Here is a 72,089-nt window from a genome sequence, read left to right as displayed (position 1 = left end):
GGGCTCCATAATGTAGGTAGGGTACCTTAGAAATGTAGGATTTTTCAGCCCTTGTATTTTAGGGCATCTAGACTAGTTTTTGTATTAGGGGTAGTTTTGTAATTTCACATGCATTACATGAATATTTGATGTGTGTGTTGGGAAATAAATTTAATTGAATTGGGAGAAGCCCAATCCAATTAAATTTTAGAGGGGAAGGTGAGCATTTGCTTGCTACACCCCATTGTCACATCATATAGTCACACTTTATGCTTGTCCTTCATGCTTTACATGTCTCATGACACCTAAGCACACTTAGTGGAGAATCTTGGACTGGATCATGGATTAGTGGGCTGAACCATAGCTAAAATTCACTAATCATAATTAGTGAAATTTTGGCTCCACGAATTCAATTTCAAATTCAAGTGAAATTAGAATAGAAATTCAAATTCTCCTCCAATTTTGTGTGACACTTAGGCTATAAATAGAGGCCATGTGTGTGCATTTTTTCAACTTTGATTTTGAGAATTACTGATCGAGGCCGTACCCGAATCAAATAAACATTAAAAATGCAGTATCTAGGAAGTGATCCTAGGTCGTCTCCCAACGAGCAATGGTCAACCAAACATTCATAACAGATAGTAATAAAACAGTAACGAATTGGGGGGGGTGGGTTTGTTTGTTTTTGTAAATTAAACAGAAAGAAAATTCGAATTAAAGAAATAACAGAATTAAAACATGTTGTTTCCCTTTGATTCACAACCAAGTCTCTTATCCTAGGTTACGAGGATTTATCCCTAACCAATTCAACCACTTAATCCAACCCTAAATTAAATTACTAAGCGAAAATTAACATAAGGTTGTCATTATGTGATTAAGCAACACATACACCAATTAATCATGAACAAAACTGATCATTAAGCATGAACGTAAATTAAGCACAGAGACAATTAATCAAGCACTAAGCATGCATGGATTAACAGCAACAAATACAAAGTAATTGGTGAAGAGGAAAAACTTATCAGAATTCAATAGTAATAACAAAACCTCAAAGAGAGCTGTGCTTGATCCTCAAGAGAAAACAACGTTGGAGACTTAGCCTTCCATTAATCAGTAGAAACAAAATTGTAGATTGAAGCAGAAACGAAATTATAGAAAATGAATTTTATTCTACGTGAACAGTGTGCATGAACAGTAAAAACTAGAATTCTAAAACCCTCGAATTATTCTCCTCTTTGAAAAAAAAACATCCTAAACTAAAACCCTAGTGTTGTTATATAGGTCCTCAGCCCCAAAGCTTACAAATCTATTTTAAGTCCAAGCCCATAAACGAAATAAAATAAAATCTGGACAAGATAAGATAAGATTGGATGAAATAAAATCTGGACGAAATAAAATCTAGATGAAATAAAATCTGGATAAGATACGATTTGATAAAATAAAATTGTATGCTCTCTTCAAGTCCAAGCCCAATTCCGGATTCAAGCCCAATTGCTTATAATTCTCCTGAAATTAAATTAAAAACACAAAATTAGTCAAGTAGGCCCAAATGATAAAACTGCATAATTAATTTGACAATTAAGGCTAATTAGTAATTAAAATGGTGACAAAAAGGGTTAAGAAATAAGAGAAAATAATGACACATCAATTACACTTGAAAGTTCAGACCTCTTTTGAAGCACAAAATTTCGTGCTCCTACTCTCCTTCTCTCTCCACTCATCTTCTCCTACCTTCAAGCTCTTATCCATGGCTTCCTATGGTGGTGAGCTTCTTCTTGACTCATCTTCTCCTTGAAGTGGCGTCTCCAATCATCTTTCTTTCTTCTTCATTCCGCTGCCATTGAACTTCAAGAAGAAAAAGACTCTATTGAGGAAGAAGATCCAAGGCCTACAAGCTCCACAAGGAGCTTCGTTAAATAGGCTCACCAAATTAGGTCACTTTTATTGAGCCCATAAATGCAAATAACTAATATAAATGATAAATATAATATGTAGCCCACACTAATAAATTAATTAATTAGGAATTATAAAATTCCTAACAAAGGTGACTATAAAATCTTTTACATCATGACACCCTAATTCCTACAAAAAGTTACCCCTATTGTGAGAAGTAGCACATATCTTTTTCTTCTCATAAAAGTCTTTTACCCACTTCTTTTAATGAAGTCCATATTCATTTACTATTTCAACCCACATATTTTCAAATTTTCCAACTTCATAATCATCCAACATGCATTTCATGAATGCCAAAATATACACATTGGATATAAGGTTGGTTGGGTGGTTAAGAAGAAGGGGAATAAGGGAAAGGTCACGGGCTCAATCCTTCATGCTAACAAACTAACAATTAACATTTGTCGATAAAAAAAAGGATTTGCATTACGAATCAGGTGCCATGTGCATAGCCTATCATGTGTAGCAAGAAAAGTTGTCTTTATTGTGTTCTTTATCGCTAGGTCTCCATCCATTATTAACGAGATCAGTGTCTTTCCTTTCATTGCTTCAAGAAATTACTCTAACAACCACACTTGTTTCCCAAGTTTCATCACAAACAAGAGTAATGGAAAAAATTACTATTTGATTATGGTTGTTAACACCAAAGAAAATGACAAACAAATGCAAGTACTTATTCTTACGATAAATGGCATCAAAACCAATGACATCACCAAATACTTTAGAATTTAGTTTTCTTTCACCATCACACGAGAATAAATGTTGCAACCTCCTATCACTGTCCATTGTGTGTCTTACAAACATCATAGGGTCTGTCCTTTTTAGGTCATGAAAGAACTTTAAAGCTCCAATAGCATCTGAGTATTTGTATATTCTTTGTTGTGTAATATAGTTGTGAAGATCTAATGGAAACGACACTTTATCATGAACGATTTATGCCTAAGGCGTGTTTTGGTATTGCCCTAAAGGACTTATCCACGGTATCCCATGCAAGTCCCTTAGGATACAACAAGAACCTCTTAGACGTGCTAAGGCAACTGTTAGTCGATGAATACGACTAACTTTTGTGTAAGAAATCTATGAAAATTGTATCTAACTCCTCCCATTTATGGTTATTTTGTAGTGTTGTAATTACTTTTTGTTAAAGATAGGTAATAATTACTTAGTACTCCCATTTTGTGTATTTAATAATCATTTCTTCTCAATTTCAGGTTAATTAGATAAGTTTGTGAAGTGCTGATTTTCATCTGCTCGCTAAGCCAATTTGCTGGCTTAGCGAGCCATCCGCTGAGCGCACCACTCTTGAGGCTGAGTGCAAGGAAGAATCTCGAAGAAGGATGAGCTGGACACACGTGCTAAGTGAGGGCTTATCCCGCTAAGCGCACCGCTTGCATGCATCCGCTAAGCGAGAATAGGAGCGCTAAGCCGAAATTCACTAATGTGCGCTAAGCCACCCAGATTCACGCTAAGCGCGCAAGCACCAACAAGGCCACCTATTTTAGCCTAAAATCGGAAATGGAAAGAGAGTTTGTGCAATTCTCGAAGCTTTTGCATGTTTAGAGATTTCTAGAGAGAGAAAGGTCCATGTTCCAGAGAGTTTTGAGAGCTTTTGCTATGCGAAGACTGACAGAGAACTGAGCATGAAGAGGAAGCCATCTTGAGAGCATGAGATGAGTTTGTGAGTAATTGTGAGGTTCTAGAGGTGGAGGAGACATCCCCACTACTTGTATTTCTTCAATCCTTCATTTTTCTCTTCTCTTTGTTGTAAAGGAAGCTTCCCAGATATGGAGAGCTAAATCCTCTATTGGTTCTTCCTTGTAGGTACTTGACGTAAATGCCTATATATCTATTTGATGATGTTTTTATGTGTTCTCTGTGCTATCAGTACATCATTTCAGTGTGCTTTTGCCTTGATCACATGGAGGCATCCTTTGTTGGGATCATTCAACAGTGGAAACTGGTCTAATTCTTAGAACTTGATAGGATAGGGCTAGTTTATCATATTATCATGAGGGATCGGGGTACGATAACCTAGTTGTTTGTATGTTTGTCTTAATACGGTTCTGGTCGAGTTTAGTCCAACAAGAGGAATCTGAGGATGATGCTTGATCAGGATTAGGCTAGACTATCATGAGGAATCAGGGTTTAGCATTTCAAGAGACACCATAGAACACATGAGCATTGTTAAGTAGAGAATATCATTATAACATCAGGCACCTAATAGGAAGACCAACATGTTGTCTACTTGTCTTTATACATCATTACTCACATGATTTTCCTTTTAATAGTTAGTTTACATACTTGTTCATAGTCCACACATATCTTTTCATACTAGACACCTATTCACTGAATATAGCTTTATCAAGTAATACAAGTTCCCCGAGAGTTCGATACTCGGTTCTTACCATTTTATACTACTTGCGCGATCCGGTGCACTTGCCGAGTTCGAACAAGTTTTTGGCATAATTGTCGGGGAACTTCTTTCTATTTGGAAAGTTAGTTCAGTCCTAGGTGTCTATTCTTTATTTTTTTATTAACTGTGAATATTTGCTTTCAATTCATATTGTTTTCATCTTGAACTGGATAACCTTTGTTACTGTTAGTGTTTTATATGCTTAGATCTCCCACAGGTAATTTAGTTCCTCTGGACTTGGAGGTTGAAGCTACGTTAAGAAGGAACAGAGCCGAGAGGAGAAGAAAATTACTGCAAGACAGGACAGTAGCGTCCATTCTTGAGGAAGAAACTCATTTTTCTGATTCTTCATCATCTGACTCATCATCATCAAGGGATCCGCTTCAAACTTACCAGAGGCCGTTACCATGGCTGATGAACACTAGCAAAGGGTTACCCTTGAGGACTACTCAAGCAGTTCAGTGCCACAATTCTTTACCAGCATTGCACGTCCTGAAGTGCAAGATCACAACATAAATTACCCTCATTCTTTGATTCATTTAATACAGGGGAACTTATTCCAAGGATTACCAAATGAGAACCCCTATGCACATTTGGCGACATTCATTGAAATTTGTAACACTGTAAAGATTGCAGGTGTGCCAGATGAAGCCATTAGACTCAGTCTATTTTCATTTTCCTTGGCAGGAGAAGCCAGGAGGTGGCTCCACTCATTTAAGGGTAACAGTCTAAAAACCTGGGAAGAAGTTTTTGAAAAGTTTCTGAAGAAATATTTCCCAGAGTCAAAGACTGCGGAAAGGAAAGCTGCAATCTCTTCATTTCATCAGTTCCCTGACGAGTCCTTGAGTGAAGCATTGGAGAGTTTTAGAGGTTTATTGAGAAAGACTCCCACCCATGGGTTATTTGAGCCAATTCAATTGAATATGTTTATAGATGGGCTGAGACCACAAACCAAGCAACTGCTAGATGCTTCAGCAGGTGAAAAATAAAGCTGAAGACCCCTGAAGAGGCAACTAAGCTAATTAAGAATATGTCAGCTAGCGATCATGCCATTCTGCACGACAGAGTTCATCAACCCATAAAGAAAAGCTTGTTAGAGCTATCATCACATGACGCTTTATTGGCACATAATAAGTTGCTTTTTAGGCAACTTGAGATTTTAATAGAAACACTTGGTAAGTTGCCAACTAAACTGTCTATTGGTCAACCTATACATTCTTCTATTTTGCAGGTTATAGGTTGTACCATCTATGGTGAGGCTCATGAAACAGGCCAATGTATTCCCATTGAAGAAAACACTCAAGAAGTTCACTATATGGGAAATCAACAGAGACAGGGATATACTCAAGGAGGATTCTCAGGCTGCCAGCAGGGTCCTTATAACCAACAAGGACAATGGAGATCACACCCTGGCAATCAATTCAACAAGGACTAGGTTGGACCTTCCAATAGGACAATTCAACAAGGGCCTAACATCTTTCAGAGGACTACTAAGCTGGAGGAGACTTTGACATAGTTTATGCAAGTAACAATGTCAAATCATAAAAGCACTGAGTCAGCATTGAAAAACCTTAAGGTCCAGGTGGGACAACTGGCCAAGCAGATAGTTGACAAGTCATCCAACAGTTTTGTGGCGAATATAGAAAAGAATCCCAAGGAGGAATTCAAAGTTGTGATGACAAGGAGTAAGAGGTTTGTGGAGGCGGAGGATGAGGATAGTGTTGTATCCAAGAAGAAAGTTGCTGAAAAGAAAGGTACTGATGAAAAGAAAGATGATGTGAGAGGTAAAAGCAATCAGGAAAAAGGAAAACAAATAATGGTCAAGAAAAAAGAATTAAATGACCAAGAAAAAGAAAAGGAAGTAGAAAAAGAAAAAGAAAAAGAAAAAAATGAAAAAGATGTAAAAAAAAATAAGAATGAAGAGAGGAGTAGAAGTGAACAAACTAGAGAGAAGAAAAGAGAAAAAGTTGTGAATGAAGGTGTGGAAGTACCATATCCTGTGGTACCTTCCAAGAAGGAGAAGGACCGCCATTTAGCGAGATTCTTAGATATTTTCAGGAAACTGGAAATAACCATGCCCTTCGAAGAAGCTTTACAGCAAATGCCACTCTACTCCAAGTTTTTAAAGGATATGTTAACAAGGAAGCACAAGTATATTCACCAGGAAAACATTGTTGTGGAAGGAAATTGTAGTGCTGTGATTCAAAAGATCCTTCCACCCAAGCATAAACACCCTGGGAGTGTAACCATTCCTTGTTCAATTGGAGAAGTCACTGTGGAAAAGGCACTTATTTATTTGGGAGCCAGTATTAATTTAATGCCACTCTCCATGTGCAGAAGGTTGGGAGAGTTGGAGAACATGCCCACTAAGATGACTTTACAACTTGCTGACCACTCCATTTCCAGACCATATAGAGTAATTGAAGATGTGCTGGTCAGAGTAAAACATTTTATCTTCCCTGCAGACTTTGTGGTAATGGATATCTGTGAAGATAATGACATTTTTGTAATATTAGGAAGGTCATTCATGTTAACTGTGAGCTGCATAGTTGATATGGGGAGAAAGAAGCTGAAGTTGGGCTTTGCAGATCAGAAAATTGATTTTGATTTATTTGTCGAAGACAAGCCTGCTCCAGAACAAAATGTTTGCTTACAGGTAATGGAAGTGGGTAAGGAGGTTCTGGAAGTAAGAACCAAAACGTGATCACCCATTGAGGCAAAAGTGTGAAGCTAATAACGTTAAAGAAGCGCTTCCTGGGAGGCAACCTAGTTCTAATTTCCGCTAATTTCTGATATTCTTTTCTTTTATGTATGGCATAATGTTGAACTTGCTTCATAATCATTACATTGAGGTATATTAGCTTGTTTTTGAATGATAGATTTAAGGGTTTCAATTTCTTGAGGAAGGGACTGAACAATAATTTAGAAAAAATTTTCTAAAAATCCGTCCTCTCGCTAAGCGCAAGCCTCGCACTAAGCACATCTTTTGTCATGCGCTAAGCGGAGAGTCTCTAGCACTTAGCGCTTAACCCTTGCACCTCAAGCTGATTTGGTCCGCTAAGCTAGCCAAGGCTGAGCTAAGTCCATTCCAATTCAATCTGAATCTGGCTAAGCGAGGACCTGCTAGCTAAGCACATCGTATTCACTGGCTAAGCGCAACATGTCGCTGCTAAGCCCATTTCGATGCAGCCTAAACTGGGTTTCATTGAGCTAAGCGCCACTCATGCCAGCTAAGCCCAAATCCTTGCGACCATGGCAGCGCTAAGCGATTCATCTTTTGCTAAGTGCATGCCCCTCTGTATTCAAGATGCATTATTTTAGCTAAAGCCGGCCCAGAGCCCGGCTTAGCGAGAGTTACAGGTTTAATGACCTGCAGAATTCGCTAAGCACCCCTTCTATGCGCTAAGCCCGGCTTTAGATAAAAAAAAATCAGATTTTAAATTTCAAACTTGGGCTAAGCGCGCAGTTCCGCTAAGCGAACCTCTTTGAGAAACCAAACGTCTCTCTGGCTCACTTAGCACTGTGGTTCGCTAAGCGAGAGGGTTGAAAATTGCTTAAGTGAGTGTAACACCAGTTACACTCACATTTGCCTAAAATTTTCATAACACTGCTTGCATCATCTCTCTCACCAAATTCGTGCATTCTTGCATTCATTCTATTTGCATCTTCAGCACACAACAATCCAAGAAAGTTCCTCATTCCTTTTTCTTTCTCTTTTATTTTCTTGAACCTTAGGTTAGAAAACCATAGATTTAGCTTTTGATTGCTAGGGTTTGAATGATTTTAGATTAGTGAAAGATTAGGATTTTGTGAATGATTGTGCTGTATAGATATTTTTGACTGGTTTGCATGTTTGATATGCCTTTTAGAGGCTCAAAAATAGAGGAGAAAATGAACTGTGTTTTCTATGTTTTTTCTAGAAAACGTGATGCACTCGCTAAGCGCGCCTGTTGCGCTAAGGGAGTTCATCAATATTGCTTGAATATATGCACCTACCATACTAAGCGAGTTCATCTTTTGGAGATGAACATTCATCTCCCTGATGAGTTCCCTGTGGCTAAGCGGGGCTGATTCGCTAAGCCCAAGTAACTTAGTCAATTTTTTTGTTGAAAGTCGCACACTAAGTCGAGCCTATCTGGGCTAAGCTTATTTCTTTGCAGCAGCCATTGGGCTAAGCGAGCCTAGCTCGCTAAGCCCCCATACTTAGTTAATTTTCTGAATTTCATGGTGCTGCTAAGCACAACCCTGCTGAGCTTAGCGCACATCTGTTGTGACAATCGTTAGGCTTAGCGGGCAGTCTCTCGCTAAGCCAATTATACAGAAGCAGAATTCTCTGCAACATCAGCTAATCGGCCCCCATGTCGCTAAGCGATAGTGTTTATTTTGTGAAGGCGCGCTAAGCGGACCATGTCCCGCTAAGCCGCTAGTCTTATTTTTCTATTTTTCAATTTGAATAACATGCGGTCTATTTAACTTTTTGGGTTCCTTTGTGTTGCAGATGGCCTCCAAGAAGCGTAAGAGCATTGGGGCAAGGCCAACTGCTCAGTATGATACTTGACGGTTCCATTTGCTTGATGCATGGAATCGTTATACAGATAATGTCTTGAGAAGGAGCATTTTGCCAGAGAGGAAGGTTGAGATATACCACACGGAGTTTGATGACTTCAAACAGAGTTGGAGAGGCGTAATCTTCACAAACGCCTCACCAACTTGGTTGATGGGACTATTGATGTTGCTTTGGTGAAGGAATTTTATGCTAATCTCTACAGCTTTGAGGACCCTTCACCAAAGCAAGCCAGATTTAGAGGCCACCCAGTGAAGATAGACGCCGACAGCCTCAACCCATTTCTAGAGACTCCTGTAGTTCTAGAGGAGGGGGAGACATTACCCACCTACTCTAGGTACTGCAGGTTGCCCGTAGACCACGGAGAGATTGAGGCTACTCTTTGCATACCAGGGATGGGGTTCATTTTGAATGCTGAGGGCCATCTAGGGAGGATTCTCAGGAAGGATCTGACTACCTTGGCCCAGGTGTGGAGTGTTCTCCCCTACTCCAACCTGGCCCCTACATCTCATACATCAAACCTTACTATGGACAGAGCCAGCTTGATCTTTGGCCTGGTCTCTCATATGGATATGAACATCGGCGCTCTCATCTCAGGACAGATGACTTCTATTGCCCAGTCTAACTCTTGTAGACTTGGGTTTCCTGCTTTGATTATGTCGAGCCCGAGGGGTTGTCTCTGACAACCTCACATTTGAGCGCTTGAGCCCGATCATTAACTTGGCCTACATCAGGAAGAACTATTGGAATCCTGATGATCTAACAGTTGCTTTTCGGGGGGCTAGGAAGGCGAGGGCGAGGCCAGCTGATATTCCATCTACTTCTGCAGCTCCAGCACCTACTCCAGCATCTACTTCTACAGCTCCTTCAGTTCCAGCTCATGTTGACTCGCATTGCTTTGAAGCCATGCTTCAAACTATCCATCAGGGACAGATTCTATTGCTGCAGAGTCTATAGGTGGTAGCTCCTCCAGGACCCATCCTATCAGTGGAGCAATTCTTATAGAGGGTAGCCTAGCCTAGGACCCAACCTTCTCTTGATAGGGATGGTGAAAGCCCCACAGCCCAGGTACCTCAACAGGTACAAGATGCTTCCTCCAAGACCACCATTCCAGAGTCATTCACTCTTCATCCTAAGGCAGGGGAAGAACAGGCCAGACCAGAGACGGATGCTACTCCTGAGAGATCACTTGAGGGCACATCGGAGCCTCCTACTCCAGTGGCAGACCTCTCCTCACCACAGCCTGCAGCTGACCCTTCCACTCTTGTACTTGACATACCAGAGGACCAGACCACACCAGTCCTGGCACCGAACACCTCTCCTCCAGCTACTCCAGTACTTCACTTGACAGATGAGGAGGATGCTCAGACTCAGGATACCCAGGATCTATCTCAAGACTTTTAAATTCCTAATTATTTTTCTTTTTGGATAATAATTATAACTATATTAGTTTCAGTACATTGTTTTGAGTAATTTTGGTTTCCGTTTATAATTATATACTTATACTTTTTGTGGATAGTTAGTATGCATGTTTTGAAGCATATGGAATAGTTTAACTTGACTTTGATGATTATGAAGTGAAACACTTTTATCTTTATGTGAAATGGGTGTTATAAACTGCTTTTTGATTGAATGCATGACTATGATGAAGACTGTGTTTCTTTTCATAAGTTTGAGCAAGTGTGTATGTTAGACAAAGAAAGAACAAGAATGTGAGCTTGCAATTAGAATTGTTAGTCAGTAGACAGGTTGATTGAGAAAGCAAAGCTTGAACCATAATCGGTGAGAGTGTGATCTTAAACTGTGAGTGAATGACTAGCATTGAGTAATAATATTTGCATCAATCTCTGAAGTTTAGAATGAAATGTATGAATGAGGACATGATGAAGGCCATGATTGTATATACAAGCCAATTGACCAAAAAGCTTACGTTGAATTATAATTGTATCCTTTGCACCCTTTGTGAGCTAAATTACATTTTCAAAATTGAACCCTGAACTTGAATGAATATCTCCTGATACCTTGCTTAGATTCTAGGAAAGCTGATGGTTCAAGGCAATTGGTCCCAAATTTGGGGGAGTTAACCGGGATGTAAAGTGGAAGGTAAAGCACATCAGCACACACAACAAATAAGTTGTGTTAAAAAAAAGAAATCAAAGAAAGTATGTACTGTTGTAATAAGGTCAAATACAAGTTAAAGTGAAAGGCTAGTGAGTAAGCTAATTGTATTGAAAAGACTACTTGGATAAGTCTAGGATTTGTGCTCTCTTTGAATCTAAACCTTTGAATTCTAGAAAAACCAATTATTTTTGTAGCCAAGCCTCACTACAAGCATGTGAAAGTCCTTCTGATTCTGTTTATGCATTTCTGACTTTATGGCTTGAGATGAAGTTCAAAGATTGGACCTCTTGCTAGTTGTTGTTGATGAATAGCTTAAACACTTGTGCTTGAGTGAAACAGTAGCGTGAGACTGTGGTTTAAGCTACTTTCCTTGATATCTATCTTATTCCTAACTTCAATTAATTGTGGACATACATCATGTTCTTCTCCTTGTATAATTGCATGCTTTGTGAAAGACAAGTGATGAGTGCATTCTACTTCATTCTATTATCATGCAATCAATAGTTTTTGTTACATACACCTTTGTACATAGTCACTGCATATTCTTGTCACTTGGGGACCAGTGAGTTGTTCTGTATTTGCTTGAGGACAAGCAAAACTGTAAATTTAGGGGAGTTGTTAGTCGATGAATACGACTAACTTTTGTGTAAGAAATCTGTATCTAACTCCTCCCATTTAAGGTTACATACTTGTTCATAGTCCGCACATATCTTTTCATACTAGACACCTATTCACTGAATATAGTTTTACCAAGTAACACAAGTTCCCTGAGAATTCGATACTCAATTCTTACCATTTTAGACTACTTGCATGATTCGGTGCACTTGCCGGGTTCGAAAAGCAACAAAACTGGCAAAGGTGAAAATTCAAGCCCAAGAATAGAAGAACTGAAAAGAAAATAAAGGAGAAGTTGTGTGTTGGTGTCTCTATCTCAGTCTCAATAAAATGGTATATATAGAAAAAATATTGTGATCATTATAGACAAAGACATAATGATACTTTAAGGTGATTAGAATGAATAAAATCAAGAATTAAAATGGTCAATATACTCGCTAATTAAAACATGTTGATGATTGACAACAAAAGAAATAAAATTGAAATCCTGAATTTTCCGTAATCAAGCCAAATCAAAAATTGTTACATTAAAAACAAATATTTTCAGTTAATCTTTTGAATTTGTTACATTAAAAAGAATTTAAATAAATAAAATGTAAAAAGATTGCACAACCCATTTATCACACATGTTGGGGGGGAAAATTGGTAGAATTTCACTACAACAAGCCTATGTAGCCAAGCTCATACGCTCAAGACTTCCATCTCCTACTAGCCACTTTGTAAACCCATATCACAAGTTGATATATAAACTAGTGAGCCAAGGCTATCCTAAGCAATTTTGGACTTTGCCTTTAGTAATACCCATCAAAACATTTTGAGAAACATTACAAAAGAAGAAAAGAATAAAGGAGTTCCTGGGTTCGTATGGAATGTAATGCATCAAACTTGGTGTACCAAGCTATTGAACCTTAGCGTGTGCTAGTGGTTTATGAATCATAGTACACCCCTACAATTCTTGGTGTTATGTTGCATTGCACTACTAGGCCATGTGAGTATCCAATATTCATGAGTGTTCTAGAGATCTCGCTAGGATTTCATGCAAGTGGCCCCACTTTACACTTATATAGGTGATATCATCAAGTGTATGCTACAAGTCATACACCACCTATAAGGGATATGAAAATCATTAAAGGCTTTATAAATTGTTAAGTTTTCTCATAACTATATAAAACTTAACTATAAAGCTTACCCTTTCAGTAATGTAGCGTCTAGCACTTTCTCATACAATAGCAAGAGATTATGATTGAAAATTAATTAAATCAATTTCAGTGCTAGCAAAACTAACAAATAACTTGTTTTTCCCATTGAACCTTCTTCATAGGATCTCCAATCACAAAGGTTCAGTTACCATAATTGTTTGTTTTCAAGTGGCTTAAGTCCATTCCCCTCGATGTTTCTAATATCATATTTCTCCCCAGGGGTTTTGTCAGAGGATCTACTAAGTTTCCTTCCGACTCCACATAATCTATGGAAATTGTTTCATTCTTTAGTAGTTGCTTTACTACATTTTGTCTCAATTGTATATGTCTATTTTTCCCATTGTAACTTTTGTTCTTACCCACAACTATTGCTGATTGAGAATCACAATGCATAGACACTGATGGTGCTAGTTTCATTCCCAAAGGAATGTTAGCCAATAATTTTTTCAACCACTCAGTCTCGCTACCATCAATTTCTAGAGTAACAAACTCAGACTCCAATGTTGATCTAGTGATCGAGGCCATACCCGAATCAAATAAATATTAAAATGTAGTAACTAGGAAGTGATCCTAGGTCGTTTCCCAACGAGCAATGATACACCAAATGTTCATAACAGATAGTAGGAAATAGTAACAAATTGGGGGGGGGGGGGGGTGTTTGCTTTTGTAAATTAAACAGCGAGTAAAATTGAATTAGAATTTATCAGAATTAAAATGCGTTGCTTTCCCTTGATTCACAAGCAAGTCTCTTATCCTAGGTTGCAAGAATTTATCCTTATTCAGTTCAACAACTTAATCCAACCCTAAATTAAATTACTAAGCGGAATTTAACATAAAGCATTCATTATATGATTTAGCATCACACACACCAATTACTCATAAACGATCATTAAGCATGAACGTAAATTAAGCGCAGAGACAATTAATCAAGCACTAAGCATGCATGAATTAATAGCAACAAATTCAAAGTAATTAGTGAAGAGGAAAAACTGAATAGAATTTAACAGTAATAATAGAACCTCAAAGAGAACTGTGCTTGATCCTCAAGAGAAAACAACGCTACGGACTTAGCCTTCCATTAATCAAATAAAGAACAAAATTTTATTGATAAAACTAAAAGTCTGAACTGGAATTGTAAAAAACGAAAATAAAAGAGAAAAAGAAGAGAGACTAAAATTAAAAACGAAAAATAGAAGAGAGAGAGGAGAGAGAGAAGAGAGAGAGAGAGAGCTAAACTAAAGCCTTGGTGCTGTTATATAGTTTTCCAGCCCCAAAGCTTACAAATCTGTTTTAAATCCAAGCCCATAAATAAAATAAAATCAAATCTAGATAAGATAAGATAAGATAAGATCTAGATGAAATAATATCTAGATGAGATCAAATCTAAATAATATCTAGATAAGATAAGATAAGATCTAATTTTGTAGAATAAAATAGTTTGCCTTCTACAAGTCCAAGCCCAATTCTGCATTCAAGCCCAAGCCCAATTCTGCATTCAAGCCCAATGCTTCATTAATTCCTAAAATTAGATTAAAAACATCAAATTAGCTGAATGGGCCCAAATAATAAAACTGCCTAATTAATTTGACAATTAAGACTAATCAGTACTTAAAATGGTGCAAAAAGGGTTAAGAAATAAGAGAAAATAATGGCACATCATCTAGCTATAATAGTTTGTTTGGATGACCTCTATGCAATCATACCACCACCCAGTGGAAATAAATAACCACTACTAGATTTTGTCTCATTTGAGTTAGAGATCTAGTTAGCATTGTTATAGCCTTCTAGTACAACAGGAAATCCACTATATTCAATACCATAATCCATAGTACCTCTCAAATATCTCAAGAGCCTTGTAATTGCATCCCAATGGTCTTGATTAGGACTATGAGCGTATCTACTCAATCTACCTACTACATACACAATATCAGGTCTAGAGAATTTCATTAAATGCAATAAGCTCCCAATGATTTCGGCATATTGAGTTTGATTAATTGGTTCTCTATTTTTCTTAAATTGATAATTAGTATCATGAGGGATACTCACTAACTTAGAGTCATAATTGCCAAACTTCCTAAGAAGCTTTTCAACATAATGGCCTTGGTATAGTATTATACTATCTCCCTTCCTTATGATTTTAATCCCCAAAATTACACTTGCTTCACCAATATCTTTCATATAAAACTTAGATGCCAAGAACGATCTAGTTCATAAAACTAAATCAATTCATGTACCAAAGATAATCATGTCATCCACATACAAGCATATAATGACAAATCACCATTCACAAACTTTGTGTACACACATCTATCAACATCACTAGAGGAAAAACCATCACCAAGTAAAGTCTCATTAAATTTTTCATGTCATTTTTTTTGTGCTTGTTTTAAACCATATAGGGATTTTAAAAGTTTGCACACTTTAAAATGATAGAACCTAAAATCAACACAAAAACATGATTCAAGAGTAGATATATAAAATTTGAACCATAGAAATGCAAGAACAAGTATAGATCTAAGATTTAATCGGTTTATTTTTTTGAATCTACTCTAAACAGCACCAAACCACAAGACAATGGAGGATATACATGGAGAATAATATGAATAACAAGGATATAAAGTGAATTGATCGAACAAAAAGATAGAGGAAGCAAAAAAGCATCACTTAGATGAAGATGCTCTTGATACCATATGATGTAGCTCCATGTGGAGATTGTAGGCCTTGGATCTTCTTCATCAATGGAGTCCTTTGCTTCTTGAAGTTTAATGGAAGCAGAATGAAGAAGGAAGAAAGATGATTGGATACACCACTTCAAGGAGAAGATGAGTCAAGAAGAAGCTCACCACCATAGGAATCCACGGATAAGAGCTTGAAGGAAGGAGAAGATGAGTGGAGAGAGAGGGAGAGAAAGGAGCATGAAATTTTGTGCCTCAAAAGAGGTCTGAAATTTGAAGTGTAATTCTCAGATGATGAAAGTTCAAAAAATGCACACACATGACCTCTATTTATAGCCTAAGTGTCTCACAAAATTGGAGGGAAATTTGAATTTCTATTCAAATTTCACTTGAATTTGAAATTGAATTTGTGGACCCAAAATTCATTAATTATGATTAGTGAATTTTAGCTATGGTTCATCCCACTAATCCAAGATCAAGTCCAAGATTCTCCACTACTTGTGCTTAGGTGTCATGAGTCATGTAAAGCATGAAGGACATGCACAAAGTGTGACTATATGATGTGGCAATAGGGTGTAGCAAGCAAATGCTCACCTCCCCCTCTAAAATTTAATTGTATTGGGTTTCTCCCAATTCAATTAAATTTATTTCCAACCACACATATCAAATATTCACTTAATGCATGTGAAATTACAAAACTACCCCTAATACAAAAATTAGTCTAGGTGCCCTAAAATACAAGGGCTGAAAAATCCATTTCTAGGGTACCTTACCTATATTATGGACCCTAAATACAAGACCCAAAAATAATGAAACCGTAATCTAATATGTAGAAAGATAAGCAGGCTCATACTTAGCCCATAGGCCGGAAATCTACCCTAAGGCTCATGAGAACCCTAGGGCCTTCTCTTGCATCTCTGGCCCAATCTTCATGGAGTCTTCTATCCAATGCCCTTGCGGGGTTGGATTGCTTCAATGCTACCCAACAATGTTATACTTCTAGGAGTCTAGAGAATATTATATCCATTAATTATTCAAATTTTATTCATTAAATGTTTAATATAGTTTTTTTATTGGGTTGTAATAGCAAGTGCGTACTTTGTTTTGAGGCTTAGTTGTGATGTTGACTATCATATCTATGGCATTGGTGATCCTTGTTTGCTCATACAGAAAATGGGATTCTTAGTCATCGTCATCTAAAGTTAATGAAGATGTGAAATCACAAGCAATGGCCAAGAATTTAGAGACAAACTCGGAGCCTGGCTAACAGATAGAAAGCCCTCCTCAGAATTTCATTAAAACAGTCGGGAGATGGTGTTTAGGTAAAGCCCTCCTCAGAATTTCATTTGGTTTGGAAATTACGTTTTAATAAGGCAAATGAGGTGTCCTTAAAATACCAATTTCATGGGAGAGAATTTGGGCTAGAGTTGAGAGTTTTGCACATTTTGAAGCTATCATTATATACCAAGACCTTAGAGAATGCCTTGGTGGTCATCAGACATTAAAAAGGAAATGGTAGAGTTTGTGTCTAGACATTAAAGAAAAATATGAATTAGCAAAATTGTCTTGAGGCTTTTTCCTTTTTTTGTTTCTTAAAGAGATTAATAAAGGGAAAACTACACAAAATTTGTAGCTAAAATTATTTGTAGTTTAGTTACAGACAAGAACATGTGAACAATGATTAAAATATTTCCCTAAGTTTATTGAGCACAAAAGCAATTATTAAAATGATTGTGGCTATTGTTATTTGCATCATCAACAATCCATTCAGAAAACTATTTGTTTGAGAATTGTGATATGGTACAATAATTGTCAATCCAAACACCAAGCCATAGATAGGTCTTTAAACTAGCAACATCAAAATATTTAGGAAAAATCACATCAATGACCCAAGATAGGTATCATTTCTCGGTCACTTTTTGACTTACTTGGAAATGACGTGTCTTGAACAAAAAATTGGAAAAGAAAGCCAGCTAATAGCCCAGCTCCAAACACACCAATGTATGCAAGTACTACAATTACATTAAAAAGAAAATGAGAAAAAAAAAACAGTAATCAGATCAGATAGAAGAAAATACTAATACAACAACTTAATAACAATCATCAAACCTGTAGCAAGTTTAACATTTGAAAACAGGGAAGCCAATAAAAAAGCCAGTGAAATTTGTAAATTTATATAGATGAAATAAAACACGAATTGGATGTTGTAGTCATTCATTGTGAAGAAATTCAATCCTAAAAAAAAGCAATTGTATTGAGAAATGGAAAATATCAAAGAAAGAAAACAATTACACAGTACACTGGTTGTATTCTTACCTATGACTGAGCCAAATATCACAAAACACGGCATGTAGACAATGGATATGTCATTTATTACCAGTCAACATGTCATTATCAAACATGCATCAATCTTGCACAACAATAACAATACATAAAAGAGTGTAAGCCTATAATCTTGCACAGCAATAACAAAAAATTAAAATAATTAAAAACTATCATCCGAGTTTATATTTTTTGTATTAGTAGTTAGTACGTAGTAGCTTACCACAAGAATCTGAGGCTTCACGTCAATGCCTTGCAGCTCAATCTTATGGATTAGCTCTTCCTCTAAGGCCCTTACTTGATCAAGAATATATACCACCTGCTAAAAAAAAAAAGGAAGCCCCAGCCTCATCAAAGTTATTCAATAAAGAGTAGTGTTACAAAACCAAAAAAAAAATGTCATACTTTTGACCATGTTCAACTATATTCAAGAGTGGTTGTTAGACAAAATAGCATCATTAAAAGATTTAGGAACAAAGTTTTTGACTGCATAGCTTTTTCTTAAATGAAATCATTGAATAGGAGAAATTCCCACCTAGCCTCCAGTGTCTGGCAATCCTAGGACATCTACTTGGCCAAAGTATCCATCAATAGAAAGGATGACTATGTTGAACATATTTGGAAGCCTACTGAAAAGTGATTCCAATTTCAGTGGATTTGTTGATTCTAGTACCCCAGAGAGCAATTTCATTGTCTCTATAACTTCCCTGGAACATCACATTGTAATACTCATAAAAATTTAGATAAAAAGGAAGAGACATGAGCATGTTAAGTGTAGTACTACTTAGTGAACCAAAAGCATTGAAAATTCAAATGAACAGTACTCAATCATAAAGCAATATATATATATATATATATATGGAACCAACACAACACTAAGGCAACATAAATTGCACATCAAATGTAAACAAGAGCCGCAAGAATAAAAATAGAAAAACATGTGCATGGATAAGATTAAGCCATGCTGGTTTCTTTGATCCCTCTTTAGTGACTTTATGACCTAAAATATTTGCCATTAGAGCCAAAAAAAATGACACAATCAAAATCATGCATATGCAATATCAATAAAAATGCTCATGCAATTAATAATCAGTTTAAGGACTTGTAAGTACCTTGAATAAATCTGAACTCCACATCAAGCTTGGTTTTCGAGGTAGGATCATTCGGCTTGAAAACGAACTTATCTTGAGTCTGCAGAGAGAGAGAGAGGAAACAAAATTCAATAAAAGATTCAACTCAGATTTCACGAAAGATTGAAATCGGATTTCACCAATTTGAGGACGTCGGGGGTGACAGGGTCTTTGACAGTGGTTTTTTATTTGGCATGCTTCACCACTTGCCATGACGACATCATTTTGGAATTTTGATTGCACAAGGAGTTCACATAAACAAAAAGAATCAGAAGCGCGTTCATGAGAGAGTGGTGTTTGGAAAATAAGGTATAGTCCGCATTGTGACATGAAATTTTTTAAGAGGGAAGGGTTAAGGAAGAGGATCAAAGTATTAACCGCTTCCGAGTTTCTGAGAATCGTGTCTCCCCTGTCGATGAAAAGAGGAGAAAGAAGAACGACGTTGTGTAAAGGAGAGAGGAATCATCACGTTGTTGTTTTATTCTCGCGCAACAGAGTAGGCAGCATAGGAAGTGGATCGGAAACACGACTTTCTTCGAGGGGAATAGATTCACGATTGCTTCCAGAAGCTTCCGTTGTTTGGATCTGGGATTGGAATCGTTGGGATCACGTAGATCGCCCTCAATGTAGGTGATAATCGTGGCCTAGGGTTCTTCTAAGGAGTCCCACAGGAGAAAGAGAAATAATATATATATATATATATATATATATGGGTGCAAAATATTCTAAGACGGTTTTTACAAAACCGCCTTAGAATGACAACTTTCTAAGGCGGTTTTTGTAAAACCGTCGTAAAACTGTTGAATTTAATTTCAAAAATGTCACTGTCTTCTTTCTAAGTCAGTTTTTTATCAACCGATGTAAAAGCAACATCGTGAAAAATGATTTTTGTAGTAGTGTTGTTTTATGTACAATTAATGTTCATTATGATTGAACCTTAGTTTCCCGTTTGAAATTCAATACAATGATTCTTCTGGATAGTTTGGATTAATCGTTGTATTTAATCTTGAATTGTCCGTTTGGACAGTTTGGGAATAGTCATTTTTTATAGTAGATTCATACATACAGGTTACCTTTATTTTCTTAAATGTGATGAAACTTTAGTATAGTGCATTTCACTTTGTTCTTTGGGTGCATACTGGATTGTGGTGGAATTCATGTCACTGCTTTCTTGTTGTGTACTTAGAGATTAATGCGAAATGTTGCCGAAATTTTGTCAAATATAAGAAAAGAAAGTTAACCTTCATGTATGAATCTACTACAAAAAAAATGTCTTTCTAAATGAGATAGGGTCACACCTCAAATGAAAAAAGTGAGGTTTTCATGCATCCAATAAACTTTGTGAGTATCACAGAGTTATTAGATGGATCGAAGTTGGATGAAGGAAAGTTGCATGAGCCCAGCGTATGAGGAAGGCGTTGAATATTTCTTGGAATTCGCATTCAAAAGAAGTCGACCAGATGAGAATGGAAAATATTTTTGTCCTTATATAAACTATTTGAACGGGAGACGATCAATACTACAAGACATACAGAAACATCTACTATGTGATGGGATTAAGAAGAATTATACGACATGTATATGGCATGGTGAATTGACAGACATGCAAAGATGGTTCCAAACTAAACCGGTTGATGTAGAAATGGGAGATCAATTAGATGATATTATTCGTGATCTTAGACAAGAGTCTTTTCAGCAAGCACATGCCCCTATGTATGATACATTGGAAAGTGATTCAAAGAAGCCTTTGTATCCAGGGTGCAAGAAGTCTATGACGTTGTTGTCAGTGGTGTTAAGTCTGGTTAATGTCAAGGCCATATATGGGTGGAGTGGAAAAAGCTTCACTTTACTGCTTTAGGTAGTGCAAGATATGCTTCTAGAGGAAAACACGTTGCCAAAATGTTATTATCAGACGAAGAAGATACTGGGTTCGATGGGTATACAGTATTAGAAAATTCATGCATGCCCTAATGATTGCATACTGTACAAACATGAGTTTGAAGAAATGCAGAAATGTCCCAGGTGTGGGGTATCATGGTACAAAGTGAAGGATGATGACAAGTGTAGCAGTAACAAAAGCACAAAGAAAGGCCCCCTATTGAAGGTGTTATGGTATCTTCCAATCATTCCAAGGTTTAAATGTTTGTTTGCTAATGGAAATGACACAAAAGATCTTACATGGCATGCAGATGGGACAAACTATGATGGAATGCTATGCCATCCAGCTGATTCCTCCTAGTTGAAGAAGATTGATCGTTTGTATTCGGATTTCAGAAAAGAGACAAGAAATCTTAGGCTTGGACTTGCCACTGATGGAATGAATCCCTATGTCAGTTTAAGTACTCGGCACAATTTGTGCCCTGTTTTGCTAGTAATTTACAACTTGCCTCCTTGGTTGTGCATGAAGCGAAAATACATGATGTTGTCAATGATGATATCGAGCCCAAGACAGCTAGGAAATGACATTGATGTTTATCTCAGTCCCTTGATTGAAGACTTGACAACATTGTGGGATGAGGGGGTTGTCGTGTTTGATGAGTATCGAAATGAGACATTCATGTTGTGTGCAACGCTATTTTGTACCATTAATGACTTTCCAGTATACGAAAATTTTAGTGAATGTAGTGTTAAGGTCCATCGTGCATGCCCTATATGTGAAGAAGATACAAGCTACATACAACTAAAACATGGAAGAAAAGCAGTATACACTCGACATTGACATTTTCTAAAACCTTATCACCCTTACCGCCGATTGAATAAAGCTTTTAATGGAAGTAAAGAGCATGAAATAATGCCAATAGCATTAACTGGTTAGCAGGCTCTTGAGAAAGTTAAGGACATCAATACTATATTCGAAAAAACCCAAAAGAAAGAAAAAAGTAAAACTTGCATATGGAAGAAGAGGTCGATATTGTTTGATCTTCCATACTGGTCCGATCTGGATGGTTTGAATACTTGTCAAGATCTAGCTGAAATGGGTATATGGGACCAGTTACATCCAATGTTTGATGGTAAGAAAATATACTTGCCTTTAGCATGTCATACTTTGTCAAGAAAGGAGAAGAAAAGTTTTTTTCAATGTTTGTGTCGTGTCAAAGTGCCACAAGGATACTCTTCAAATATTTAGAGCCTTGTGCAATTGAAAGATATGAAATTATTTGGCTTAAAGTCTCATAATGGCCATGTCTTTATGCAACAATTGTTAGTCGTGGCGATTTGAGACATTTTGCTTAGCAAAGTAAGGCTTGCCATAACTCGTTTGTGCTTTTTCTTCAATTCCATTTGTAGGAAAGTCATTGACCTTGTAAAGTTAGATGACTTGGAAAACGAGGTTGTTATTATCTTGTGTCAGTTTGAGATGTATTTTCCTCCTTCATTTTTCGACATCATGGTTCACTTAATTGTTCATCTGGTGAGGGAAATTAAATTGTGTGATCTTGTTTACTTACGGTGGATGTACTCGGTTAAGCGATACATGAGGATCTTAAAAGGGTATACAAAGAATTTACCCCATTCTAAAGCATCCATTGTTGCAAGGTACATTGCAAAAAAAGCTATTGAATTTTGTTCAGAGGACATTGAAAAGGCAAAACCAGTTTGGGCTTCCCGAGTCTTAGCATGACGAGAGAGTGGGAGGTAAGTCTTCACGAGGGCTACATGTTATAACTACAGGTCTAAAGGAATTGCAATAAGCTCATTTGTATATACTGAATAACAGTAATGAAGTTCTACCATACATAGTTCGTTACGAAGCCTTAGTAAAGGAAATAACCAATAAATGACCAAGAATAACGAGTTGAAAGAGCATAATAAGTTTTGCCATACATAGTTCGATCATTGATAAAGTGACTCGACAACTAATGTTGTCCTTTAGCCAAATGTCATCCTAGATGCAATCTTAAATGCAATCACAAGGACTTGTACAGGCTCCTGAGTCTAAGGTTGGTCTTTTTGCTGCCCGTGTCAACACAAAGGGAAGCTGTGTCAATCCCTCGAGGCCGGACCCAGACAAGGGTGAATTAGACAAATATGGGTTGTATGTTGATGACAATCCTCCCCACCTGGTTACCCTTGGACGAGTTTATGAGGGGCCGACAACTATCCACAATGTTCCTTTGGGCAATGATCAAGTGAAGGTCGGTGTTGAGGAAGTTTGAAATGTTGATGCTCACGTCCATGTACCCACTCAAGAGGTTTAGTTAGTGGGGCAAGCCCTTAACACCTTCCTTGCTTGGGCGACACATCTTGTAGAACCTTTTTCAGAATAGGTATTTCCTTTTGTTGTGTTTGTTATTGTTAAAAAAGGATTTGTTACAAATAAAGTTGTAATTGTCATTGACTTATGTTTATTAACTGTGTAGGATAAACAACGAGCTGAGGGATCTATGAATACCTATAGATAGGCTGAAACTTGATGACGATCCCCTATACCAGATGACATTAACGATCCTACAACTTTTCCTCGAGCCTTCGAAGTGTCGTGGGATTTAATTGTGTTTGGGGTGTATAATGATAACTTCCCCTTGCACATAAAGCATGAAGATCTTTCTGAAATAGCTCACAGTGATCAATGTCTTAGCATCTCTGTTATACAAATGTGAATTCTGCAAGTCACTTTACATTATTGTCTATTACCTAACTGATTGTTTTAAATTGATGCATAATTTACTTTATTTTAACAACAATAGGCATATGACTGAGATAAGAATGCGAGCGGGGAGTGCCTCTGTGTATGAATTCCTCGAGCCAAAGTCCATACAGAGATCTGGGCAATCACAATTTGAATCAAAGGATTATATTAAGAAATGGATGCAGAATTCCCAAAGAGATGTCTACCTAGGAGCCTACTTGAATGGGAAAGTAAAATTGAACAAATCAATTTAAATAATGTATACACTATAATAACTTGATATTCTCCAATGTAGTGCGCATTAGCAATTGGTCGTTATATGTCCTAAAGACAATGTTGTCGTCTGGTTCTATTCATTGCACGATAAGCCTGACAACTATTCGAAAGGAATTATTAATAGGTTAGTTATATTTTGTAAGACATTTACATTATCATTAGTATTTGACATCAATATTTTAAAATTGTACAATATGCATGCATCTTTCTCTTAACCAGTGCTTTGAAAGGATTCAACGATATTCAAGGAAGTAAATCCAAGGCTACTGCTAAATGGATTATAGTTAAAGTAAGTCATTTAAGCAATGGTTGATGTCTTAAAAATTACATTTTGTTATTGTGTACACTAATTTTCAGTTAACTTTGAATATCTTATTGAATTTAGTGTAATAAGTAAAGAGGAAGCTGTTGAACAAGTGGCCTCAGTAACTTAAGAAGGGGGTGAATTAAGTTTCAAAATTTCTCACTAACAAACTTTTGATTGCCTTCTAAATGATAGACTCAGAATGTAGAAGAAAAAGCAACAATCAATTTAATAATGTTCTTTAAACATGAAAGACAAAATTGATTGCAATAAAATAAATAAGATAAAGGAAGAGAGAAATGCAAACTCGATTTATACTGGTTCGGCCACTTCCCGTGCCTACGTCCAGTCCTTAAGCAACCCACTTGAGATTTTTCACTATCTTTGTAAAATCCTTTTTACAACTTCTAAACACCCAAGGAATCCCTTTCCCTTGTGTTCAAGAAACCCACAATTCAAGAGACAACCAATCTCTTGATTACAATTGACTTTCTGAGAAGAACAGAAAGATTTCTCTCCTTTAGAGTTGATAATACAATTTGAAGTTCCTGGATGAACTCTCAATAGATTTGCATGTTTTTGCCCAAGAGTTGTTGAGAGAGCATTTGACAATGAAGTTCTCTTGGAATATCTCTCTCTTACTTTTTGAAGTCAGACACACATATATATAGGCCCTTCGTGCCTTTTCAAAATGGTTTGAAGAGATGTGTCTTTTCAAAAAGCTTTTTTTGAAATTTTTCACTAGCAATCAATTATAGGTTTCTGGTAATCGATTACACAGTTATATTTTGAAGGGTCATGACTTTTGAATTTGAATTTCAAGAGTTCTGTTGCTGGTAATCGATTACAAACATCAGGTAATCGATTACAGGTTCAAAGTTCAAATTAAAAACCCCTTTTAATAGCTATTTTTCAAAATTGTCTTCTGGTAATCGATTACATTGCCTGGTAATCGATTACGAGAGCCTTGGATGTCTTAGAAACACTTTATTTTGAGGCAAGACTTGATCTTGAGTTAATCTTGAAGCAATGCTTTGTTTGTTGAAACAACCTTGTATTAATCTTGAAGCAATGCTTATCCTTTGAAGCAACCTTGTTTGATTCTTCTTTGACATAATCAAAATCATGTATTCATACATTCACAGAAGCACTGAGTGCGACTATTATGATGTATTGGATGTCAATGATAGTCATAAGAGGTTTCAAGCATAATTGAGAAATGGTAATTGTATACTTCAAAACTAATTTCATTTGTTATGCTTGTTATTATTTATATTGATTAAGTTATGTTTTATTATATCATGCAGTATTTTAATGATCCAAGACCATTGGAACCAGAGAGATTAAAGGCAATTCGCATTCAGTGGACAAGATTTTATGTCAAAGTTAAAAATGAAAATTGTGTTTAAGAAATTTTACAATTGTATATACTTATGTTTAATTAGATTCGGTTATAGTAGATGATTTTATGTATTAGCATTATTGTTTTCTTTAACCATTTCTTATAATTGATAGTAATTATTCAATAGTAATATAAAAATTTGTACATTGCAACTACTTGAATGGCCTGTTTTTAAATTTGCAGGTTTGAGTAACATTAAAAAACAAACAGGATGTTAAATAAAATTGAAAAAAAACATTAGTTTTTAAAAACTAATGTCATGGCACACTCACAACATTGATTTTTTAAAAAAATTGATGTTGTTGTGCACCTAACAACATCGGTTTTCCTTGGTTTTTAGAAAACCTAATGTTGTTTTTGCATTTTTTACATTTTTTTATTTATTGTTTACAATATGACATCAGTTTTTCTTAAAAAATGGATGTTGTATATTGTATGTTAACATCAATTTTCAAAAAATCGATATTAACTTGGAGTTTGTTAATATCGATGGTTTCAATATCAGATAAAAATTGATATTAAAAATTGAAAAAAAATCGACGTTAAAAGTATATTTTAGTGTTGGAGTTTAAATATTCTAAATTTTAGTTTATAGGCATGAGACGTATTAATCATGGGTGAAAAAAAAATTATAGAACCAAAGTTTTTGAATAATTATTGGTAAATGGTATACTACTAAAATTTTAGGTATTCTTTTATAAACTTGTCTTTTATATATATATATATATATATATATATATATATATATATATATATATATATATATATATATATATATATATATATATTCGTTTTGCCCAATACATTCAATTATTTTTCTTCGAGGTGGTTTTCTTCTATAATTCCTTTTGAAAATTGTCAAAATTATGTTTCATTTTTTTTGTTGGATCAACGTTGCAATTTATGTTTAGAGCCATGGATTTTTTTATTTATTTAAAAATGATATCACTTTTGAAGATTTTTAAGTTAATTCTCATTTAAATAAATTGTTATAAAGATGTATAAATGTGATGATGTTTAGTTAGTCTTATTTATCTGTTTTATCAAAATTGAACAGTAAAAGTTAATTCATCATATTATGTTTAATTTGGGCACAAAGACTGCTTTTTTTTTATTAAGATTTTCAAATTATCCTCTTGTAAATTAGTTGTATTAATTATTCCAACTAATATATCCATATTAATTATTATTTTATATTTGAAAACATATTTTTTATACGTATTTTATATGTATTTTCAAATATATAGTATTAAACATTGTTTATTCATTTTTGTACTCATAATAATTAAATGGAAAATTACACATCAAAATTAACAATTACAAAATGATCATTCAAATGGAAAATGAATCAGGTGTTAATTTCATTTAATTAAACTTATTCATAGCACTTTATTGCTTTAATTTTGTAAAAGTTAAATCTCCACGTTATTCTTATTTTGAATTCAAAATTTTGTAATAAACTACCTATCCGATAACTTTAAAGTATTTCAATTGATTATTCAATTTTTTTTATGCAAATTGATTATTCAATTAAAGGATTTTATTTCCCTTACTACGTTTTTGCAAAATATATATTAAAAAATTAATTCATTATTTAGTGAAAGATCCTTTATCGTATAAATTATTTTAACTAATAATCAAATTTTTAAATTAACTTTAACTATAACAAATATATATATTCAAATCAACTAATGCTCATTCAATTATTTCAACAAAACCAATTAATACACACAATATTTTGTGTATGATTCTCCATTGTTTCCCTAAGACAGTCCAATGTTTTTCTCTTCTACTCTTTTTGGTTGGTGACTCACAACAATAATGTTATACTTTAAACCAAATGTAAAATATTGCACGACAATTAGAAAAAAGTAAAATAAGGAAAGGAAACACATATAAAAAGAATAAAAGAAATAATAAGATATATTGGTTTCCAGTCGCCTCATTTTATTTCTCACCAAATTTATCATATTGTCATCGCTAAGAACTTTTTTTTTTATACACAAAACTGGGCACTAATATTGTAAGTTAAGTCGAACATATTAAGCAAGACTCTATCTATATATATCAAATTGTAAGTGCGTGAAGGGGATAAAAGCCTCTAAAAATTAGTAAAACCCATAATCTCAACAAAATTAAAGAGATGATTAAAAATATCAAATAAATAATTGAAAAAGAATAAATAATCCCCATTCGATGTGTTACTCTCAAATTGCAAAAGCTTCGTGAAGGAAAATATGAAGCCTAGAAAATTAGTTAGTAAAAAACCCATAAAACCAAGTAAATTAGAAGAGATGAATAAATTGTATAAGATAAAAAGAAAGCCTCAGGAGCATGAGATAAAAAAATCACCTTTAAATAGAATGAAATTGATTATTTTCCAGATACCGCAGAGAATGAAATAACAACCTTCATATACAACCTTTTATATACTGTTTCCAAAATCACTCATGAAAGAAATTTGATATTTTTTTATTTTCAAAATCACATTTCTAATCAAATCATATATTACACTTTTTTTATCTTTAATTGTAATTACTATAAATAAATCCGTTTTATTATCTTTAATTTAATAGTTACTTTAATTAAAAATTCAATCAAAATAAATTTTAAAAATTCGAATCTTACAGGTACAATTTAACTGATAAAGAAACTAAATATCTTGACTTAAAAATATGATATTATAATTACAATTTAACCTAATCATTATGATCATCAGTATATATGTTATTTTATTTTAGGCAACCAAATTTATCCAATTAATATGCCTTAAATAGCTAAAATTTTCTGCTCATATTCGATTTTTTAAAATTTATTTTGATTGAATTTTAATAAAAGTAATTATTACAATTAAAGATAATAAAAATACTTTATTTATAGTAATTACATCTAAAGATAAAAAAGTGTAATCTATAATAATGAATTTAAGAATCGAAAACAAGTTCAAATTTCACATGGCAAAGTAAGGTTGCTACTGAGGCCTTCAGATGACATGTGTTATTAATCCATGTTTCGTAATTATTTGATTCAGTTATAAAGTAATTTGGTTCAATTTCAACCCATAATTATATTTATTATAAGGATTATTATTATATAGGTTCTTTTATTTTACGTAACCAAATTTATCCAATTAATATGTCTTAATAGCTAAAGTTTGCTGCTCATATTTGAATTTTAAAATTTATTTCGATTGAATTTTCAATAAAAGTAATTATTCAATTAAAGACAATAAAAAATATTTATTTATAGTAATTACAATCAAAGATAAAAAGTGTGATCTATAATAATAATAAATTTAAGAATTCAAAAACAAATTCGAATTTCACAAGTTGATGATTGTTAGTCACACTTTTGGATGTCACTTGTTATCATTTGATGTTTTGAAGTTATTTGGTTTGGTTCCAAACCATAATTATATTTATTATAATAATTAGGCTAAATTATAATTTTGATCTTCTATAATTTCAAATCTTCAATTTTGATTCTTTTATTTGTAAATCAAGATATTTAGTCCCCTTATTTTTAGAATAAATAATTTGGATCATTTCTTGATCAAATGTTGATTTAAATATGATCTATTTGTGCTAACCTAATGTTTATGTAAGCAATTGACATGATACTCATGTAATTAAGTTAATTTTATTTAGTTTATTTTATAAATACTATTTTATATGTATCATTGTTAAAGTGTTATTAATTTTTACAAATTATAAAAATTAAAAAATTAAAAAACATTTAATATATAAATATTTATAATTTTATATTATATATTTTATTTTGAACAGTATACATATCTTTATTTTAATTTTACCAATTTATAATTACATTCCAAAAGTTAATATATAAATTATTTACAAAAATTGTTTTATAAATTAATTTTAACATATAGATTATTTTTCTCTAATTATATATATAAATATAATTACATGAATTAATATAGAAATTATACATACAGAAATTTATTTTAATATGTCAATTATTGTTATTCTTATTATGTAAATTATAAAATTTTAATATTTAATTTTTTTAGGAAACTTATTAGTGAATAAGTTTTTTAATAAAAATTATATAAATCAAGTAATTTACATAAATTAATATATCAATTGTATATATATAAATTATTTTATGTAATTTAAAATTTTAAAAATTTAAGCAAATTTATTTTTATATAAAAAATACAAGTTTTTATTTTAATTATAAAAAGTAATACATTTTTAATTTTTAATTTTTGAATTATTTAAATATTATTTCAAAATTTCATAATTTGTATAAATTATATAAAATAATTTTTATAAATAATATATATTAGTTTATGTAATTTTTAAAAAAAAATTATAATGAAATAAGATCAAATTTAGAATGATATAAAATAAAATTAAAAATATTTATAATTATTTTTTTTTAATTCATAAATTTTTATAATTCAAAAAAATTAATAACTAAATTATATAAAATAGTATTCATAAATTAATTAAATAAAAATAGTGTTTTAGTTGTTTATTATCTTATTTTTAAATAAAAGATTATGAATTCATATTTTAAATTTTTTTTAATTTTTGATATTATTTAATTTCATGTCACATAAGCGGAAGAAATAAAATTATTTATTCTAAAAAATAAAATGGTTAAATTTCTTGATTTATAAATAAAAAAAATCATTTAAAATTTATAAGAAATTAAAATTACAATTTAACTGTTAAAAACTTCACTTCGCCACGTGGAATTCGAATTTGGTTTTAGATTCTTAAATTTGTTATTATAGTTAGATTATTGATTATTATATATATATATATATATATATATATATATATATATATATATATATCAAATTAAAATTATTGAATAAAACATTACTAAATAATATAAGACTAAATTTTAATGTTTTTCTTGTAAACGAAAAAGCGTTTCCAAATTTTTAGCTACTTGCTTTCCCAACAAAAGGCTGCTTGGCTTTGGAATTGAAAATTGGAAGCAGACATGTCCTTTCTGTAAATCCAACTAATTCTATCAAATTCTATTTCTCATAAATTCTCAAATTACCATATTCCACTTCTTCTCCCGTAGGTCATATCCTTCAATTCCTACACTTGTTACACAATTTCTTGAATTGGATTTGGAGCCAACCCTTCACATTTTCAGGTATCCATTTCCCAGATCTTCATCAATCAATCATTTTGGTTTTTCTTTCGCTTCCCCACTCCCAATTACATTGCCCTCAAACCCTGGATCTTGCGGAAGCCTGTAATTTGCTAACCAAAGTAACACGAAGTAGTTAAGCAGGGTTGTGCTTGGGTTGTAGCATAAATTTCTTGCACTTTTAGCGTTTTAGAATAAAACCCAATTCTCAAAATTCGACCTTTTCATTTGGGTCTCTCAGAAATTAAGCCTGGTTAGCCAATGAATGTGACGATGCTGCTTTTGTAGTATGAAGCTAGGGTTGTTGTATGCAATTGTTGTGTTAGTTTTTTGGAAGATATGAGTAGGTTTCCTTCGTTTTCAGTGAGAACAGAAGTGAGTCCGAGTGTTGATTCAGAATCATTGCAACGATGGGTTGTTGCCTTTTGTGCTATAAGGTTTGATCTTGAACAGGGCCAGCTTGTAGAAGAGTGTTATCCACAGGGGTGTTTTTCCCATGATGAGGAGCTTGAAATTGCTTATAGTTCCTTTCCTGATTCCGTTTCACAGCACCAAAACCAAAACCGATCCAGCATTCACGATTGTATCTTCTTTTACCGAATTCACAGGCACCTTAAGAAGTCCCTAGATGAAAAGGGTGTCGCTGATAGTAGCAATGCTTCTAAATTCTTGTATGGTTATGTGTTTAATAGGCAGAGACACGATGAGCGGTTAAAGCGTGGTGGGGAGCAGAAGTCCGTGGTCATTTTGTCTTATAGTCCTTATTCAAGTGTGTTTAGACCTTTGTTGCAAATTGTAGGTCCTTTGTTTTTTGACATTGGTAAGAAAGCATTGGAGCATATTGCTGCTTATGTTTCAAAATGGCCTGCTCCCCTTCCTGGTAAGGTGATGGATCTTCCTATTGGAAATGCAACCCTTAAAGTGAACTTGCCACCTGCTCACGGTTTGCCTGTAGAAGGTGAATTGTCTTTTGAAGAGGGTGCTTCTTCTGTGGCACCTTTTGTTCCTAATAGTCAGCCAGTCCCACAAGGTCTTTTTCATGATTCAGATATTTTTGGATCGTTCCGAGGGATTCTATTGCAGCTTTGGCTGTTGTGGGAGTTGTTGCTCATTGGTGAACCGATGCTCATCATTGCCCCCACACCTCCCCAATGTTGTGAGGCTGTAGCTAGTCTTGTGAGTTTGGTTGCTCCATTACTTTGCAGTGTTGATTTCCGTCCCTATTTTACCATTCATGACCCAGTGTTTGCACGTTTAAACTCAATCCAAGAAGGCCAAGCTTTCCCCCCGATGATTTTAGGGGTGACAAACGTGTTCTTCCTCAAAGCACTGCGTAACATCCCACACATTGTCTCAGTTGGAAGTCCTCCTCTTAATTCGAACAGGCTTGCCCTTACAACTAGGTCTTCTACTGGCAGAGGTTCTGGCAGACCAGAAGGTCTTGGGTTTCAACAACTTTCCCTAAAGAAGTTCTCTCCTTCTAGTTTATTGAGTGCGGTTAGGCTGCGGAGAGATGGCCCTCTATGTCTCATGACAGAACATAAGGAAGCCATTTGGAGTATATATTCTGCGACAACTAAGCCAGATACTTCTATCTTAAATAGGCTTATAGATGCTGGGGTGTCACCAAGAGTTGAAGAGTCAATGTCAGTTGTGAATAATGAGATATTACGGAGACACTTCTTGGAGCTCACAACAAACTTTTTGGCTCCTTTTAGCCCATACTTTAGGACTTCAACACCATTAGAAGGATCTTCTCCTTATGTAGATCCTCCTTCTCTACCTCCATTCAATGCCGATGAATTTCTTGCAAGTTTATCAGCAAGAGGTCCAGGGAAGTTTATATTAAAGCGAATGAAATCTAACTGGCTTGACTTATACAGGTAACAATTTTGTTTGCTCTTTTTATCATCATGTACTTCCATTTGTCACCAACCTCTTTGTAATATAGTATTTTACATTATGACTTTGCAATAAATTTGCAGTTCCTTTTAGATTTATGATCTTCACATGATTTGCTTGAATGCTCTCATCAGGCGATTCCTGAATGGACCCAACTTTCTGCCATGGTTTCAGAGAAGGCGTGCTGTTGCGGAACAAGAACAAGATAGATTATGGAGACAAGCAAGAATGAAAACCGACATACAACAACTTATTTCTAGACTATCTGAATTGGAAATTGTGGACTCCTTCAATGTCATAGAGAGACTTCTCCTCAGAGAAATACAGGTAACCTGCTTTCCTAGGATCCTTAAATAAATGTATGCTGTTGGTTGACCAAGGCTTTATCTTTGCCCATCATGAATAAAGCATGCTGTATCCATATATATTTCATTAGTTGTTGTTTTCATAAACTTGTTTTACTGTGTAATGTTGTGTGTCAAGGATGACCACACTAAGCCTTTATTTATAATGAGCAAATAGGATCAGTATTGATTACATAGAATCAATCTAATAATGACTAATGAGTAATAAGGACTAAATCACTAATTACTATCTAATCATAAATAACAGAATAATATGTAATTTTAACATTCCCCCTCAAGCTTGAGCATATACATGAATCAAGCTTGTTACAAATGTGGTCAACCAAATAGAAACTAAAGACAGTTTGCTGGAGACGAGTCACATGTCTTTTGTGTGAACTTGACGTGCCAGGGCCCTGCATGGGCCCGTGTGCGGCGGTGTTTTGAGTTGGCTGTGCACGTGGATGGTGTGACAGTCTTTGACGATGACAATGGGTACTGTTCACCCGTGAAAAAAGCACAAAGATCCAAATGGGATGCCTTGAGCCGGAGGGAGAGAAGATCAATGTGACCCTGGCCGAAGATGTGTCATGCATCGTGTGCATGAACTTCACACACCAGGGCCCCTGCATAGGGTCGCGTGCAGCGGTGGTTTGAGTTGGCTGGGCATGTGGATGACGTGATAGTCTTCGGCGATAGGCTATAGTGGTTGAATGTGACCTTAGAGAAAAAAATGTTGAAAAGTCTACCAAACGAAGGCAGAGCAGCAAAAAGGTGTCGAAAAGTCTACCAAAAGAAGGCAGAGCAGCTGCACAGCACTGTTTACCATGAAGAGGGGAAGAACCAGCATGAGCCATGTTAAATGAAAACAGAAACACAAAACGTGATTAAAACAAAGTGTGAAAAATAAGGCACGACAAACAAAACAGTCCCGGAATGGCCCGAAACTGACTGGGCTTTGTGTGCCTCAGTTCAGGGACCCTGGCACCGGAAACAAAGGCTGGAAATATGGCTGGATGTGCTGCCGCATGCCGGAACAGTTGGGTGCTCAAATGTGGTTAGGTGCGCAAAGGAAGAATGTTGTTTGGTGTGCAAAGGAAGGGCGTGTGAAAGAGCATTGAAGCTCTGATGAGATCATCGCCACCACCATCGTGTAGATCAGTGGATGACAATGCTGGTGATGGGGCACCGCACGGAAAGGTCACCGGAGCTCTGGTGGCAGCAGTGGCGGCTGCCAGAAAAACAAAAAAATCACTGGAAAGTGGAACGATGAGCAGAAACAGTCACCGGAAGACGGGAGACAATCAGAAAGGTCCACCAGGGACCTATTTGTCCCTGGTGGAGCACGGGTTTTCGTTATTCCTCTCTCAAGAAGAACCTAGCTGTGATATCATATAACAGTTCATTATTCTTAATGATGTGGATCGATGATGTGATGATGTTTTTGTTATTCACATTTGCAAAGGACTTAATGCCTACCATAATACATCCTGGGTTATGAATATTATATTACTGGGACTTTATTATTTTTATTTATGTGATGTTTTATCCAACTAGACAAATAGTCAAATTGAAAGGCAACTAATAGAGTAAGACTGATGCTCAAGTTCAAACAGAAGCATATGATAACTGTTTGATCTCTTCTCCTGCTTTTCCCATTTTGCATTTAGGTTTCACAAAGTCATCAAATATTGATCTACCATTAGGAGCAGGGAAGTTAATTTTTCATCCATATTTGCTTGAGTTGTGTGGATGCTCAGGTTTCATAGCATTCCAAAGACTTGTTTGGGTTGATTTCTGTAATATTTCTGTTCAACATCTGGGGACATAAGAATAACTGAATCATGAATTTTCCTAGAACAATCTTGCATATGGACTAAGGCTTTTAATATTCCTCTTTTCTTTCTTGTTTTTGGCTGTGTGAGGAGTTAGATTCAAAATTTTACAGTATAAGAATTGCTTTTCCATGTAATCTTTTCCTTATTATGGAGGTGTCTACTTTGATTCTGTTCTGAATAGTGGTGGAAGCAAAAATTTTGTGAAGGGTGCCAAAGCAAACATATAGCATGAAGAAACTTTTCAACTCTCTTTTTCTTTTGCTTTCCTTGAATTTTTGTTCTTTTATATTGTATATCTTGTATGATAATGTAGGTTATATCATTTGCACAAGACTTCCCATTAACTAAAGGATTTGAGTGAGGGTCATGAACATTGCCTCTGGTTCTGAGTACCATGAAGCTATGATATTAACAAAACTCAAATGATCATATTTAGTGAAACATGTAGAAACAAAAAAGATACATAAGTTTTCAAGTACTATTACAACTGACTTTTGAATTAATATAACTTATAATAAGCTATTAGCCTATTATTATTCTTGTACTTTGGCTATTGTTACATGGATGTCCTGTTAAGAGAAAATACCCTTGAATTTAGCTGTTGACTTTACATTTTTCACCAGATTGTGCTTTTTGCTGAGAGAAACTGTAACATTATTGTATCTGTGGAACCATGAGAAATGCTAGCAACACACTCTCTAACACAATTTTGAACACACCCTCTACTATTGGTTTAAATTTATTAGAAATAGTTCAGAAATAGATTTGATAATAAAGCATGAGTGTCTCACCACCCAGCTGAAACTTCCCATACATATATAATAAGACCAAAGGTCAACAAGTACATGAGATGAGAAGGTGCAGACTGCAACCCCCTGATCAAACAGTTACAACAAGTGAAAAGAGAAAAGAGTAGTGCAGACATAAAATAATAACACAAAGGTACATGTAAAACACATAAAACATATATTAATCTAACAGAAATCACAATTTTTTTTGGGTCTCACTTCTTATTTAAAGAGTCTCTCTCCTGATTTTATAGTTTTTACTTTTTAATAAATTTTAACAAATAGTAGAATATGTGTTAGAAAGATTGTGTTGTTAGCATTCCTCACAGAACCATTTTAATAAGGACTAAGGATATGATTGGTCCCATCCCATTTGTCTGTTGGAAGCTTAAAGTGATCATTTCTGAGCTCTGATGTTAATCTGTTCCCGTGGAAAAATGCACCTTATACGTTGGATTTCTCTTTCTACCTTGATGCTGGGAATTACTTTGCTGATGTTACTATGGGGCAAAAAGTCTCGTGTGGTCTGTGCCAAGTAATATATCTACATTTGGGATATTAAGAATCAAAACTAACAGATTTTCTTTCTAACTGGACTTTTGATCTATTTAGAAGAGTGATAAGTTAATTGATGTCTTGTTGAATGAGTATATATGGTGGTCAGAGGCTCAGCCTTAAATGCTTCATTTCTATGAACCAATAACTGCTTTCATACTGGCCCATAGTTCATATCTTTTGGTTCTGAAACCTTCACTGCCATAGTGTGAGGTGAAACTTAAACTTTGCTTAGTACTTCCTCTGAAACTCAAGTCAGTGTTAACTATTAAGTGTTAGTTTTATAACCTACTTGGCGTGATTATAGGTAGAGGCATGAATGGACCAACCCTAGATGAAAGCTAGTATGCTCAAGCTTGTACAGTTAAATATACCAAGGTGCTGTGCTGAAATAAGACTAAAAATTTGTGCATAAGCTTAGACGAGCCCTTGCAGTTCATAATCAGTATTTTGTAGATGTCTACTTGCGCATGCATATACTATAGTTAAACTATTATACAGATGATGGGCATAAACTTATTGAAGCCTAAAGATAAAGAGTATACTGGGTGCCTGGGTGGTGATGTGCTAGGCTAAAAGCACGGAATTTGGTACCCTTGGCCAAGTTGTTTTAGTTCACTTAACCTGGTTGTACAGTGCAAATACAAGTCTTTACTCATTTAAGAAATTATTACAATGTGTATATGCTAGTTAATATCTTGAGGTTTTCGGGCTTCCCAATACAAGAATAAAGAATCAGCTGTAAAACTTGATTAAGAATCAGCTGAAGACCTTGGAGCTCACTAAGAATAGTGTGATTAGAAAACTTTTCGCATATTGATAGATTGCACGCTTTTTACAAGGCAACGAGGAAGAGGAGATGAAATGTTATAACCAACTTGTTCAATTGTTTTAAGAATGAAAGACTCAGAATAGCTTCGTAGTTGTCAAATGTTCTATTGTATACCCTTACTTTTTCCTGGACACAGTGGACATATATTTTTCTGTGATTTCATGTGTGATTCAGACTATTTGCTAATGAGAAAGAGATTGTATGTTGGATACCATGAAGCTTAATGTGAATTGGGATGAAATTTTGTACCATATCTAAAGCCTTCCACACGTTTTCATCATGGAAGCATACCTTTACTTTTGAATAAAGAACAATTGATGTTTGGTTCTGTAGTATACTACGTGTCATGTGAGTTAAAACTATGAACTTGATATTTTGGAGGGCTTAACTCGTCTCACTCAACTGAGACTTGCATATATAAATAGGAAATAAGTACATGACAAGATATGAAAAGATAGGGTGCAGACTGCGGCCCTTGTACAGCAGAGAAAGAGTGCAAAATAAGAAAGATAATAAAACATAAAAAAAACACATTAATCTAACAATGTGCAAGGCAGCACATAAGTATCTGTTGCATAATGTGCTACAGGACATTACACTCCTGATCATAGAATTATTTATGCTTTAAAAATTATTTTCAGTGTTTTTATTTAACTTAAATGCAATTTATCAGCTGCAGCAATCTGGAAAGAGTGGCATTGATTCTGTGGCTACCTCTCAGAAACTAAAGGGAGACCTTAGGGCCATTTTCAATGTTCTTTCAAAGGACATGCAACAACTCATGCTTTCAAACCCTGAAAGGGCGTCCCTTCTGCAACCAAGTCCAGAGTCACCAAAACTTCCAGGGCGTCCGCTCATACAAGTTGCGGTTGGGTCTTCTACATCACCCCGGTAACGGTAAAAACAGGAAACCGGTGGTTGAGGTATATAGGATCTCCTTGTGCTTCTGAAGGACAAATGAATTCTTGGACTACTTCCATCTGATTGAGAGAAGTTCTCTGATTCATGACAACTAATGTGGGGTAAGACTCTTTGGTGCACATCTTAAAAGCTTTTCAAGTCACTTATTTGCTGATTCTTCAAATAAACAGCTGCACGGTAAACAGCAATTTGTGTTGATCAATACACTTCAAGCATCCGGTGTGGCGTATAACTTCTCTCTCGGCAAATGTATATGGAAAGTCCTTTTGGTGTTAAATTTATGAGGTTTTTCTTATTGCCTTTTTTTTGGCAGAAATTGAGGCTTCGTGTTGTTTATGGTCTGAAAAGATCAAGCTGTAAATTATTAACTGTATTAGCTTTCGGTAGTGGTCTCTCCCAAATGGTTTACAATTCCATATTTTTTACAATGCTTGTCTTTGAGGCCCAAATTCATTTACATTGTATTTTATCTAGACTCATTAATATTTTACGGGAGAAATGCTACCAACACATGTAACATTCTTTATTATTGGTCGATATTTGTTGGATATTGTTCAACAATCTTTTTATTGTGTTTGTTTATAGGATAAAATATGTTTCTTGTCCTTGTAAAATTATCAAAATATGGATTTCATCTCTGCAAAAATTTGTTTGAATTTTGTCCTCACAAATTTAAAATGTATTATTTTTGGTCCGGAGTTAGGCTGGGTTGATCCCTACACCTACATGTCACCCTTTTATTCGTCCAATTGTATGTCACCCTTTTATTCGTCCAATTGTTTGCTATTCTCTTCTTACAATTTTTGGGGTTTTACCCCCCCCCCCCCCCCAAATTGAAAAGAAAAACAGTTGCAAATTTCAACATCTCCGTAAGCAAAATCTTCAATCAGAGTCTTCTTGGATCCAAAGCCATTCAGAAGCCCATCTAAGCAGCCCAAAAAAAATAAACTGTAAACATCGCACACTAAAAGCACTTTAGAAAAATTCCACATCCATGGTCGGGGATCACTATATAATTCTCCGTGATCACGAAGTTGTGCGTCATTGTTGGAGTGTCGAGGGGTATTTCGACATCCGGTGACTTCTCTCCTCTGATGAGAGACAGAAGTACCTCACGAACTTGCTTGTGACGTCGTAGCTCAGCCTAACGAGCTCGATGCAAGTAGGATTGACCTTTGAATGCGGGACCATGGAGAAATTGAGTTGGTCGTGGAAGCCGTAACGACCAATTGTTTCGAGGTTGTTGGAGGCGGTGATTTAGAGCTTGTAGGGAAGGTTGTCCTCCGACATGATGAGAAGTTTTCTGTTGAAGAACACGAGGCCAGTGTTGGCGGCGCCAATGCTGTTGCGATGGTCGACAATGCCGCAAGGGCCTCATGCATAGAATAACATCAGCCTCGCAATGCTAGAATGCCCATGGAGTTCACCAATTACTTTCATGATTGGTCTTCAAATCCTGCATTATCCTTGTATCAATTATGATTGTAATGCTAGTGTATATCTGGTATTGGCATCCCTGGAATGTTTTGTAATGGTTAGGTAGATTTAGTGGGTCAAGTGTAGATTCTGTATTGTGACAGAAAGGATTTTCGATCTTTCTTGGTGGGTGGCCCTAAGCTATTCTATATTGGCAAAAGAATAAATATTTTGGGCAAACGTTATTCTCGGGGGCAACGTTCCTTATGCTTCCACTTAACTGATGCCATTCTTTTTTCTTTTTTAGGACATTTGTTTGTTCAAATTTATCTTCCAATTTGTAGCGATTTTTTGCAATTTGTCGGGAGGTTTTAAACCTAAAAAATGATAAGAAAAAAATAGACAATAATTAGACTAATAAGAGAATGACACATAGGTACGGGATCAACCCAACCTAATTTTAGGCAAAAGAAATAGTACATTTTAATTTTGTGAGAACATGAGACAAACCAAAATTTTCATAGGGACGAATTTTATACTTTGGTAACTTTACAGGGACCCAAAACATTTTAGCCTTGTTTATACAGTTGAACAATTAATTTTCTACAGTAACAAGAAAGCAACAGCTACTTTTGTTTTATCACATTTTTTATGTAACTTTTTTCTACTCCTACCACGGTTTCACCTTTTATGCAAACGTAAGAGGTATGCTTTAAAACACTTATGATGTGTTTGTATTAATGTTGCTTTTCGTTCAATGCAGAAGTAACAATTTTATCTGAAATTGGCTTCTCTACTGTCCTTTTCTCAGCTGTCCCTGCGCTATCCATATAGTTGTGTTAATATTTAATTTTGTGATTCAATTTTAAAACTGTGTGATTTTCAAGGAGCAGCACAGAGACAACTGGAAGGGAATTGCTAGGGGCACCCAACAATTTTTAAAAAACCCAAAAATGCCCCTGAACATTTTTCTTTTATAAAAAGCTGTTTTTTTTATTTCATGGTTGCTTTCTGCGTTCTCTCCTGCGTTTTCTCCATTCTGGTGCTTGTGCTGTGCGATATTTGTCCGTGCTGATTGTGCTTGTGTTCTGCTTTGGTGTGATATTTGTCAACTAAGGTACATAGCTGCTTTTCTATGGTTGATTGTTTATTTTTGGTAGTAGAATGGTGTAAGCGTTTCAGATTCGATCCAAGAAATTTTCTTCCGGCGATGACATTACTGCGGAAGAAAAAAACTTCTTCTGTGGAGTCTCGCAGAAGACGTCTTCCGCGAGACTCCACGGAAGAAGGTTTCTTTCGTTGTTTAAATTACACCTGACATTACAACTGCGGAAGAAACCTTCTTCCGTGTAGTAATTCGTTTTATGATTTTTTAGTTTTAAGATTATTTTGAATGTTATTTTGGTTAATTCTATTTGTAATTTATGTGAAACATAAAAATATATTTGTTGGTTGAAGTGCTGATTTTTTTTGCCTAGGTTGAAGTATTTTTTGGTTAAATGAGCTTTGTAGGTTATAATTTTTAAATTATGTAATTAAAAGTTGAATTTGGTTGTTGTTAAAATATTGATGTATATGTAGATTAAATATTTGTGTGAGGTTGTCAAATGTTGAATTAGTTTGATATTCATAGTTTGTAAATTTTTTTGGGTTGTTGTATTGTTCAAATTATTTAGTTGAATGTTGAATTAGGTGATAGTTATATTTTGAATTAAGATGGACGAAGATCAATGGGCATATTACAGTGCGATGTCCGAAGAAGTTGATATGGATTTTCAAGATGAAGAAGATTGTGGTGTGAATGAAGCACATGTTGATTGTTCAGATGCTTTTAATACTTCTCAGGTAATCATGTCGATCAGTTTTAATTGTTTGATCTAATGTATGATTTGTGTAAAAATTAATATGTCGTGGTTGTGTCCTAGGTCTTTGCAACCCGAGAAGATGTTTTGAAGTGGGCTCGAATGGTTGCCCATGAAAACGGTTTTGTTGCAGTAATTATGAGGTCTGATACATATACTGGTAGCAGAGGAAGAACTTCATTTGTGTCAATTGGGTGTGAAAGGAGCGGTAAGTACAAGTGTAGGAAGAAAGAATTTGTTAGAAGAGACACAGGCACTAGAAAATGTGGTTGTCCCTTTTTGATTCATGGAAAACCAGTGCATGGAGGTGAAGGTTGGGCGGTGAAACTGATATGTGGGATTCACAACCATGAATTGGCGAAGACCTTAGTTGGACATCCATATGCTGGGAGATTGACAAATGATGAGAAGAATATCATTGCTGATATGACGAAGTCGAATGTGAAACCAAGAAACATCCTACTAACGTTGAAGGAGCACAACAGCAGCAGTTGCACCACAATCAAACAAATCTACAATGCAAGAAGTGCATATCGTTCTTCAATCAGAGGAGATGACACTGAAATGAAACACCTAATGAGGCTCCTTGAACGTGACCAATACATTCATTGGCATAGATTGAAGGATGAAGATGTGGTGCGTGATTTGTTTTGGTGTCACCCAGATGTAGTTAAGTTATGTAACACATGTAATCTTGTTTTTTTGATAGACAGTACCTACAAAAAAAATAGGTACAGGCTCCCATTGCTTGACATTGTGGGGGTGACACCAACCGGGATGACTTTCTCTGCTGGGTCTGCATATCTGGAGGGTGAGCGCGTGAACAATCTTGTATGGGCATTGAAACGGTTTTGAGGCCTTTTTTTAAGAAATGATCGCCTTCCTGTTGTTATTGTCATAGACAGAGACCTAGCCCTGATGAATGCTGTGAAAGTTGTGTTTCTGGAGTGTACGAATTTGTTGTGCAGGTTTCACATGGACAAGAATGTGAAGGCAAAGTGCAAATCGCTAATTGGTCAGAAGAATGCCTGGGACTACGTAATGGATAGTTGGGATAACCTGGTAGATTGTCCTTCGGAACAGGAGTTCCCTGAACACCTTCAAAGGTTTCAAGTAGCGTGTTCCCCATGGCCAATGTTCGTTGACTACGTATGTGAGACATGGATTGTCCCACACAAGGAGAAATTTATCTTGGCCTGGACAAATAAGGTGATGCACCTAGGCAACACAACAACAAATAGGTATTTAAATGTTTTATTATTTTAGTCAAGTTTCTTTTAATGATTGTTTGGAACATTATTGTTATTAATTTGTCTTCTCTGTTGTGTGTTTTAAATGTAGGGTTAAATATGCTCATTGGTCTTTGTAAAGGGTATTACAGAATAGCGTTAGAGACCTCTATAGTGTTTGGGATGCAATGAACAACATGATGACGCTGCAACACACTGAAATTAGAGCATCATTCGAAACAAGTACGCATGTCGTTGGTCATGTTTTTAAGAAAACCTTATACAAGAGGCTTCTAGGAATGGTGTCAAGGTACGCTTTAAATGAAATTTAGGTTGAGTTTGAGCGTGTACGTCATTTGAAAGACAATCTGTCTTCTTGTGGGTGTGTCTTGAGAACCACGCTAGGTCTTCCTTGTGCATGCGAGCTACAAAGGTATGATGGTGGCAGCATCCCACTGGATGCAGTCCATATGTACTGGAGGAGACCTAATTTTTCAGACCAGGGGCTATGTGAGGCCGAAGTGAGCATCAAGGAAGAGATTGATAGAATACATAAAAGATTTGAGGAACTTGATGTTTACGGGAAAGTTACCTTCAAGAGTAAACTCTGAGAATTCGCGTTTCCCGATGAGACCTCTATGTGCCCTCCTCCAACAAAGGTTAAGACGAAAGATGCCCCGAAAAGGTAATGAAAAGAAGTGAAAGATCGACAAAGCGTGATCCATCTTATTGGGAGTATGTTGATGCTTATCATTCGATTCAAAACAGCAACACCTCAGTCAGACCCAGTGCATCATCTTTTGAACCATCGAAGCCAGCAAGGATGATCCCCATGCTGGATCAATTTCCGCCATTTATGCATGGTTTCATTGAGGATGTTGTTGATGTGAAAGCGGATGGTAATTGTGGATATCGGTCAGTTTCCGCTTTGTTAGGTATGGGAGAAGAGTGTTGGGCCATGATGCGTAACGAATTGATTAAAGAACTTGGCAAATGGTCGCAAGACTACATAAAGATCTTTGGTGGCACGGAGAGATATGAACAGCTGAGGTTGTCCCTACACGTGGATGGGTTATCCAAGGTATGTGTTTTATGCTTTTTATTTATATAAATAATGTTTACATGAGTGACACGTGTATTTGTTTTGTGATTTAGGTTAGTATGGACAAATGGATGGATATAACGGATATGGGATATGTAATTGCGTCAAGATATAATGTAATCCTTGTATCATTGTCACGACAACAGAGCTTCACATATTTTCCTCTCAGAAGTCGACCACCGGCCGATTCTGTTGTGCACTGCATGATATGCGTCGGTTATGTGTTTGGTAGTCATTTTGTTCAGGTCCATTGAAAATTCGTTTACTCAAATAATTTCAATTATTGAATGAGTTGGTTTGTTTGTTTAAGTTATTATTGTAATTTCACTTACAATAGGTTTATCTGAAAGATCGTTGTCCCTTACCGCCTATGACGTTGTTGTGGTCAAGCAATGCGTATCCGGAGGCAAAACAATGGCCAACTGCATATGTAGGTAGAATGCAGCAATACTTAAGCCTAATGACAATTAATACAACGCATGTAGACCTAAGCGGACACTGAACTTGTAATATTTATGTATCTATATTTACATTGGATTTATGTTCATGTAATTAATGAATTGTTCCGTGAACAAGTGTTAGTGTGTCAAATTGTTATATTTGTGTTGAATTGATGCTAGTTATATGTTTCTAACAGGCCGAAAACCAACTTTTTTATTTTTGGTGCCTCGGTTTGAGGTGCGATTCGATGGAACGGGGCGCTGCTTTTATTTTTTTTTTTGTTCCTTGACGTGCAAACATGCCAAATAGCGGCCCTAGACAGTCTCAAGCGGCTCCCACATAATTTTAAAAAAAGCCCGAACAGGGGTACTTAGGCATGTTTCTAAAAGGCCCAAAACCAACTTTTTTATTCTTTACTGTACGTATATATATGGTTAAAATATATAATTTCAGAATAGTTATAAATTTTAACATTTAAATTACAAATTAAATTTTAATAACAAAGCAAATTTGGATAAATTAATTTTACCTCACTTTCAAAATGGTTTTTCATCAATTTTTCTTCTAAAAAAACTAGATGTACTGAAAACAAAAAAATAGACATGTTTTGATTATTTTTTTAAAGTTTCTTAGTGACCATAACATTGTATTACTTTAACATATTTTTTCCAACATGACAATAAGTTTATTTTACATATTTTTTTCTTTAATAAAATTGTCATGTCATAATTTTTATTTTTTATTTCCATATTTGAATGAGTGGAATAACATTATTTTCAACATGACAATTTTTTTTCTTTTCCTAATATTATCTCCTTGTTAAATTATTTTATCTTCTTTATTTTATATATTCAAATACCATTATAAATGTGATTCATGTGTGTGGTTTATATTTAAATTTCAAACCATATATTTATAGAGAGACAAACATAAATCATAAATGATGTAAGTAAATGTGTTTTATGACATACATAAACAAATACAAAAATTAATAATTTAAGTACAATAAAAATATAAATCCTAATCTATGCGGCGTCTCTGGCGCAGCCTAAGACTTCCATCTGCGACGTTACCTCTAACTCTCTTCAGACAACGAGTCATGATGTCATGTAAGTCAATGCCCTCAATGACCATCCTGAGGTTGATGACCCGCTCAAAATCCTCAGCAATCGCTCCTAAATCCTCAGCCATCCCTTGACATCCTTTGCAGTGAACCTGTCACAGCCAAAATAACAAAGTCAGTATCACATCTTTAAAAAATTTAAATTATGAAAAACTACAGAAGTTATGCTTACCACTGAATGCGTAGGGAGATCGGTCACGACTGAAACCTCGGGGATGGGTGGCTCGACGAACTCCTCATAATGAGGGGGAGGCGGATGTCTCGGTGCAACAGTCTCCTCGGTCCGCGTGATGAATGGGTGCGATATCCGAAAAAACCACTCCATTTAGTCTGACGCCACCTGTCCAGGAATTACACAGAGCTCCCCTGAAGGCACCAAATGGTCTGAAAAATGCAGCTACCGGTCATCTATATCATCACCCGTCAAAGAATCACAAACCGGCGGCGGAGGGACCATCTGAAGGTAGCCAAACTGTCGAAGAACCCGCTCAGGTCAAACGTACACCACAATCTGACCCCATCTGAGCTGGCCGGTGTACGACGATATCAAGTCAAAGCCCTTGACTCCCCGGTGCTCACCATAGGGCATCCAGCACATGTCAGTCACAGTCAGGGCATCCAAACGTCTCTGATACGGGTCTCCCTTGATCCCCGTCATATGAGCCTTACCCGTAAGCCATTTGCATGCCTGTGGGCTCCCCTTATCATAAGCATCATGAACGACGGATGTATGCACTGTAGGAAAGTGCTCGTATATCCAGCACTACAAACACATAGTCAACATCAATAAAAAAAAAGAGATTCAATGCTACTTCAATTTAAATTATCAGTGATAATACGTACCTAGAGAAGTGTAATATAACCGCCCAGCTGCCGTGTAGAGGCCTGCGATGCGTCGTTCAGATGCTCGTACATGTGGACTAATACAGCTGCTCCCCAAGCGAATCCCCCTGCCCGGGCCAGGTCCCTAAAAGCCTCCAGGTGCATGACATGTACATGGGTTGAACTCTTGTTGGTGAAAAGAGTACAACCCACCAAGTGGAGCAGATACGTGCAGGCTGCTACAACCCATCGTCTGGCCCTGCACTGGCTCTCATACAAGTCCCGAAGCCACCCCAATCGGACATGAGGCCCACCAGCCTGTCGGGTCTCAAATGTAAGCTCCTCATGATTGACCTCAAGAAGCTCCATCAGTAGACCAATGGCGTCTGAAGTAACCAGCGGCTCGAACGTATGCAACGCGCCAGTGATGGGAACGTGTAGGAGTGACGCCACGCCATCCAACGTGATCGTCAACTCGCCTACTGGCAGGTGGAACGTGCTAGTCTCGCGATGCCACCTCTCGACGAAGGCGGATATGAGTCCAGGATCAGTGGTGATAACAGAACACCTGATCAGTGGACTCAATCCGGTGTCAGCAATCAACCCTTCGATCTCAGGCGTTGGTCTCCCAATTTTATCTACTTTTCTACCGTGGGAGACCAACTTCGGATCGGGTCGTTCCTAAATTGAATAACAATTTATAATAACGTGCATATAAAAAACAATCCAACTACAAATAATTTTTATGTAATTAGTCAACATTAAAAACTACGTACCTGTCCACTCCAGATGCTGTGTGCGGCATGCTCAGCAAAATCGGTCAAAATCGATGGGTCGCGTGGTCCACTGGGGAATCCCTCATCTGCAACAGGTGACCCCAAGCTCCCATCAATAGCCACTCCCTCTGTCTGAACAGCATCGGCGGCGCCTGTCATCTCTGGGGTGGCATCAGACACATGAGGAACATCCTCATGCTGTAACATCCCATTTTTTTCGTTTATTAAATTTTAGAGAATAATGATATTTTATAATTAAATAAATAAAGAAAAATAGTTATAATAAAATAATGGTTTGAGAGAAAATAAGAAGGGTATTTTATTATTCATTTGATGGAGAAAAAATAGAGTTTCTTTTTTTATAAAATAATAAAAATAAATAAATAAAGTAAATAATAGGTCGTGAATACCCCTAGTTATAAATAGCGACATGCTAGGTCAGTTTTCAGACTGACTTCTCAGCCTCTTCTGCCTACCAATTTCGTTTTTTCTGTCTTCCTCTCCCAAAACCCTCTCTTTTTCCCGCAGACCATCAAACTTGTCTCAGAAAAATGACGATCTTAGACTTATTCACCGTTGGATCGTCGTGAAATTTAAACAGCATGTTCGAAATCCATTTCCGAGCATTCTCACCGTTGATAATTTTGATATCACATCTGAGCTAAGAGAAATGTCTCTCGCATTGTAGCATTTTTCTTTCCTGCAGAAACCCAGAGCTGTCTTGGTAAAACTACAATTCCCATTTCGTTAACCGTTGGATTGTTGTGAAATTTGGATATGTTGTTCTAAATTCAATTGCGCACACTTCCACCGTTGGGAATTTTGAAATAATATTCGCGGAGGGAGAATAAGGAATCGCATGAAGACAGTACAAGTGGAGGTTTCAATCTCTTCTCCGTCTCTCTGACGTTTGGGAATTCTATCGGAGCAGTCAAAAGAATAACTGAAGGAATCTCAGGGAACCGCTAGAGATGTTACTATCGCTAGCTGAAGACACGTGAGTCCGCTCAAAGGTAAGGGATGAGTTTATCGCAATTGAGAGTTAGAATGAACATGCGTAGGGATCCTTAGAGAACTAAATTTGGGTGTATTTTGGGATGTTTATTGAATTATAATTTTTCTTTATGATTATGAATACAATATTATTGTGTTCTATGTATTAATTGATGTCCTGATGAGAATTGATTGATAAACTTGAGTGCTCTTGATGTCTTTGTGTTAACCAATGGTTTTGATTAATTGATTTTGATACAATTGTGAGGAACTATTTCAGAGGTTTTACATTCCATGTTGTTATAAAATCTTTTGTATAAATTGTTATGTTGAGGTTATGAAATGATGATTCAAACTGTGAGTATGCGATAAATTGAACATGTGACGGATGATGAAATACATGTGTATTGAGATGAGATGTGTGTATTGAGATGAGATGTGTGTATTGAGTTGTGACCTATGAACTATGCAATCACACAATTGTAAGACCCTTTAAAATGATTTTGAAAACAATTGAGTAGATGTGTGTATTGCATAGTTCATAGGTAAAGTGTATATGATTCATGAGGTGTGATAACATGTTAAATTGAGATTATACCATTGTGATTGAGATTAAGTGTATGTGATAAATTGAGTATGTATATGATTGAGATATATATGTGCATTGAGTTGTGAACTATGAATTGTACAACCACACGATCATAAGTCCTTTCAAGGGCGACGAGTTAATGCTAAGTCCCTTTTAGGGCGACGAGTTGATGTTAAGTCCCTTTTAGGGCGGCGAGTTGATGCTAAGTCCCTTTTTGGGCGACGAGTTAATGTTAAGTCCCTTTAAGGGTGACGAGTTAATGATAAGACCCTTAAAGGGCGACGAGTTAAAATTATTTTGAGAACAATTGAGGAGTCGTGTGTTTTGTACAGTTCATAAATAGAGTCTGTGTGCTAAAATGTTTTCTGGGTTGGACCTGAATCAGGAGGGAGAGGCCCTGACGGACTCTTCGGAGTGTAGGCCTTGCGGGTCACACGGTTTGAGTGCTCCTTTAAGCCTATGTTGATCCCATATGGTTGGAGCATTCTCGCAAAACACTGTGACCCTGACTGGTCTCCATATGATATTATCTAGTGAGAGTGACTTGACTTACTATTGTGTGGTTTGTCTTGTCATGTACTCCTAGGCACCCGACGAGGTTTTTCACTGACATGGTACCACATTGTATATAGGCTTGAGTCTTAGCATAACTGTTGCATACACTTGCTAATTGTTTATTATGAAATTGATGTGTTATTATGTCTTGATCGGAGTGTGTGATTCTTGTGTATTGTGATTGATGATTGAAAAGTGTGATTGATGAATGAAAAAGTGATGAAATAGTGTGAGATATGCTAAGTAAATTGTATTTGGCTACTATATGTTGTGTTGTTTCTCTCTAGTAGTTAGAAATGTGATAACTCACTCCCGGTTTGCTGTTTGTGTTTGGATCCTGTGATGATCTTGAACTTTGTGTTCGGGGAAGCAGATGAATAGGTGGATGACAATGAAGAACCTCATGCTAGAGGACATGAGAACACCACGCTCTGATAGGATGTGACATTAGGATATAGGTTCTATATTAATTGTATGAAACTTAGATGACCTTCTTTGAGCCGAAGTGAATTTATTATTTATTTAGAAAAATTTTATGATAATGTTAGAAAAGTGAATGTGAGCCTTTTACCCATTTGAAAGGCTTGTATTTAAATATGTTTTAAAAATACTTTTAATTAATATTTGAATTTTTATTCCTTTATTAATATATATGTGAGGGGTAGAGGGTGCCACACATGCAACTGAGGCACATCCTCAGGTCTCTCTGTGACGTCCTCACGCAGACGAACCCGTTGCCTACGTGCTGAAGCAGTAGGCCTACGACGCCGAGGAACATCAGCCTCATGCGCATCCTCACTAATGCCTCTACCTTTACCTGCTCCTAACGCACGACCTAAACCTCGTGTTCTAACCATGATCTGAAATCATGAAGAACATTTATTTTTTTCGGTCAAATTAAATATTCAAATAATTGGTAACATAGCTTTGTCATTACAAATTTGTTCAAACACATGTTTTGTATGTTTCTTATTAATTTGGTCAAATTAAGTTTTCAAACCTCTATTTGCATGTATGGTTGAAAAATTTGTAGGGCCTTTTGTTAACAAGGATATATCTTCATATCTAATTCTAATGCCACTGTGTCCAAATGTATCATTTCACGACTAATACAATTTAGTTTATGTTGTTTCACTCAATTGGATGGGTAAGGTGCGTGTAATCAATTGGATGGGCATGTTTGTGATTCACCAGTTTCTACTTATCTCATATGGTATTAGCTTTGAATTCTCATGCTTATAACAGTGCTTAGATTGTGTAGGTATCAGATTAGAAAAATTTGTTTTCAATATCAAAAGAATTCCCATTAAGTATTTAAGACATCTTATTTTAGAAATCAATTTATCTTTGTTTCACCTCGTTAATCCACTTTAAGATAAATTATACTTTTAATTGTGATTTAATGATCAAGTCAAAGATCAAACTCCAGATCTTAATTAAAAAGATTCAACTATCAAATCACTTGTGTTAATAACTTTTAATTGTCATTACATTATGTTGTCATGCGTGAATTGATGTCAGTAATATTTAACCAAAGTACACATATGCACATTTACCTGATATATGTGGGGGGGATTAGAATATAGAATGTCACTAACAAAAATTTAGAATCAAGTACTGAAAATATAATTAATGGCGTGTCTCCATTTGAGGAGTTCTTCTTCCCCTAACACTCAGTTTTTTAGACTGAAATTTATGTTTTGAACTTCCAATCATACATATAATAAGCACATTGTGATAGTCTATAGTATATGCCCTTGTATGAGGTTTAAGCTTTGTACAAAAGGTACCTATCTTTAACATTCACAGTTGTAAAATTTTAGGTTTAGTGGAGTCTTTATAATTTTGTCCACAAATGTTTGGAAAGGCAACAACAGGGACACAGTCATTTAGACATCCTAACAATTCAATTTAGACATCCTAATGCATATATAAATCACACCAAATATAATTTCAATTTACATACAAACGCAATTTTTAATAGCAACTAAATAACACAAACTAGCTAATAATATGAACAAAATCAGGTATAATCTAAAAAAAGAGCAAAAAAAAAACAAAATACACAGCAAAACATGATCCGCGGAAGAACTTCCGCAGGATCTTCCACGAGAAGAAAATATACCCTGCGGAAGAAGCTTCCGCAAGTTCTTCCGCGACAACAAAATGTAGCCTGCGGAAGAAGGTTCTGCAGGATCTTCCGCGGGATCCGCAGAAGATAACATTCTTCCGCTGGATCACGCGGAAGATCCTGCAGAACCTTCTTCTGTTGGATCACGCGGAAGATCCTGCAGAACCTTCTTTCGTTGGATCACACGGAAGATCCTGCAGAACCTTCTTCTGCAGGAATCTGCGGAAGAACCTTCCACACTTCTTCCGCATGACCCCGCGGAAGAACACCTTCTTCCGCTATAGTTCCCAGAAGCCACTTTCAGACGCGCGGAAGAAGGTTCTTCTCACGGAAGAACCTTCGTCTTCAACCTCCACCACCACAGGTCACTAATGTCGTCTATCCTAAGGTTCCTACGGCCATTTACGCCATTCAAACAGATACGAGGAGGTTAGAAGACTAACCTTGATGGCGAAGACACGAAAAACAACTTCAATGGAGGATGCCAACTTCAGATGAAGGGAACAACAACTTCAAATGAAGGGAACCAAATTTGAAATGGAGAAGGAAATGAGGGCGCGGAGGAAGAAGGGAATAAGCCAATATCGGGGAAGAAGAAGCACGAATGGAGATTGTTGGGTGCACGGGGAAGAAGAAACAAGCGTGGAAGCAAGGGGAAGAAGAAACAGGCGCGGAAGAAGAAGTGTTTTTTTTTTTAATTACGTTACTTTTATTTTTTAAATGAAGGGTATTTTTGGTACTTCATTGAATTGTTGGGTGCACCAGCAATTTTGCTGGGTGCACCTAGCAACACCCCAACTGGAAAAGGGACAGCAGAGAAGCCAGGTCCATTTACTCTGGTCATGTTTGTTGCCTAGGAAATTGGAAATTGCCTTGAAAAGTGCAAAACAGGATTCTTAAACGTAAGATGTATTCTTTAACACACTTATGTGTTTGGAAACACATTAGAAACCGTTAAACGTGAATTTCCAACACAACTATTAGATGTCTTTTCATCACTTTTGATGTGATTTTGCTTTAAAGGAGGATTTCATATGTGAAACCAAAAATGCATTTAGTAGTAGGTGATCTGTGTTTTGACACACAATAGTAGGCCTTTCGGCCCAAATCTACAAAACCTCTAATTATGTGGATTAGGGAAAGGTTGATGCATGTGTTGATTCCCAAATTACATATCTATCAACGCTAATTTAAAAAAATTTATAATAGTAAATCTTAAATTAGCAATAAATCATATATTAGTAAATAAATACTTGTGATTTAGACTTAAAAAGATATCAAGAACTAAACATACATTTAATGATAAAATTAGGATATGGAGGAGTTATCAGCTCTACCATGCTCATCTAGCACAGGTAAAATAAGGAATAGAGGATTTTTTGTGACTATTATATATGAAAGACATTAAATAATTTAGCCAGAACAGTGATGTTGTTTCTACATTGATATCACCGTTGAAAGAAATGTATGTTACTTGTGCATTCATTCAGCCAATTGTGAATACGTCTTTGCAAATGCAAGGATTAGTCTTTTACGACCGTTCCAAATAAATAACACTTCAATCTTTGTACGAAAATGAATAGTTTTGATGTGTAAAGTGATATAAAAGAAAAGAAAGAGGTGATAAGATAATTCAGTACATGTGGACTAGGTTCTAGCTTAATGAAAACCTCCAAAACAAAGGTCACCATTGCATTCCAAATAATATTCCTTAATTGCTATTGGAAAACGGTTCCTGATTTTGGAAAGTTGTATTATCCCAAATTCCCAATGAAACAAAAGCCTAGCCTCTAAATATGTTGAGTGTTGTATCACTCCGAAAGTGCATAGAATGATTCAAGATGAAAAACTCAAATATGTATCTAGTCCCTGTGATTTCTTTGTTATTTTCTTTTTAAATCACTTTCCACATTAGAACATTTCATAAAAGATTTTAAACGCGTTGATATGAGAATGCTTTACACAGAAATTAAACTAGTTTTATTAAAAAATTTAAGTGGTGTGAACATAAGATAAATGGTTAGATTCACATTTAATTTACCCCGCCTAGGGCCCAAGCGATAGAAAATTGGAAAGCTATAAATAATTAATGGTCATACATAATCTAACCAAAAAGAAAAAGTAACACCTAGCCATGTGAGCATATAGCACTTGCTTCGAAGATACTATTTATTTTTCTCAGAGAATGCTCTTTTGGAACGGTAAATGGAGTCCTTGACGCCTTTTTCAGTAAAGGCTATGCTTTATATAAGGATCTTTATAGGAAGAAGGCAAGGATAAACAATGCTGTACACGTTAACTTAAGCTGGAAATTGAAGTTGGTGATTTCACCTTGTCCCCTCACTCCTTTAGTTCTATTCTGGTCATTAAGTAGTAAATGCTCTCTCCGCGGAGAAGTCTCGTGCAATCTTGCTCTCCAAGAGGGATTGGATCATGAATTCTCCATTGTGTTAACCGTCGGTTCCAATTAAGTTCAATTGTTTATAAGGGTAAAAATGCTCTTTTCCTTAAAGGAGAGTTCAGTAATGGGAGAGTTTTTACTTTTTCATAAATCTTAAAGTGAAAAACTATCATTTTCATATTTCGTATGTAATTAATAAAAAAAATTGATAGAAAAGTATAATTGTCGTAAATCAATTTTAGCTCACTTTCCCACAAAAACATTTGTAAAGAGGGGGGCATGAATCTAACTTTCTTGAGTGGAAGGAAAATATTAGTTACATATTTTACATAAATCTTTAATTTTCTGAAAATATATTAAGACTAATCAAATATATTTTACACATTTTTAAGAATCATGATTCCCAGGAATCGACTTTTCTAGAAATATGTTTTTCGGATATGAAAAAATTTCTACTACCAAATGTCCACTAAAAGTGTTTAAATCTGAGTAAATTATGTAGTCATTAGAGATATAATTAAGTGAAAATTAGTTAGTAGTTAATTAGTTTCCTATTTTTATATAAGCTATGTTAAATTTGTTGATGTAATCAATCATTCTCATTTCAATACACTTCTATTTTTTAATTTTTTTCTCCAATTATTTCTTTTGCCCAACCATGATTCATAGCATGAGATCACAAATATAATAATCATCTTAGGAATATTTTTGTCATTGTTTCAACTTTTTTTTTTCTTTTTTTACTTCATTTTTTTTCCATTTTGTTTTTTCACCAAGAAAAATTCCATTGAACTCTTTATTCTTCTTTAATACTTTTGGTTCTATTTTTCTCCATAGATGGATTTTTAACATCACTCCTTATTATTACTACCCAGGAACCTTTCTTATTATTCAATTCATGATCTTTGAACCTGATTCTTGAATCACTATTACACATGTGATCTTTAATAGCATTTCTTTTGCCAAATACTTAGTAAAAATGTTTCTAAAAGCTTTTGGCAACATTTAAAAAAAGTCAAATATAAATAAATGTTACTAATATGTTTTGTGACATTTTTTAAATGTTGCAAAAAACTTTTAGCAACATTTTTACTAAGTGTTAGACAAAAAAATAATATTGCTAAAGGCCACATGCATGGCATTGAATCCTTTGTAACAACCCTCAAATTTTCTTTAGCAATGTTAGTGTTAGTTTTGTTTTTTTATCGGCATAATAAATACTTTATATTATAATTATAATAAAAAGGTACAAGATATACCCATATATACATAGAAGAGTCCTATGTATCCCTGCCCATCTATGTCACCATGAAAAAGAACCAAACAACATGCAAGTTGTTTCAACCTCTCTACATCTAACAAAACACAAAATATCAACATGTGTTGTATATAGCAAGCCTCATCCCACAAGCATGTGCTATCACATGCAAAACTACTTTCCCTGTGTTATTTTTTTTTTTCCGGCAAGCCATTTGAACTCCTTTTGACAAGTGTCTATGGCATGATCAGACTTTCCATCAACATATCCACGTGAATCTATAGCCCCTGCTGATTGCTGAGTCCATTGAGTGTTGAGTTATATCTCCTTTATTGCCCCTTGTATCTTTTACCCTTTTATCCGTTGGACAAAAGCTAGGCCCCTTCACCCATAGATCATTTTTCTCTACACTCTGACATTCACAATCTCGTCTGACATACTCCTCCTATGTACTTTAACATTGTCATCTCCACCTAACAATGCTTTAAAAGGCATGGTTACCAAAATCGGGATTTAACTCGTAAAATCATGAGTTTACGATTCCGCATTGCCTCCACAAGTCAAATCGTGAGTAGAATGGCGAGTTTGCATAGACTCAGGCAAGTTAACATAGACTTTGATATAAACGGAAACAACGTCGTTTTGCACTCTAAAATCCTTTTCTTTCTTCCTCCTCACTTCTCATTGCATTGTTTGCTTCTTGCTTCCCTGAGTTCGCTCACTCCATTAATTGGTTGACCATGTTTCCTCACTCCATCTAGCGATGACTTCTCTACGACAGTGAAGGCGACGTGTGAGTGCATGGTGGCCGCAGGGAGTTTCTTTGAAATAGACGATGGTGAAGTACGTGGTGGACTGGTGGTCAGAGGGAATTTCTTCAGTTTTCATCTCTATAGTGTTGTTGTCTTCTCTATTCTCTTTTCATCCTCGACGACGGTGAAGCACATGGCCATGACCAAAAGTGCTATGCCATGACTAGGTTTTCCTCTTTTCCTTTTCTATTTTTTAAATGCTTTTATTTTAAGAACTTATGTTTTGTATTGTATGAACTATGTTAGTTTATTGAATTATTGTTAAAGTTTGTTATTTTGATTTATTTTAGGGTTGAAATATTTATTTATGATTTTATATATAGGAATATTAATATATTTTTTATATTGAGTAAACTCTTACGAGTTTACGAATCGATTCTACAAGTCGAGTTTACATAGAAACATGAGTTTGACAACCTTTCTAAAAGCATTGTTCTCCTACATAATCCTCCTACGTATCAAGCCTGGAGTGTGATACCTTGACATAATGACCAACTCTATAGATGGACACCTTCTTCACTTAAACAACCAACCCAAAACCCAACAATTGCATCCTTTTTGTACAAAGCGATAACAACTTCTAAATCTTCCTCGCGAAAGTCTTGGGCAACACCTCTTTAACCACTGCCACCTCTAGGAAGTGTGGAAACCTCTTTCTACAAAACCACACCTCCAACCACACCACCATTACCTCAGGTGCGCACACAACACCACCTCCACCACCATCTCCACCTCCACATTTCTTGTTCCTTATAAATCCTTCAAATAACCCAACATCACATGTAGGCCATGGAAAACTAACTCCCTCACTGTTACACCGTCGCACTTCACCCTAACATCGGTGGTTAGATCAACCATGTCCACCTCCGTCATCGCTACTGTCCTCACTCCTTGCCTCACCTACAACCTTGCTCACTCTGTCGTTGGAAACTTATTCCACCCCTTCTTCCACAAACATGACACCACCACTCCCAATGTCTTTGTCATGCAATACCTTTTCCTCACCTTAATCCCTAACTCCTCCATGCACCACTCCCAGCGTCAGTGTTAGTTTCATGACAAGTTGGGTTTGAAGAACTCACCTTCGTCCTCTTCTCACCATGAGAATAAGGAACCTCCTAAGAAGGTGGCTTAATTTTTAGAACATGTTCTGAGGGGTTTTTTTCAGCTAAAACCTCAATCCTATTCACGTTGCTTTTAAGACTAGTGATTGCAAGTGCAAGTCATTTTCGTTGGTGGTTTGATTGATGATTTTTTGCTACTTCATACTTGGAAGCTTTAACAATTTCTTAAAACCTTGAGCCATGAGAATTGGTCATTAGCTCATTTTGTTATATCACCTTCTTACAATGGATTTGCCTTGATTAAAAAATTGGTTGTTGTAGTTTCTTGTTTGGAGGATGTTCTTAAGTTGTTTGCTTTAGTGAGTTGAAAATAGTTCACCAAGGATTTTTTAGTAATCCTCTTTGAGGCAAGCAAGATTGTGACAAATAAGGATATTGATTCTCACATGTTCTTCATATTCAAGTAACAAAAGGAATGGTATATATGAAAATGGGAAATTTCTTTTTCATTTGTTTTACAATTAAGACAATGTGATTTGAATCTAAGACTTCATGTATGTAAGCTAACTAAATTCCCATTGTTAGGAAAACCTTAGAGCATAGTTATCATGTAACATCCTAATTTTCTAGATTGAAAAGTTCAGGGTAAAAATAGTTTGTGTTTGCTGTGATATACAATGTGGTAGCATTATCTTTAGTGAAATAATTAATATAAAAGATAAGACCATCATTGGATTGCTAAGTAAACACGATTTTAAGCATTGATTCTAGGAAAAAGTGATAAGTAGAAATACTTTGTCAAGTTGTCGGTCAACAAAAGTCAATGGCAACCTAAAAGGGTCAAAGTAAGGGAATTTCTTCGTTAATGGAGTTTTGTAAATAGGAGTTCTTTAGGCTAAAAATAAGAGATTTAGGCTAATTAATGAAAATTTGGAGCACTAATGTGCTTAGGCATGAGGAATAATTAGTCTAGTTAATAAGAAAGAGGATAATTAAATTTTCACTCACTCTAATTTTTTTTAGTTAGATCTAATAAAGGGAATTAATAAGTGAATTAACTACCCTAGGATCAACTTGGAAGTTAGAACTTAATTAAGAACTAAATAGAAGGTTTAGGATCATTAAGGGGTCTAAAAACCTAGAATGAATTATATGTGGGCCCTCCTCATAAACCTAGGGACCATATAAAAGAGGGAGAAGCATTCCTCTCTCCCTCATTATTGGTCTGTCGATTTTGGAGATAGAAGAGAGAGAGTCTTCTTCTCTCTTGAGCTAACTTGGAGTGTGTGTGTGTGTGTGTGTGTGTGTGTGTGTGAAGTGAAGGGTAGAGGCTCTAGGTGAGTTTCTAAGCACTTTCTCATGCTTTTCTTCATTTTTCTCTTCTCTAATCACTAGAACCCTCATGTTCTTCTCTTGAATTTTCATGTTTATGCTCTAGGTAGTGCTCAAGAGTTCAACCCATCTCCTACTCATTCCTTTTCTTTTTTTTGTGCCAATCAAGAGGTAAGGGAGGAGTACTTGGTCTCTTGGAACCTATGCTTGATTTGTGAGAAGTTAAACTTCATTTATGTTGTGCTTTTGTATGTGTTAATGTGGAATCTGTAACTCTGTGTTGTGACCCTATGAAAGATTCGTGCATTATTTGTGAATTATGGGCACAAAAATGAATTCCTTCACCCCCAAAACCTACAAAAGCTTATATGATATGTCTCTTTTGGAGTTGTGCAACATTTGGAAATGAAATTTTGATTTAGGGCAAGTTATGTATGAATAACCCTCTATTTTTGAAATTTCTAAATTTGAGGTTGGAATCTGTATTTATGGACCTCAAAATTGAATGCACTAGGTCCACAAACCTTGGGCTAGACATGAAATATACCCCATTTGAGTTATTATAGCTTATGGAATCACAACTTCAAGTTTTACCCTTTTTCAGTGAAATTCTCTCTCTTTTGCACGAACTGCACTTAGGGGCTCAGTTTTTATGGATTTTGACCATGGAAATGATTTCCTCATGTTTGAAAACCTAGAGTTCAATATAAATTTTGTGTAAAATGGATTTCTACAACTTTTGAAAATTAGAAAACAAGTTTTGCGAACTTTAATCACAAGTGCATGGAAGTTTGAGCATTAGGGCTTAATGGGGATCAATTTGGGAAATTCAATGTCCAAAACTGAGTTCCTTGCATTTGAAAACCTTTAGATGCATATATAGTTTTCCCTAAATGGATTTCTATGTCAATAGGAAATTAATTTTTAAAGTGAGAAACAATGTATAATTCCAAATAAGGTAGAGTATTAATTTATATAAAATAAATGGAATGAATGATGTGGTTCGTTGAATGTGTTGTTTACTTTGATTTAGGAATTATGATGTGAAATTGTGGAAATTATTATGTTATATGTTGTAAGACCAAGTGAGTTTGACCACTTGGCAAAGCATGTTGCATGTTATGAATATGAGCTTATTAATAATATTTGGTTATGAACTGTCGCGCTTTGTTATTGGGTTCGGGGGTGTTCAACCCTTAGAAAAATTTACCTTGAATGTCATGTAATGATTTAGTAATTCGATATGAGGTGGTGTATGATTTTGTGAAGTCTACTATTCTGTTTGAGGGGCCATGCACGATGGAGGAGACTTATGGTTGGGAGCTTCATGAGGATCGACACGCATTATGAGAAAGGAATGGACGAACGCGGTAGTGAGGTTATGTTAGAGTTAGAGAGATAGTTGTGTCAGGAGTTGAGGACATGACCTTATACTCAGCAGGAAACGTCCTCTAACATCAATTCACATGTACCGACGCAACAATTGTTCGAGAATTGATGCTTCTCATCATAAAGGATGAATAAGGATTTGTTAAGAAAGGGTGGATGACATACAATAGGCACATTGGGGGATGGCTCGAACGGTTCAAAGGAACTTGGGGGGATGTTGAGTGGTGATAACATGACTAAGGGAATTTCTGGTTAGTTTAGGGGACTCCCAGTCCTCATTTGGCATTCTTGACTAGAGTGGAGCCATATCCATGGTTGGTGAGAGCACCATGTTCTATACTGACATGTGGCATGCCCTCCCAATCGTTGTCCATATGTTGCGTAATACTGTGAAGGCCTAGGAGGTTTTAATGGCAGTACTGGGCCTAAGGCATGAACTGTGTAAGAGATAGAAATGTGAAGTAGGATGTTGTGAGTGATGTATGCTAGAAAATCACATGTGGTGGTTGTTTAGGTCATTGTGGGACTTAATGTCCGTGTTTGTGTCTTCTAAAAGGATGAAGTACTCACTCTCTTGTTACCATTTTCAGTATCCAACGTCGAGCAAGATGTCGAATCCCCCGTTCTTCATAGATGTTATCGAGAATGGTGTGAGCATGATTATGCGCTTCATGTCGATTGCTTCTACGGCTACCTCCATTGTCCTCTTGTGCCGGTGGACACAACAAAGTTTAGGCCTTATATAGTTGACTTTTATATTTGGTGCTCCCATCTCATGCCATCTTATTACCATTTTTCCATGCTCGTGTCAAAGGTTGTCATTTCATCTCAGTCCCATTCACTGCCTGTGGATGATGCTATGTCCTATATCGTATCTAATTCTTCATTTGATTACACTAAGATTACTTCCTCTACTCCAATTTCTCCATGATTGGTGTTACTTGAGTCTTGTGTACCAATGGTGGTAGATTTGCTGGATCTTGTGTTTGAGGATGAAAAAGAGGAGTTGGAGGAGAATACATCTATTTAGGAGGATCTCGTCACGGAGTTGAAACCGATGAAGGAGGACTCTTCAAATGATTCTTTTGATGAGTCTTGCTAGGAGACTTTTTTTTCTTCTTCTGACTATACTTTTTTTTGGATACAACTGACTTGGGACTGGGTATAGGCGATTTCTTTAAGTCTTATGGTTTTCCCTTTAAATGTATTTTAGGATGGGTAGACCTAGGCTCACACCTTTTGTATTTATTCAGTCTTCACTTACTTTATATTACTTTACTTGTTACTTAGGGTTGTATATGCTACTTATTGTTTCCATTGAGACACTTATGTTTTGCTACTCATTATGACACATGAAACTTAGTTATCTATATTTGGTGGCCATGGAGATTCACCTATTTATCATTACTTATTACTCGAACATGTATGATTTATTTACTTCATGAACGTTTCTATTTTACTCACCGACTTATAGTTTTAATATGATAAGTGATTACTATGATTTATTATGTATGTAAAAAAAAGGAATTTTAAGAAATTGTAATATAAAGTTTTGTATTTTCAGTAAAAAAATTCTCTACCTTTTTTAATATTTTGAAGTAATAATAAGGAGAACTAGAGACTATCTTTTATTCAAGAGAATCAACGGGTTATTTTGGAAGTTTATATTTAAGGGTAATACATATCAAACTCGGCTCGAACTGATCGGGTTGACCCGTTGGCCTGGGACCTGGGCACCTGTTAGGATTTTATTTCATGTTAGATTCAACTTATAGGCCAAGTGTAACCCAATGATAATGTAGTAACTGAACTATCATCAAGGTCATCTCCTGAAGGAATAAAAGAGGGATTTCATGTAATTATATAACTAAGAACTAGATTTTTGTATTTTTGTTTTGTGGTTGTCACGAAATAAATAACATAAAATGAATTGTAATAAAAATTAAATGTCAATAAAATAATTAAGTAAAGATAAAAATAATAGACTTGGATGGTGACGTTGATCTTGATGAATGAATGTCTAGGTTTGGACTTGGAATTCATTTGATTTGCTGTAACTTCACAATTCTCTACTCATCTCTCTTGTTCATCCTCAATTCACTAATGTATTCTAACCTAGCTCCCGCGTGGTCGTAGATTCTAAACTGCTTGCCCGATACCGAATCCCTTGGACTTACCAACAATAGCAATCAACATTAATGGTCAAGAATTAGTGATGCTTAAGCAAGATTATTTTATCCCTAGAGATAATCCCAATTAAGTACTTGATTCATGTTTGGGTTTCAACAAGGCTTGCCAAAACGAAAGTCAATTCCTGAACTCATCTAAAAGATGATAAATCAAATAAAAACATTAAGTACAGAAGCAAATAAAGAACTTATGATGAAATATTGAATCGATAGAATTAAAGCAAAACAAGGTTCATCCTTTTGTCTACTAAGTGGAAGGAATTTCACTCATAAAAATAATACAATGAAACCTAGATTGTCTAATGGAATAATAGAGGTGTCTAGTAGGTGAAAATCTAAAATATAATTCTAAGAACTGCTCGGGACTTTTACAGTGTTACAATGAATGCCCAGTCTCCTATTTATAGAATTGTGCTTGGGTTTAATTAAGGAGATAATTACTAGAAATTACAAAAAATAATATCTCTAATTAATTCAAGTAATTTTCTTCTTCTTAAGCTTATTTAACCTTGAAAAATATTTTGCTCTTGATTTTCCTAGCTTTTATCTTCAATTTTCACAATTTCTTCTAGCTCTGGCCAGAATGATATGTTTTTGTTGGAAAAACTATAAAAAATTCATTAAAGATAACTAAAACATAAAATTCTACCTAAGACTAAGTAAAAACTAAATTTAAAGCTAATTTGGTTCAAAACAAGACTTAAAGTTAATTAAAATGCCAAATAAACGTCACAAAATGCATATGAAAATCCAGTAAATTTGATGTTTATCTGCACCCAATAGGTTCGAGCCACCATTTGGATTAGGCGAACATTTGACCTAGTGTGAAATGATACGGGGCCTTGACCCATCATCCCAGTTGTCTTGATAGGTCATGCAATTTTTTATATTTTATATATATTTTTACATCTGAACAACATCATTCATATGAGAAAATTCAATTTATACCTTATAATAGTGTTATTTATAGATTTGCTTACTGTTTTACAAAGCATAATCACATCTTGCAATTTGAGATGATGAAGTTGTTGTCACTTTCAATTTGACTTCTTTCCCTTATCTTATATTGTTATCTATGAGCAAAACTTGTATTTACCCTATCTCATCTAATAGGCTCATTGGTTTAAAAAATGATTATTCTTTTTCAAAACAATAATGGAATGAACAGAAAAATTGTATTGTTTATATAAAAAAAAGGTTTTTTAAAAGTTTATTGACTTCATTAAATTTTCTTTTATAATTTCTATTCATATATAGGAATTTGCTAATGTACACACTCTTAATTTGTTTTAGTATGAGTGTGTTAGCAAACTATATCATTGATGTATTTTAAGATAATCTCTAGTTATAACTTGCTAACGCATTCATACTAAAAAGTAAGAGTGTTTAGGGTTTAAGGTGTAGGTTGTTAATGCATGCTAACTGAAGAAAGGTGTGAGTGCATTAGCAAACCCCATATATATATATATATATATATATATATATATATATATATATATATATATATACACACCAGAGATCAGTGGAAAGAAATCAAACGAACAGGAAGGAAGTAAGAATGCAATATGTATGAGACAAAATTAAGGTATATTGAAAATGAGAATGAATGCAGTAAAGTAAATTAAATTAAAACATTAAAAACAAAAAGAAACAAAAGCGGTGGCAGAGCCGCACAGGATCTGTGAGGAAGGAGGGGAGAAGAAACCGAAGCGGCGGCAGAGCTGCACAGGATCGGTCAGGAGGGAAAAGAGAGATAAATAAGAACTTTCAGTTTATTGATTTCAAAAGAAAAGCTTACAAAGATGTGTTTTCTCTGCAGAGCTTCTCTTTCTAGACTGCTATCAGACTAACTCAAAGGGTGCCTCACAATATGGTTGAAGACTCCTTTTATAGCCGATAGAAACACTATTTTCTACAGTACCGGTTATGTGACCGGAACTATTTCTACAGTACAAGTAAATTACAATTTAATCATCAGGGAGCCAACTTGAAGCTTTTCCCTGAACTTCTGCCTCCCCTCAGGGAGGTCCTTGCTGCCTTAGGCGGCCTAACCGCTTTTTTGTAAGAATTCACGGGTGAGATGGTCAGGTAGAGAATTTGAGGTGCCCTTGATGTATTCTATATTGAAATAAAAAACACTTAAAATTGCTTGCCATCTAGCAAAAATTTGTTTTGAGGAAAGATTTTTAACATCCTTTTGTAAAATATCTTTTGTTGATTTACAATCGCCTCGTATAAAAAATTTATGATTTAGTAAGTTAGATTGGAATTTGGAAATGCACAAAACAATTGCTAAAACCTCTTTTTTAATAGTTGAATATTTTAATTGTGCAGGATTCCAATGTTATGAAGTGTATGCAATGACATGCTCTTGGTTATGGACTCTTTGTTTGAGTATGCCACCATAACCTATATCAGATGGATCTGTTTCGACAATTTTAAATGTCTTTGGAATTGGGAGATACAAACATTTTATGAATTGGACTTTTATTTTGATATCTTTGACTGTTTGTGTATGGATGTCCGACCAAGGAGATGGATTTTTCTTCAACCTATCATGTAAAGGTTTGACAATATTGTTTAAGTATGGAAGAAATTCTCCTATGTAATTTAGACAACCAAGAAATCATTGTAACTCGGTTTTGTCTAGAATTTGGTTGGGGAATTTGGTAGCAAATTCTATTGACCGATCTATTGGAATAATTGTTCCTTGATATATATTGTGACCAAGGAATCTGATCTTTGTTTGGAAAATATTAATTTTTGATTTTGAGACTATCAAACCATTTTGTTTAATGGCATGGATGAAAGTTTGCAAATGTTTGAAATGTTGGTCAATGTTTTGAGAAAAAAATTAAGGCATCATCTATGTGGATAATGACGAATTTTGAATAAGGATTAAATATATCATTCATAATTTTTTGAAATTTTGATGGGACGTTCTTCAGACTGAGTGGCATAACATTCCATTCATATTGCCTGAAAGGTACTGTGAAGGCAGTTTTGTACCTATCAGATTCTTGAATCTGAATTTGCCAAATCCAGATTTCTTGTCAAATTTGGAAAATATTTTTGCAGAATTTAATCTGCTGAGTAAATATTTTTTGTTTGGAATAGGATACCTAATCCATTTCAAGGCTTGGTTTAGTGGTTTGTAATTTATAACTAAACAAGGTGTACCCCATTCAAGTTCTGCTTGTTTGTTGACATAGAAAGCAGCGCAAGACCATGGGCTTTTTCTCTTTCAAATTAGACCTTTATCAAGTAAATCTTGGATTTCCTTTTGGCAGTATTGAAGAAGTTTTTCATTCATCTGAATTTGTCTGGCTTTTGTGGGAATTTATTTTTCCCTAAAGTCTTTCTCACAGGGGAGATCGACAATATGTTTTTCCCTGTTCCAGAATGCATGCGGAAAATCTGAACAAATGGTTGATAGGATATGTTGTAATAAAGATTGAATTTTTTCTTTTATTTGAGATTTTTCTAATTGTATTTGAATATTATTAAAAGATACTTCTTCTTTTAAGAAGTTGATTTGGTTGATTTTCTTTTCTATGAAATTTATGTTTCTCGAAATTGGTTTAGTAGAAAAATTAAATGTAATTTTTCTTCCTAAATGGGTTGTAGTTATTCCTTCCTTAGATATCTGAAGGGGAAATAGAGCTCTAATGAAGGGAGTACCTAGGATTACTTCGTTTTTAAGGTTTTTTACCAGAAGAAAGTTTGTATTAATCCTAAGGCCTTGATTTTCAACAATTGTGCTAGATAAATTATAGTTAATCTTTAATTTTGAGCCATTTGCTGTGCTTAATTTTTCTGAAGTTTTTTCGAAGAATTTTGTAAGAATTAATCCTTCCAAAGTACAATTTGAATCAGCCCCTGTGTCAAGCAGGGCCATAGTATCTAAGACGAAATCATTAATAATGATTCTAATGTTTATGTAAAATTTTTGGATTTTAATCTTGTTGATTAATCCCATAGACATTTCGTCTTCCAGATTTTCATTTTCTACATCCTTTTCTATGCTCTCAGAATCATTGTTTTCTTCAAGTTGAGATAGGATGGTCTGATGAATTTCTTGTTGTTGACAAAGTTCCTTAACTTCTTTTTTCAAGTTATTAATCTCTGTTTGGAGATCTTGAATTGTGGTTGGTTTTGCCGAAGTTCTTTCTAATCTTTTGAATATATTACTAACATCAAATTTATTATTTGTAATAAAATCTTTGGGTCTGGGTTTGGTTTCCAAAGTTTTCTTTAATTTTTCTAGGAAAACCTTCTTTTCCTGGGGATCTGGTATGAAATTGATTGCCTCGAACAAGAGATCTTATTCTCTTGTTAGAGTATTGATTTGTCGTTCATCATCGTCTGTAGATGATGGTTGGTCATCTTGTTGAATTATGTTGAGGTTCTCCTCAGAGAATGAGGAAGATGAAGTTTCTGTTTCTTCCTCTGAGGTTTCCACAATTGTAGCATGTTATTTTGGGTTTTAATTTTGGTTTAGGAGTGTCAATTTCTTTATTGGTCGAAGGTTTATGCGAGTATCTCCTTCTTGGAAATCTCTTTTTATTGAAAGTTTTATTTTCATGGGATTCTTTCCTAAGGTTTTGTTTATTCTTTTGTTTTGGACAGGCTGGTAGTTCAAATTGTTCACAGAAAGATCCTAAATCTCTCTTCGTTTGGGCCTTCTCTTTGGCTAATTGTCTTTGTATTTTGTTGTCTTGACAGATTTTTAAGGCTACTTTCTGAACATAAGAGATTAATTGACCATAACTTAAACTCTCATATGGAATGTCTTCATTGACAGATTGGATGCAGATTTTTTCTCTAACCTTATCTCCTAATGATCTTGGAAGACCGGCTAGAAATTTTTCTTTCCAGAAAGGTTGTTGGCTATCTTCTCTGGTGTAAACTCTAGTTAGGAAGGTATCTCTATACCACCTAAAATCTGCTAAAGTTCTACACTTAAGATTTGATAATAATTCTCCAGACCTATCCTTCCAAAGGGATGGGTTGCCAATAAAGTGTTGGGCTATTGTAAAAATGAGTGTATTAACAGCATCAGGAATCTCCTTATTATTGTCATTAGTAATGACTTTTCCATTGAGATTCGTTTTGACTGCACTGTAAATTTTTGACTTTTCATCATTAGTGAGATAATTATCCCACCATCCTTTTAATTGGCCGGAAAATCCTGCCACTAAGATATCAATGATTGTTTCCTCCGAACACTCATGGGATGTCTGGTAAGCTGTGGCTACCATGGTCATGTGCTGGAGTGTGTTCATAATATTGTATTCTGTTTGGGCATCTATATTCCATTCATAGATGTTCTTTTCACTAAAGCTTTTAAAATTATTTTCGCCTCTTTCTTCTAATAGGAGATCAGGGACAGTTGGTTGTTGATAATACAGTTTTAAGGGTGTTTTCCAATGTTTGGAATTTATTGGATTAATGTCTTTTTCCGATACTGAACCTATTTCAATTGTGTTTTCTAAATTTTGGTCACTATCTTCATTAATGAAATTAATTAATTTGGAGGTGCTTCTTGTTACCATTTTTGAAGTTCCTTTTGAAGGTTGGGGAGTTTCAGGGATGACTCTAAGTAAACTATCAAGCTTGTTTAATAATTCACTATTATTGTCACCTACTCCTTCTATAACGGACTTGTTTTTCCTTAGTTCCCTAATTTTTTGTTTATCCTTGTCACTAATCTTGAAAGGTTTGAATAAAGGTTTTTCTATGGGGATATTTGACGGAGATCCTTCAAGAGTTTTCTGTTTAGGATTTACTTTTGTTTTGATGGACTCTCCTAAAACTTGTAGGTACTTATTGGTGTAATTAGCCTATTCCATTAGGCTTTTGATGTCTTTAGAAGTTATTTCTTCATTGACATCTTTTGTCTTGAATGGAGTGGCCATGACAGGTTTATCATGACTATCCTTGACCTTTGGCAGTTGGTATTGTGTTGTGGGAGGTAATTCCGATTGGATTAACTCACCATCTTTGATTTCCCAATTGGTATTGACATTTGTTGTTGGATCACATATTTGATATCTTGTTTCAACGGGTAATATATATCCTCTCTGATGGTATAAGCATGAAACCAATCAAAGAAAAGGATGTTAATTTTGACTCTTTCGACAAATTCATAGAACTTGTCTGGTATTTGTTTTCTGTTTGAACCCTTAAAATGCTGAAAAAACCATCTCCTTTGAGGTTCATTCTCTGGAGAATAAAAGTCTTTTCTAAGGGTATCCTTATCAATGCTAAAGTTGTCAAATAACATCATAAGGTTCATGCATAGAAGAGTATGTTGGAGATTGGATCGACTTTTGGTCGTCCTCTTGATCTTGGTTATAAGTTGTTCTAGGTTGATGTGCCATCATTTTCTTCTATTTTCTAAACCCTTTTTGCACCATTTTAATTATTGATTGGTCTTAATTGTCAATTAATTAGGCAGTTTTATTATTTGGGCTCATTTAGCTAATTTGATGTTTTTAATCTAATTTCAGGAATTAATGAAACATTGGGCTTAATCCGGATTTTAGTTGTGGACTTGAAGAGGGCAAATAAAGCAGCGCTTACCTTAGTTAATATCTAATTAGGAAATTTCGCAATTTTATTTTATGTTGTTCAGTGTTTATTTCGTTTTGGGCCAGAGTATTGTAATAGGGCCCAGTGACTTTGAGTGACTCTTTTTAAATAGCTGCCTTGGGATTCGTGCAAGGCATTCTATTCTGTTATGCTATTCATTATTCAGAGCTTTGTTTTAGGGTTTTCGTTTTTTCTGTTTTGATGCTTCTGAGTTCGTAATGCAATTTTGCGTTTTCTGCTTCTAATTACAATTTCGTTCTTGCATCTTCTTCTACTCTCATTTACGTTTCTGTTCCATTTTACATTTCTATTCGTTTCCGTTTCCGTTCATTTATGTTTCTGCTTCATGTTTCAATTGCATTTTCTGTTTGAATCCATGGAAGGCTAGATTTTCTGGTGTTGTTTCCTTTTGAGGACGAAGCCCAACTCTCTTTGAGGTTTCGCTTGTAATGTGGTTTCCTGGCAGTTCTCCCTTCACCAGTATCCCAAATTCGTGAATATTAATTAGTGCACGCTTCGTGTTCGATTAATTGCCTCTGAGCCTAACTTGCGTTCATGCTTAATGGACGAAGGGCTAACTGGTGTATGTGGTGCCTAATCACGTATTGAAAACCCTAAGTTGATTTTCGCTTAGTAAATTGAAATAGGGTTGGATTAAGTGGTTGACTATTAGGGACGAATTCTCCATAACCCAGGATAAGAGAATGGCTTCTGAATCAGAGGAAACAACCCGTTTTTAATATTAGTAGTTTCGTATTCCAGTTTACTTGTTCTACTCTTTAATCACAAAACAAACAAACCCCCCCCCCCCAATTGTTACTGTTACTGCAAGTATATTATGAACATTTGGTTTGTCACTGCTCGTTGGGAAACGACCTAGGATCACTTCCTAGTTACTGTATTTTCATGTTTATTTGATTCGGGTACGGCCTCGATCATAGGTATACTAGAGGTTGTGTCTAATCCTTTGAGAGTTATACTAGAGAACTGGTTATGTGACTCAAATCTAGTTAATCCTACCGGGATTGATCGGGTTCTAACTGAAAAAGACCTTCTTGCCGACTCATATTCGGATCTAGAGGCTTCTATTCTTGAAGAAAAAGAATTTCTCTTATTGAAGGTTATTTCTACCTTACCGGAGTTGTCTTGTTTGATTTGTTCATGACCCATTTTTCAGGAAGAGTTACCTCATCCCATTTTATGGTTCTTTGGAGAGAAACATTAGCCTGTCATATCAGCGACAAACAAAGTTGTCTCTCCTAGTTGTGGTTTTAGAAGGACCCTTGACGCACAAGTATTCATGACCTTGTACTGAATCCTATAGATTAAGGCTGTTGGAATTGATCCCTCTTTCATGTTAAGCCCATGAAAGTGGATGTTTAGGAACAGAGAGTCAAGAATGTTTCTATCCATCAGACTCACTGTTTTGTTTGGGTAACAATTGAAATAAACTAGACCTTGTCCTAGACTTGTTTCTACAGTTCCTATTAAGGAATCTTCAAATTTGTTATGCCTAATGTCTCTAAGGCACATTAACACTGCGGCATCTATGCCCATATCAATTAAAGGATTGATGACTACTTGTACACATCCTATGTGTAGGTATCTGTATTTTCGACTGTGTTCATAAATTGAATCTTTGAAAAGTAAATGAAATTCTTCCCCCGTATCTTGTCCTAGAGAAATGTTATTTTCTACAGTTTTGATTATGTAATCAAAATTATGTTTGTCTTTAATTGTCTTAGGAACATACAGTGTGTCCAGTCATCCATGTTTTGATTTATTTCTTCGAATCGTACCTCCTCATCGAAGAGATTGTGTTTTGGGGCGACCTCGTGGGTCTGGTTTTCTTGCTCATTGAGCAAATTGATGTTTCTTGGATAATTGTTTGAGGATGATGATTAGTTGGATCTAAAGGAAATGCGTGAAAATGAACGTAAGAGACGCGACATGGTAGATTCATCCTCTAGTATCTCTCCCGTCATATGGTTCCATAGAAATGTTTCCATAAGGTTATATGTTACTAAATTTCTTGGATTTGAAAAAATAAATTTTTTAATTCTTATAGCCACCAATATATTATGTCTTAATATTTTATTTGAACAATACACCTTAGTCTTACTGTCCTTTCTCATCCACGGGACTTACTGCTACAGTATCATTCAACTAAAATATCAGTCTGCTGTACTTCTGGAAATATTGTTCAAACACATACTGTTTAAATTAAGAGTACTATACAAGAATGAAAATGGTTACTATACATAAGTTTAGATCCATGAAATCAATTAACATATATCCTTACAGACAATATTCCTACTTCCCCATTAGACTCTGATACTAGAGATCAGTGGAAAGAGGTCAACGGGAGATAAGGAGAAATGCGTGAAAATGAACGTAAGAGACACAACATGGTAGATTCATCCTCCAGTATCTTTGCCATCATATGGTTGCATAGAAATGTTTCCATAAGGTTATATATTACTAAATTTCTTGGATCTGAAAAAAATAAATTTTTTAACTCTTTATATATATATATATTATTTAGATTATGTTTACCAGTGTATGCTGAATATTGAAAAAATAAGTTGCTCAAGATTTTTAAATAATTTCAAAACTCGTCTTCTATATATGTTGAATTTTGATCAACTTTAAGTGTACAAGTTTGCAAGTTATGAAATTAATTATTTAAAATGTTTTAATATAGATCGAGTTATATGGATCAATTAGTGGCTCATTGGATTGACTTGGGACTTTGTGACCTAGTACTCCGATCGAGTTGATGACCAATCCAAGTATGATAACATTGCCTAGGTGAGTTTAGGTGAGTTTATTAATTATTTGCATACAAGCAATATTTTTTTCCGTGTTTATTTATTTTTTTGAATAAAAATGCAAGATTATTTATTGTTTACCAAAAGGTAGGTGTTAGTTGCCCGTGATTGTTAGTGATTTTAGTTTGCCTTGCTATTCTTTGGTTTAAGCATCATTAACAAATACCAATTATTTAATTGTGTTACAGCTTGTTGGTTTTATGTTTTGTTGTCCATATAATTGTTTAATGGAGCTTTTGAAGTTATTGTTAGATAAGCCTTTACTATATTTATAATGGTCAATAAATGAGATTTCATAATGTATAATTGGTAAAACGAAATTTGAACAAGCTTTAATGAAGGTTGATAAATGAAGGACAATTGTCAAGTTCAAAGTCATTTTGCAAAATCCTGCACTTTTCAACTTAAATTCTAGATGTAATTTTTTTAGGTATTGTTAATATTAGGTTTCAATTTTTTTAAATGATATTAGTTTTCTAATTAAAATTAGAATTTTATTTCAATGTGATCTGCATTAAAAGTTGGCATTAATTATTTAGGAAAAATTCTAATTTTGAGTAGAGAACAATATTTTTTTTATGAGTTGTAGAGAACAATATTAAAAATAGATAAAGAACTACTCGTAAATTTTGTCATTTTCAGTCAACGGATTTTTTTTTTTTCCGAATATTCAATCAACACTTGTTGATTTAAGTGATTAAGAGTTTAATTAATCTTAAGATTTCAATTTAAGTCTTATAAATGAGAAGAAGAAAAAAAAAACTAAGACATATAGGTCTATTCAACTCAATTCGAATTAACTGAAACATTTTCATATTTTTAGGGATTCAATTTATAATTAAGCATTGTATTAAAGATTATCTTTCATTCGGGTTATAGTTAAATGCCTCAAGTTGTTGATTAATTCTCTTAAAAAAAGTTGTTGATTAATTTTTCTTTGATAACAGTATTAAGATTTGAAACCATATTTTAGTAGGAATCCACTGGGTATTATTAGGAAAGGCAAAGTAGTTTGTATAATAAGCCAACTTGGATACTATTTCAGAAAATTGCATACTTGATGTCAAAATTAGAAATTCAACTTGTAATAGCACCTGCTAATCTGATCTTCATGGGCCTAATACTACGCTAAACTCCCCTGTGGTATTATGAACTTTGAACTAACAATTTTCTTTCTGCAATGACTTGTGATGTAAGAAATTTAGTATTACGAACTTTGAATTAAAAATTTCTCTTTCTGCAATGACATGTGATGTAAGAAATTTAGTGTGCTAACAGGGA

The 72,089-nt window shown here is 35.1% G+C and overlaps 3 protein-coding genes across 7 annotated transcripts; 2 read left to right on the top strand and 1 right to left on the bottom strand.

Annotated features, from left to right (window-relative positions):
- The first annotated feature begins 30,489 nt into the window (after nucleotides 1–30,489).
- LOC100782429 (protein DENND6A) lies at nucleotides 30,490–39,555 on the top strand. Of its 5 annotated transcripts, XR_413938.3 has the most exons (4): nucleotides 30,490–32,602; nucleotides 32,756–32,948; nucleotides 37,652–38,000; nucleotides 38,070–39,555. XR_413938.3 is itself a non-coding variant. In XM_006578392.3 (3 exons), exons 1-3 carry the CDS (start codon nucleotides 31,059–31,061, stop codon nucleotides 37,871–37,873), a joined length of 1,953 nt encoding a protein of 650 aa, XP_006578455.1. In that variant the 5' UTR covers nucleotides 30,490–31,058; the 3' UTR covers nucleotides 37,874–39,555. The 5 variants fall into 5 exon arrangements, 2 of the variants coding, with proteins under 2 accessions (XP_006578455.1, XP_003524017.1); XR_001387954.3 differs by lacking the exon at nucleotides 38,070–39,555 and having other exon boundaries at nucleotides 32,796–32,948; nucleotides 37,658–37,801; XR_001387953.1 differs by lacking the exon at nucleotides 38,070–39,555 and having other exon boundaries at nucleotides 32,796–32,948; nucleotides 37,652–37,787.
- A 3,539-nt stretch (nucleotides 39,556–43,094) lies between these two features.
- On the top strand, nucleotides 43,095–43,762 carry LOC102668771 (uncharacterized). The gene is made up of 2 exons (XM_006579147.3): nucleotides 43,095–43,487; nucleotides 43,562–43,762. Exons 1-2 carry the CDS (start codon nucleotides 43,095–43,097, stop codon nucleotides 43,760–43,762), a joined length of 594 nt encoding a protein of 197 aa, XP_006579210.1.
- Nucleotides 43,763–45,565: 1,803 nt separating this feature from the next.
- Nucleotides 45,566–56,282, bottom strand: LOC102668631 (protein MAIN-LIKE 2-like). Its single transcript, XM_041014653.1, has 4 exons — nucleotides 56,220–56,282; nucleotides 46,671–46,868; nucleotides 45,958–46,575; nucleotides 45,566–45,835 (listed from the first exon to the last, which is right to left on the bottom strand). Exons 1-4 carry the CDS (start codon nucleotides 56,280–56,282, stop codon nucleotides 45,566–45,568), a joined length of 1,149 nt encoding a protein of 382 aa, XP_040870587.1.
- Between the last annotated feature and the right edge of the window lie 15,807 nt (nucleotides 56,283–72,089).

The sequence above is a fragment of the Glycine max genome, chromosome 4 (genome assembly GCF_000004515.6).
Source record: "Glycine max cultivar Williams 82 chromosome 4, Glycine_max_v4.0, whole genome shotgun sequence".
Taxonomy (NCBI): Eukaryota; Viridiplantae; Streptophyta; class Magnoliopsida; order Fabales; family Fabaceae; genus Glycine; species Glycine max.
Note: the sequence above shows the minus strand (reverse complement) of the source record. Positions and strands in the feature narration are given on the sequence as shown.

Coding starts and splice junctions, on each gene's coding strand:
- LOC102668771 (XM_006579147.3), top strand. CDS start 43,095: ATGAAAAGAAGTGAAAGATCGACAAAGCGTGATCCATCTTATTGGGAG. Junction 43,488..43,561: donor ACGTGGATGGGTTATCCAAG/GTATGTGTTTTA, acceptor TTTGTGATTTAG/GTTAGTATGGACAAATGGAT.
- LOC100782429 (XM_003523969.4), top strand. CDS start 31,059: ATGAGTAGGTTTCCTTCGTTTTCAGTGAGAACAGAAGTGAGTCCGAGT. Junction 32,603..32,755: donor AACTGGCTTGACTTATACAG/GTAACAATTTTG, acceptor TGCTCTCATCAG/GCGATTCCTGAATGGACCCA. Junction 32,949..37,651: donor TTCTCCTCAGAGAAATACAG/GTAACCTGCTTT, acceptor GCAATTTATCAG/CTGCAGCAATCTGGAAAGAG.
- LOC102668631 (XM_041014653.1), bottom strand. CDS start 56,282: ATGACGGAGGTGGACATGGTTGATCTAACCACCGATGTTAGGGTGAAG. Junction 46,869..56,219: donor TGAAGTGCGACGGTGTAACA/GTGAGGGAGTTA, acceptor GGGATGTTACAG/CATGAGGATGTTCCTCATGT. Junction 45,836..45,957: donor ATCTGAACGACGCATCGCAG/GCCTCTACACGG, acceptor ATGTGTTTGTAG/TGCTGGATATACGAGCACTT.